Below are 72089 nucleotides of genomic sequence, written 5' to 3'. Positions count from 1 at the left end.
GCAGGGCCGTCTTAAGAATATGAGCCGCCAGGGTTCAAAGATCCGCCCCCCCATTTGCCCAGAGTTGTCAACCTTTTTTTTTTTAGAGAGCTGACACCATGCTTATCTCTGTTCAGGCAAGGAGTACATATATATCGGTGTGGAGCGCAGGGAGATCCAGCCAGGCACGGAAGCAGGTATGCAGCTTCCCTCCCAAGCCTCTGCGGGAGGAGAGCGATCCCCGCAGAGGCTTGGGAGGGAAGCCGCGCAGCTCCCACACTCACAGGGCGCCCCTGAGAGGCCAGTGCCCTGGCACGATGCACCACTAAGCCCTATGGGAAAGATGGCTCTGATGGAGAGAAAGCTAAGGGTGCGGCAAAATGCTGGCTACCAAAAAACTTACACAGCTGTTTTGCCAATGGAACTTCCCTGTGTGAAGTTTACAATGTGTTTGACTGAAACACTTCTTTGATATGTATTGATCCAGCCCTGCTCTGGAGGGTAGGACTCAAACCAATGGCTTCATGTTACAAGAAAGAAGATTCAGAAATAAACATATGGAAAAAGTAAGAGCTGTTTGACCGTGGAATGGTCTCCCTCGGGAGGTTGTGGAATCTCCTCCTTGGAGGCATTTAAGCAGAAGTTGCATGGCCATGTGTCATGGATGCTTTAGCTGAGATTCCTGCATTGCAGGGGGTGGGACGTGGTGGCCAAGACCCTCAGCATTCATTCATGGCAGCCTCTCAACAGGTACTAACCTGCATGTGCTGTTCAATTTCTAAAGCCTGGGGAAGTTTTCATCTTGTTTACTCCAACTAGAAGCACTTCTAAAGAACAATTCAAAGACTAATATACCAAATTCTTCTTAATGGATCTGTGCAGGGTTCCCATATGGAAACTAGGGTTCCATTTTTTAGGAAATTGTTGAGCTTTTTCTATTGGGTTGCCATACATCTGGGTGTTTCCTGACATTTTTCTGATTCCTGTCGGGACATGTCAGGAATTTTCCTGATGTATAGCAAGCTAAGTGCTAATCTCCAGGTAATACTCCCACCAAGGTTACAAGGCCAGGGCTGTGAAATCAGCTTCAAAGAGTCATTTAGAAAGCACCAACTGCAGGTGTGAAACTAATGGCACTGAGAAAGGAAGTCCTGCTACCACTTACAAGTTGACCTATAGAAAATACAACAACATTTTATGTTGCCTTGTGTATCTCCCTGATTTCATATAGCTACCGATGCTGTCATTCTCCTACTTTAGTGACAGAGCCTCAAGAACATCCTATGAAAGCCTATGAGATGGCTATGAAAGCTGCTAAGAAAGCTTACTTAGCTGTGAGGCATTCACGAGCTTTTTTGCGGAGAAAGTCCTGTTGCTCCGCCGCGACCTCCTTGCCAATTTAGATACAGTGACTGAACTGGAGGCGCCTCGACTGACTTCAGGTCCAGTGTTGGACCATTTCAAACGGATACTCCCTGCTGATGTGGATAGATTCCTTCAGGTTGGTAGGCCCACCACCTGCCTCCTTGATCCGTGCCCGTCTTGGCTGATTAGGGAGTGTCCAGATGTCGCGCGGACCCCCCTGGTTGAAATTATCAATTTGTCGCTTGACACGGGGACATTCCCAGGGAAACTGAAGGAAGCAGTGGTGTGTCCACTCTTAAAGAAAACTTCATTAGATCCCTTAGACCTATCCAATTACCACCCAGTTTCAAATCTTCCATATCTGGGTAAGGTAATTGAGAGAGCGGTTGATGAACACCTTGGTAGGTTTCTGGAGGAAACATCAGCTTTAGATCCATTTCAGTCTGGTTTCTGTCCTGGTTTTGGGACCGAGACGGCTCTTGTTGCCCTAACAGATGATTTCCGTAGACAGCTGGATCGAGGCAGGTCAGGACTGGTGATCCTTTTAGATTTGTCAGCAGCCTTTGACTGTGAGGAGATTCAGAACTTACAGGGTTAAACAGTTCTGTGTGACGTCTCACATTCTGAGGCGTGGTTATGTTCACATACGGGAATCTTTCTCTGTGTGTGAGCTCTCTTTCGTTTTTGGCTGAGAGACGAGAAGGATGTCTGCTCTCTCGCCGGGCTGATTTATGATGTTTTTATTCTCATTAAAGACTGTTGGAGATTAGCAAGAAGCCTGCTTTCAGTCTGAGTTATTACCTACACACGGCAACAGTTTCTCCCGCTGCTGAACTCTGCTAGGACTATGCTAAGAGAGCTAAAGAGAGCTCGGCACAGAAGCGCAGTGGCGCAGCATAAACGTGCCGGACGCCATCTTATCTTCACATTGACATGGTCGATCATGATCTTCTGGACCACCGCCTCGCAGACGTGGGGATATAGGGCATAGCCCGTAACTGGCTGTGCTCTTTTATCTCTGGTCGGGGACAGAGGGTGGCACTAGGGAGGAAAATGTCGTCGCGCCACTCCTTGGTGTGTGGAGTGCCGCAGGGTGCAATTCTTTCCCCAATGCTTTTTAACATCTTTATGCGCCCCCTTGCCCAGATTATCCGGAGCTTTGGGCTGGGCTGTCACCAATATGCTGATGACACTCAGCGCTATCTGCTGATGGATGGCCACACCGACTCGGCCCGAACACACTGACCAGATGTTTGGAAGCTGTGGCTGGATGGTTTTGTGGGAGCCGTTTGAAACTAAATCCTTCAAAGACAGAGGTCCTATGGCTGGGTCGGGATGGCATGGGGATGAGGGACCAACTCCCTTCTCTTGCGGGGGCCCAATTAGTGCCATTGCCTTCCGTTAAGAGTTTGGGTGTAATCCTTGATGCCTCCCTTTCCATGGAGGCGCAAGTTACAGCAACAGCCAAGGCGACATTTTTCCACCTTCACTGCATCAAGCAGTTGGTCCCTTACCTTTCCCGCCCCGACCTGGCCACAGTGATGCATGCGACTGTCATCTCCAGGCTTGACCACTGTAATTTGCTCTACGTGGGGCTGCCCTTGAAGCTGTCCCAGAAACTCCAGCGGGTGCAGAATGCTGCAGCGAGGCTCCTCAAGAGTTTCTGCCATGGGAGCATATTCATCCAGTGCTTTTCAAGCTGCACTGGCTCCCGGTGGAGTACAGGGTCAGATTTAAGGTGCTGCTTTTGACCTTTGAAGCCCTTCACGGCCTAGGACCCTCGTATCTACGATACCTCCTCTCCCGTTATGCCCCACGGAGAGCCTCAAGGTCCATAAATAGCAACACCCTTGTGGTCCCGGGCCCTAAGGAAGTTAGATTGGCTTCAACCAGAGCCAGGGCCTTTTCAAACCTAGCTCCAGCCTGGTGGAACGCTCTGCCTCATGAGACCAGGGCCTTGCAGGATCTGATTTCTTTCCGCAGGGCCTTTGGCACGGAGCCAATTTGATTCCCTCCCTCTCTCTTTTTCTTTTCCTTCTCCTCCTGCGAGGAGGCTATATTTTAATATTTTAATGTTTCAATATTTTAATGTTGTATTTTAATTTTGTTTTTATGTTGTAATCATTCAACTTGTTTTTATTATTGCTTGTAAGCCGCTCTGAGCCCGGCCTTGGCTGGGGGGGGGGAGGGGTATAAATAAAAATTATTATTATTATTATTACTTTATATAGTTTTGTGCTTTTCAGTATTATTCAGAATCTTGCCTTTTTATACCAGCTTTAATATCATTATGTGTGTTGTTTATAGCTGCTGGCTGAAGGGAATTTATTTCCAAAACACATTGTGTAACACAAGAAGCTAAATGAATAAAACAGCTTATTACAATATGCTCTTGATCTTTTCTTCCTTCTGTTCTATTGCATATTGCCACATGGCCTAGAATAGGCATATCCAACTTTCAAGAGACTGAGATCTGCTCCCACTATATATAAAAAAAACTGGCGGTGATCTACCAAATTTATCAAGCTTTTTTTAGGGAGCCAAAGTTCTTGAGCTTTCATGGGGCACAGACACACCCCGATCTACCTGTTGGACATCCCTGGCCTAGAATGCTGTGTACTTCTCCCCTTCCAACAGACGGAAGGGGAACAAGTTCAACTGGCAATGAAGCAGGAGCACACCAGCCTATCTCAGCAGCAGCTCACGTGTAACTAGAGAAATCAAGAGACAAACAGAACAGACACCTTTCCATTGCTTCCTCCACAATCATTTACTCTTTGTCAGACCATAGTTTATTTTATTTGTTTCTTAAATACAATTATGAGCCTTTTTTCAGCAAAAACTCTTCAAAACATACAAAATTACTCAACCATCATATATGAACATATTAACTTTTAAAACATTGGAATTGGTAATATTCTCTAGCCCAGACATGTATCATCTTAATTCCTTCCCATATATTTTTATGGTGGTGATGCTCCTGCTGTGACCCACCGTGGGTCTGAACACTGACCCAGGGCTCTAGCCCAGCTTAGGCCAACCTGGTACCCTCCAGATGTTTTGGCCTATGATGCCCATCTGCTCTAACCACCATGGCCAATAGTCAGGGATGTTGGGAGTTGCAGTTCAAAAGCATCTGGTGGGCTTTTGAAAAGCATCTACAGGTTCCACATCCCTGAACACACAAAGAGTGTCGCAAGATCATTTTCTGGGAGTGACTTGTGCATTTACTTGTCTGTCACAGGAGGGCTGGTCACTATGAAGTGACTCTGCTGCTCTGATCCTAGGCAGAGGCAACATGGCTAGGAGGGAGTAAAACAAATGGGTTGGAATTATGGGAGGGAGGGAGGGAGGGGAGGAGGAGGAGGGGGGAAGATGATAGCAAGAGAACTGCACATAGTGAGAAGCTACAGAGGTGAGGGATACTGAAGCTCACTTCAGTTGAAATATGCAACTGTGTTTTTTGAACACATCATTCCTCTCCTCTCCTTTGACCCAAATGGTAGCTGGCAAAGCAACATGGAAATATTTTCACCCTATGAATAGGACATCTACCCATTGTAGTACTGTCTGGATTCCAAGCAGTGAAAGAAATGCTCACTGACCACTCTGAAGAATTAGACGAGCGACCACAGACTCCTTTCCTTAGGGCTATGGCAAAAGGAAAGGGTAAGTAGTGAAGAATAAGAATTTCTCCTGGTATTTTCCCAAGAGAAAACATTTAAAGGGCTGTCCAGAACAAAGGTTCTCTATTATTGTTGCACTCAACAGGGAATGGGTTACCTAGGAGCGAACAACTAGGGGTGAGGTCCCTTCAGAGCTTCCCCCTAAAATATTTGAGGGGACCACCAGGCTCCCCCTAAGTTCATGGCAATTGCCACTCTAATGGTTGGGCATGAACCACATCATGTGATTGATTATGTGAGGTGGGGCTAACTTGCCCCCTTCCCCATATTTTATTCAAGTTGGCACCCCTGATGGATTGCAACTCTGTGGAAATAGCAATTGTACTGCACTGTGGTGAGATTCAACTGCAGGTAGAAGTTTGTTGCCTGTTGCAATTGTAATGCATATACTATCCTGGTCCTCAGTGCTGAATGAAGAGCTTGAACTCAGAGTTCTTTCTGTTGAAGGCTTTGACGCCTACATCAGATTGGTACTTTGTCAAGGCACAGGTTACAAGGAGTAGCAATTCCATAAGAGGCAAAGATACACACCTAAATACCAGATGACTCTCGGGGTCCCTTGTAACTCTGCAGTTCTATGATTCTATTATTCTGTTGCTCTATTGCATTTGAATCTGGAGAGCCCATGCAAGCCCTGGACTGGTACCTGCATGGGCTGCATAAGGTGGTGGGCTGGATGAGGGCCAATAAGGTGAGTCTGAATCCTGGTAAGATGGAGGCATGTTGTGTGGACTCTAGACAATTGTTCAGTTTACTGCTATGGATGGGTTGAACTCCCCCTGAGAGAACAGGTTCATAGGCTAGGGGTGCTCCTGGATCTATCTTGGCTGCTAGAGGCAGGTGACCTCAGTGCCTTCTACCAGCTTCAGCTAGCAAGGCAGCTTTGGATAGTAAGACAGCGAAAGTAGTTTCTGGATCAGGATAGCTTGGCTACTGTCATCCATGTGCTGGTTTTCTCCAGGCTGGATTACACATATGCTGCATTTCAGGCTGCCCTTGAAGAAGCATCTGGCAAAAAATGCAGTGGCTTGACTGCACATGGGGGCAGGACATAGCCAGCATGTTATACCACTGGCTGGCAATTAGCTAAGTTCAAGGTGCTGGTTGAACAAAGAGCCTAAACAACTTGAGATCAATATATCCTCTTCCAATAAGCTTTACAGTTGAAACCTTTCTCAGTTTTGCTTCTTTTCAGTCCTCAGCCCGAATATAGACTGCACCCAAATAAGCTGCACCTTTAAAATTCAAGGGGGGGGGAGAGAGAAAAAGACAATACTTGAATATAAGCCGCTCCTTTAAAATTAGGTTACAGGCTGAAAATCGCTGCGATTGGTAGAATTGTAACTCCGAGCCAATTTAAGCCTTTGATCTTGCAAGCCTGAAAAAGTTACCGTACAATAGCAAAAATCACTAATCGCTATTCAATTGCTACAATTCCACAAGCACTCACAACTGTAAATGACAAATGAACAGTCTCAAACTCTCAAATTCGGCAAGAAAACATTTTTTTGTTCCGTTTTGCCACATGTCTGTTTCAGCAACAATATCGTAAAAGCTAATTTTTGTAAGGTTGTGAATTTAAGCTGCACTTTAACTTTTCATGGGCAGAATTTTTTGGGGGGTGGAGGGAAAGTGTGGTTTATATTCGGGCCAATGCGGTAATTGGTAATTGCATTTATTATGATGATGGGTTTCAAGAATAACTCTTATTGGCTTGAAATCAACAGGGGGGCAGAAGACAGGTGCAGGATTTGGAAACTAATGGGAGGCCAGAGCAGGGGAAACTGAGGGGAGTAGAAAAGAGGCACGTAGGTATTTGTGTACAGCATAGTAACAGCTTACTGATATTGCACCATGTGCAAGTCTTTAAGTACATGTGGGAGGATTATAGAGAGCATAATCCTGCTTAAGAGGAGGCATGACGAAATTGTCTGACATGACTAATTTAGGTTCATTAAGTCCAATGAATGTACTGTGAGCATGATCTTATTTAAATAAGCCCCAAAGATCCCAAATTTTGTTGTTAGACTTGCTGCTTCTGCCACTCCTGTGATTGAATCACAATAGGCTGAGAATCCCCCAACTGTCTCAGGATGTCTATTCCTCATCAACAGAAGCATGTAGAAACCTTTTTGAAATTATGATTTAATCATAGACGTGCATTACAACTCAGTTGCCAGTAATGGAAATAATAATATCAGCACCAATCATTCTGTGTAACTTCAAAGAGCAAGAAGGCATGGCAGAAAGCCTGAGGAGCAAGTGCAGGATGATAATTGTTTCTTAGCCATGAGAAATGTTTACAAAGAATTGACTAAAAATTTAACTGCTAACAAAATAAGGTTTCGATGGGAGTAGCCAGAAGATGTGTCATTTTACTACAAAGGCAAGAAATTTAAAATTAAGAGAGTACAAAAAATGCAGAAATTTGGGAGAAGATACAAGGAGTTGGGGAAGGTGGAGAGAGGGGAACAGGAAAGTGAAGAGGACAAACAAGAACAAGAGGGAGAAGAGGGAGATATTTAAGCGTAAATAATAAAATAAAATTGTATTTAATTAAATAAATCAAAATGTCAATAAAAATTATATAATGGAATGTTAATGGCATGAATAATAAAGCCAAAAGAAATAAAATCGAGCATGAGTTAATTTTAAAAATGTAGAAATAATCTGTTTGCAAGAAACACACATAACATGGAAACATAATCAAGTCTTAAGGAATAAAAAATTGGGGAATGAATTTATTTCTTCAGATGTGCAAAAGAAGAGAGGAGTTGTTATATATGGCAAGGTTGTCAGGCACAAAGCCAGATTGGTCACCAGAAGTTTTTCACTGGTACCAGGATAGGATTACCATGAAACCTACTTACCCACCATCAAGTATGAGAGCATTAGGCTTCTGCTCAAGATTGCTGCAGAGGAGAAACTGCACGTTTCTCATCACGATGTGAACACAGCTTTTTTTTGTACGGGATTTTGGGGGAGGAACTGTACATGCTTCCACCTGATGGAGTGCAGGTACAGAAGGGAATGGTCTGTAAACTACGGAAATCCCTATATGGTCTCAAGCAGAGTGTCAGGTGTTGGAACACAAAACTCACTGAGACATTGCTTTCTCTAGGTTTTCACCAAGGAAAAGCTGATCCATGTGTGTTTGTCAAAGAGGAGGGGCAGAACAAACTGTATTGTTTACGTTTTGTTGATGATTTGCTTTTGTTTTGGAAGAACCAGGCTTTGTACCAAAGCACCCTAACTCAGCTGAAAGAGCACTTTGACATGAAGGATCTTGGTGAGGTATCCAACTATCTTTCTCTGTAGGTTCAGAAGGACCAAGCAGGTAATTTTCTGGTACACAAAACACAGAAAATTGCAGATGTATTAACCAGGCTGAATTTGGCTGATGCAAACCCAGCAGACACACTGATGGTGACAGGTTACCAGGTAGATAGTACTGCTGAAGCATTTTCTGACACCACACTGTACAGATGCATTCTAGGTAAGCAGTTTTAAAGACTAAGGAAGCTGCTTCCGATCTGGCTGGTGGAAAGGAGAGAAACTGTTTTTCTCCATTATTGTGGCAGACTGTGTGACTGACCTTGACATTCTTTAGCTATGACTTCAGAAAAAGAAAAGCCCAGACGTGGCTCTAAAGCACCAACACTATTTGAGGAGTTGGTATTGTCAGTGTTAAATGATATTAAAGAAGGATTAGATTGCAACACAGTCGCTATAAATAAATTGGAAAAAAGGATTGATCATTTAAGTACCGATCTTAAAGATGTAAAAGAGGAAATTAATTCACATGATGCAAGATTGACGCAACTGGAGAATGTCAGGGTGCAGGATTTGTAATGTTTGCAATATGAAAATGAAAATGCAATAGCTTATCTGCAATTGAGCATGAATGAATCTTATCTGAGATTGAGAGGGCTCCCTTATCTGGATCAGGATCAGGATAAACTCAGAGAATCTTTGATAGGATATTTTGTGGAATTCTGGGATCTGAAAAAAGAGGAAGTAGAAGATTGGGTGGAGAAAGCTTACAGATTTGGTCCTAAAAAAGAGACTAAAATAACCTACGATTGTATTGTGGTCTTTAAGACTAGGGAACAAAGAGATATCATTCTGGGACATCACTATAAAAAAGGCCTCAAAGTTCTCGATAAATCCGTTGTGCTCTTCAAAGAGGTTCCTAGGCATTTTTTGAACCTGAAATCCCAGTATAGGGACCTGACAGATATTCTGAGGAGAAAGAACATCTTTTTTAGGTGGGAATTTCCAGAGGGCCTATCTTTCAAATTTGAAGGAAGAAAGCAAAAGATTAAGAACCTTGAGGAGAAGGATAGATTTATGCAAAAGCACTTGGTAGAACTTGGATTACAAACCCCACAGTTGCTAGGAACGGAGGCAGCGTCCTCGTAAGCAGACAATATGCCATTGAGAATTTATTCATGGAACATACATGGCTTGAATTTACTGCAAAAAAGGAGAAAAATTTATCACATTTTGGAAAAACAAAACTTGGATATAACTTGTTTACAGAAAACTCACATTACAAGACTACACAGAAAAAATTTAATAAATAAAAGATTGGGCCAAGAATTTATTTCTTCTGACAAAGTTAAAAAAAGAGGAGTGGTTTTCTACATCAAAGATAAATGGAATCTAAAATTTGCTTTCAAATATGAGGAAGGAAGATACATAGCAGTTGAAATTTCAGCACAAGGCGAGAAATATTTGTTACTAGGAATCTACGCACCTAATGATGGCAAAGCGGAATTTTTTCAAGAACTTGGAAGTAAGTCTGTTGGAATATATGGATTATAAAATTATATTGATGGGGGACTTGAATGGAGTCACATCTAGTTTGATGGATAGAACTCAGAGATCAAAGGTTACGAACTCTGGCAGACTACCGAAGACTTTCTTTGATTTAACTGAAAAGTTTGGTTTGTCAGATATATGGAGAATTAGAAATCCAATGGAAAGAGACTTCACTTTTTTCTCAGATGCAAACCAAGTATTTTTGTGAATAGATTGTCTTTGGATATCCAGAGACTTGGTACCTAAAGTAATAAAAACAGAAATTTGCCCTAAAACTTGCTCAGACCATAATGCAGTTTCTATGGACTTGAAAATGTTTGTTCAGGGCTCCTTCAGATGGAGAATGAATGATGATCTGTTGAGAAGTTCATTAATTGTCAATAAGGCCCCAAAAACCCTAAAGGATTATTTTGAATTTAACATGAATCAAGGAAGGGAAATAAGGGTGATTTGGGAGGCCAGCAAAGCAGTAATGAGAGGGTTTCTGATACAACAAAATGCAATTAGGAGAAAGTCACAGAATGAGACAAAAGATAAAATTATGGAACAACTGAAAGATAAAGAGAAGAAGCTTAGAGGAAACCCAAAGAATTTGCAGATCCAAAAAGAAATTAAAGCCCTACAGGTTAAGAGCTGTTTGACAGTGGAATTTGCTGCCAAGGAGTGTGGTGGAGTCTCCTTCTTTGGAGGTCTTTAAGCAGAGGCTTGACAACCATATGTCAGGAGTGCTCTGATGGTGTTTCCTGCTTGGCAGGCGGTTGGACTCAATCGCCCTTGTGGTCTCTTCCAACTCTATGATTCTATGATTCTAGGTTCAATATTCACAGTTAGTAAATCAAGAAATTGAATGGAAGATAAGAAGGATGAGACAAAGAAATTTTGAATCTGCAAATAAATGTGGGAAATTATTAGCCTGGCAACTAAAGAAGAGACAAAAACAAAGTACTATTACAAACATTGTTACAGAAGGAAAATCTGTAGAGAACCCTTCAGACATTAGAAAATGCTTTTATAAATATTATAAACAACTGTATAAAAAGGATAAAGAAGATATAGGGAAAATCGAGCAATTTATAAAGATTAATGGGATGCAACAGATTCCGAAGGACAAAAAGAATCTACTAAAAGGTTTAATTACAAACCAGGAAGTGGAACAGGCAATAAATTCAATGCAACTTGGCAAGACTCCAGGACCCGATGGTCTATCAGCGAAATATTATAAGACATTGAAAGAATGGCTCATTCAACCTCTGGTAGAAGTATCTAATTCAATTTTGCGAGGGGGCAAAGCACCTGAAACCTGGAAGCAAGCTTATATTACTCTGATTCCTAAACAGGGTCAGGATAGATCCAACATTAAAAACTACAGACCAATCTCCCTACTCAATATGGATTATAAAATTTTTGCAAATATACTGGCCAACAGGCTAAAGAAGGTTTTATCTGAGTATATTCATAAAGACCAGGCAGGATTTCTGCCTGGACGACATATGAAAGACAACATTAGAAATGTTGTGGATATTTTGGAAAAGTTAGAAGCAAGAAAGAGCTGTAAAGCAATGTTAATGTTTATTGATGCAGAGAAAGCCTTTGACAATGTTTCTTGGAGTTTTATGTTACATAATTTAGAGAGTATGGGGATAGGTCAGGATTTTTTAAATGGTATTAAAGCGATCTATCTAGAACAAAAAGCTAAAATTATTGTAAATAATGTGGTTTCAGAGGAAATTAGAATTGAGAAGGGAACCAGGCAAGGGTGCCCCACTTTCCCCTCTGCTGTTTATTTCAGTACTGGAGGTCTTGCTAAGTATGATTAGAAAAGATGAACAAGTTAAAGGTATTACAGTAGGTTTGAAACAATATAAATTAAAAGCCTTTGCTGATGATCTAGTTCTGACATTATAAGATCCAGACTCCAGTGCAGTCAAAGCACTGGAGCTGATACAAGAGTTTGGTCAGGTGTTGTTGTTGTTGTTGTTTAGTCGTTTAGTCGTGTCCGACTCTTCGTGACCCCATGGACCAGAGCACGCCAGGCACCTCTGTCCTCCACTACCTCCCGCAGTTTGGTCAAACTCATGCTGGTAACCTCGAAAACACTATCCAACCATCTCGTCCTCTGTCGCCCCCTTCTCCTTGTGCCCTCCATCTTTCCCAGCATCAGTGTCTTCTCCAGGGAGTCTTCTCTTCTCATGAGGTGGCCAAAGTACTGGAGCCTCAGCTTCACGATCTGTCCTTCCAGTGAGCACTCAGGCCTGATTTCCTTAAGAATGGATGCGTTTGATCTTCTTGCAGTCCATGGGACTCTCAAGAGTCTCCTCCAGCACCATAATTCAAAAGCATCAATTCTTCGGCGATCAGCCTTCTTTATGGTCCAGCTCTCACTTCCATACATCACTACTGGGAAAACCATGGCTTAAACTATACGGACCTTTGTTGGCAAGGTGACGTCTCTACTTCTCAAGATGCTATCTAGGCCTGTCATTGCCCTTCTCCCAAGAAGCAGGCATTTCGTGGCTGCTGTCACCATCTGCAGTGATCATGGAGCCCAAGAAAGTAAAATCTCTCACTGCCTCCATTTCTTCCCCTTCTATTTGCCAGGAGGTGATGGGACCAGTGGCCATGATCTTCGTTTTTTTGATGTTGAGCTTCAGACCATATTTTGCGCTCTCCTCTTTCACCCTCATTAAAAGGTTCTTTAATTCCTCCTCACTTTCTGCCATCAAAGTTGTGTCATCTGCATATCTGAGGTTGTTGATATTTCTTCCGGCAATCTTAATTCCAGCTTGGGATTCATCCAGCCCAGCCTTTCGCATGATGTATTCTGCATATAAATTAAATAAGCAGGGAGATAAAATACAGCCTTGTCGTACTCCTTTTCCAATTTTGAACCAATCAGTTGTTCCATATCCAGTTCTAACTGTAGCTTCTTGTCCCACATAGAGATTTCTCAGGAGACAGATGAGGTGATCAGGCACTCCCATTTCTTTAAGAACTTGCCATAGTTTGCTGTGGCCGACACAGTCAAAGGCTTTTGCATAGTCAATGAAGCAGAAGTAGATGTCTTTCTGGAACTCTCTAGCTTTCTCCATAATCCAGCGCATGTTTGCAATTTGGTCTCTGGTTCCTCTGCCTCTTCTAAATCCAGCTTGCACTTCTGGGAGTTCTCTATCCACATACTGCTTGAGCCTTCCTTGTAGAATTTTAAGCATAACCTTGCTAGCGTGTGAAATGAGTGCAATTGTGCAGTAGTTGGAACATTCTTTGGCACTGCCCTTCTTTGGGATTGGCATGTAGACTGATCTTCTCCAATCTTCTGGCCACTGCTGAGTTTTCCAAATTTGCTGGCATATTGAGTGTAGCACCTTAACAGCATCATCTTTTAAAATTTTAAATAGTTCAGCTGGAATACCATCACTTTCACTGGCCTTGTTATTTGCAGTGCTTTCTAAGATCCATTTGACTTCACTTTCCAGGATGTCTGGCTCAAGGTCAGCAACCACACTACCTGGGGTGCACGAGACATCCATATCTTTCTGGTATAATTCCTCTGTGTATTCTTGCCACCTCTTCTTGATGTCTTCTGCTTCTGTTAGGTCCTTACCACTTTTGTCCTTTATTATGGTAATCTTTGTACGAAATGTTCCTTTCATATCTCCAATTTTCTTGAACAGATCTCTGGTTCTTCCCATTCTGTTGTTTTCCTCTATTTCTTTGCATTGCTCATTTAAGAAGGCCTTCTTGTCTCTCCTTGCTATTCTTTGGAAATCTGCATTCAATTTCCTGTATCTTTCACTATCTCCCTCGCATTTTTCTTGCCTTCTCTCCCCCGCTATTTGTAAGGCCTCATTGGACAGCCACTTTGCTTTCTTAAATTAAACAAGAGCAAGACCAAAGTAATTGAGAAAAATCTGGATAATGAAGAAAGGAAACTATTACAAGAAAAAACGGGCCTAGACTTTGTGAAAAAAGTTAAATATTTGGGGGTGAACCTGTCTGGAAAAAAATGAACTTATATAAAGATAATTATGAGAAATTATGGAATGAAATTAAAAGAGATTTAGAGGTATGGTCAAACCTAAAATTGTCATTAATGGGCCGGATTTCTGTGATTAAGATGAATGTGCTGCCAAAGATGCTTTTCTTGTTTCAAGCCCTCCCAATTATAGATAATGCGAAATGCTTTAAAGAATGGCAGAAAGCACTCTCGAGATTTATCTGGCAGGGGAGGAAACCCAGAATTAAATATAAATTACTAATGGATTCTAAAGAAAGAGGTGGATTTTCCCTGCCAGATTTAAAAATCTATTTTGAAGCTGCTGCACTTTGTTGGATTAAAGAATGGATGCAATTAGAAGATACAGATCTATTAGATTTGGAGAGATTTGACAATGTGTTCGGTTGTCATGCATATTTATAGTATGACAAGGTAAAGGCCCATAACGCATTTAAAAACCATGTAATTAGGAAATCGTTGTATAATGTTTGGATAAAATATAAAGATCTCTTAGAGAGCCAGTGTGGTGTAGTGGTTCAGAGCAATAGACTCATAATCTGGGAAACTGGGTTCGCGTCTCCGCTCCTCCACATGCAGCTGCTGGGTGACCTTGGGCCAGTCACACTTCTTTGAAGTCTCTCAGCCCCACTCACCTCACAGAGTGTTTGTTGTGGGGGAGGAAGGGAAAGGAGAATGTTAGCCGCTTTGAGACTCCTTCGGGTAGTGATAAAGCGGGATATCAAATCCAAACTCTTCTTAGAAAGAAAGACACCCAGATGGTTTTCACCAATGGAGGTAAAGGCCCAGAAAAAATTAAATATGGATACCAAATGGTTGAGATATTATGATTTATTAATAGAAGAAGAGGAAGGTTACGAATTAAAACCATTTGATCAAGTTAAAGATAAGGTAAATTGGTTACATTACCACCAGATCAATGAATTGTATAAATTGGATAAGAAAAATGGTTTTGCTTTTGAAAAATCTAAGTTGGAGACAGAGTTGTTGGATACTAAAGGTAAAAATTTATCTAAAATGTACAAGCTATTGTTGGAGTGGCATACAAAAGATGAACAAGGTAAATCTGTGATGATAGATTGGGCAAGAGATGTATAATGTTTGAGGATTGGGAAAGATTGTGGAAGAAAGGGGTCAAGGTCATGTACTTTGTTAAAGGAAAATATAATGAAAATGATGTATAGATGGTATTTGACTCCTGTAAAATTAGCAAATATATATCATAATTGTGACAATTGGAAATGTCAAGAAAAGGAAGGAATTTTTTATCATATGTGGTGGACCTGTCCCAAGGTGGAAGACTTCAGGGAAAAGATTTATAATGAATTGGAAAAAATGTTGAAATATGCATTTATAAAGAAACCAGAGGTCTTCTTGGAATAACAGGTTTGGAATTGCCCAGGAAAGATGATAAATTATTTTTGTATGCCACAACTGCTGCTCGTAATTTGTTAGCTAAAAAATGGAAAACCCAAGAATTACCAACAATAGAAGAATGGCAGATGAAGATGATGGATTTTTTGGAGCTAGCCAACCTAACCGGAAGAGTCTGCGACTAGAAGAAGAAGGAGTGTCAGGAAGAATGGAATAAATTTAATGATTATTTAGTTAAATTTGTTAAGTTAAACTAACTGAAAATAGCTTGCAGATAAAGGTGCAGAAGATCCCGACAGAACAAAAAGACAAGCTGAACACCCCAATAGAAATTGAAGAGATCAAAGAGGTTATAAAAGAGTTGAAGAGGGGAAAGGCCCCGGGACCAGATGGATTCACATCAGGGTATTATAAAGAAATGAGTGAGGTCCTGACGATTCCATTGAAAGAAGTAATGAATAATATTTTAAAAGCAAGAGAGATTCCAGAAACATGGAAAGAAGCATTTATAACATTGATTCCCAAACAAGATTCGGACTTAACACAAGTCAAAAATTATAGGCCTATCTCTTTATTGAACACAGATTATAAAATATTTGCGGGGATTTTAGCAAAGAGAATTAAAAAGATATTAATGAGAAGTATCCACAAAGACCAAGCAGGGTTCCTGCCAGGCAGACAATTGAAAGATAATGTACGAAATATAATTAACATTTTGGAATATCTGAATGCCAGGAATGAGAAACAAGCGATATTAATGTTTGTGGACGCTGAAAAGGCCTTTGATAATATAATATGGGAATTTATGTTGAAAAATTTAGAATATATGGAGGTAGGAGAAGAGTTCTTCAATGGTATCAAGGCAATATATACAGAGCAGAGAGCTAAATTGATAGTTAATAATGTGGTCTCGGAAGATATAAAAATATCTAAAGGAACAAGACAAGTATGTCCGCTCTCACCACTGCTATTCATAACGGTTCTGGAGGTCTTTTTAAATGCAATAAGATAAAATAGACGAATAAAAGGGGTGACAGTAGGTCAGAATGAATATAAAGTGAAAGCCTTTGCCGACGATCTGGTTATAACAATGGAAGAACCATTAGAAAGTGTCAAGGAGGTATTGGAGGAGATTGAACAATTTGGGATGGTGGCCGGGTTCAGATTGAATAAGAAAAAAACTAAAATAATGGCTAAAAATATGGAGCAAAGTAAGATAGAAATAATGCAACAACAGACGGAGATAGAAGTAGTGAAGAAAGTAAAATACTTGGGAATATGGTTAACACCTAAAAATATTGAGCTGTACCAGAATAACTATGTCCAAATGTGGAAAGGAATAAAGAAGGACCTGGAGGTGTGGAGTAGAATGAAACTGTCATTTTGGGGCAGAATTTCTACAATTAAGATGAACGTGCTACCAAAGATGCTATTCTTATTTCAGACAATCCCCATAATTAAGGGGAGTGGAACTTTTAAAGATTGGCAAAAAGTGATATCAAGGTATATCTGGCAGGGCAAGAAGCCAAGAATAAAATATAAACTACTTACAGATGCGAAAGAAAGAGGAGGCTTCGCCCTGCCAGATTTGAAATTATATTATGAAGCTGCATGTATTTGTTGGTTAAAGGAATGGATTAAGTTAGAAAATAAGGAATTACTAGATCTTGAAGGTTTTGATAATAGGTTTGGGTGGCACGCTTACCTATGGTGTGATAAGAAGAAGGTTCATAAAGGATTTGGGAACCACATCTTCAGGAACTTGTTAATAGAAGTATGGGACAGGTACAAAAATCTTTTAGAACCAAGGGTTCCACACTGGTTATCTCCGTTGGAGGTTATGTGTATAAAGAAAATTAATATGAGAGGTAAATGGGCTACATACGGAGAATTGGTAATGAAAGAAGGAGGAAAATGGAAATTAAAACCATATGAACAAGTTAAAGATTTTGTATATGATTGGTTACACTATTTCCAGGTAAATGAAATGTTTAAAAAAGATGTAAAGGAAAATGGGTATGCAGAAAAAGACTCCAGGTTCCAAATAGACATAATAAACAGTGACTACAAGACTTTGTCAAAAATGTATAAGATACTGTTGGAATGGTGTACGAAAGACGAAGAAGTTAAATCAGTAATGATACACTGGGCTAGAGATTTTGGATATAATATTCAATTTGAAGATTGGGAAAAACTATGGAAGGAAAATCTAAAATTTACTGCATGCATGCGACTGAAGGAAAATGTGATGAAAATGTTTTATAGATGGTACATTACACCGGTAAAACTGGCTAAAATGTATAAAATAGACAATAAGTGTTGGAAATGTAAAGAAAAGGAGGGAACATTTTATCATATGTGGTGGGAATGTAAGAAAGTTAAGAACTTCTGGGAAGGGATATATAATGAATTAAAAAAAATGTTAAAATATACTTTTGTTAAGAAACCAGAAGTTTTTCTTTTAGGAATCACAGGGAAAGAAATAAGAAGAAAAGACTGTAAGCTGTTCCAGTATGCAGTTGCGGCAGCAAGAATTCTACTAGCCCAGAAATGGAAACAGGAAGAAACACCGACAATCCAAGATTGGAGAATGAAACTAACTGACTATGCGGAACTGGATAAACTGACTGGGAAAATAAGATATACTAAAAACCAAAAGTTCATCGAAAATTGGGGGAAGTTTGTAGATTATCTGAAAAATGTATGTGATTTACAAACAACGCTAGTGGGGTTCCAAGAAGCACTGTAAAGGTTAAGATGTATTGTTTGGGAAAATATATATTAAAAGAGGTGAAAGTCAAAAGGCAATGCAACAAAGGAAATGCGTTTTCTTTAGGGGTAAATATGGATGATTACCAGAAAAATCGAAGGAAGTCTCAAAAGTATAATTTGTGAAAATTTGGTTAAAAATGTATAATTTTGGTTGAAAATTAATAAAAAGTATATTAAAAAAAAGAAAGAAAATAGCTTGCAGATACTTAAAGGACTTAGGATTTTATTTATTTTGAGTGATGAATTAATATGTTTATAAGGTGAAGATCTAAGGATGTTAATGTTTAAGTTAAATTTCATAAAAATTGGGATTTGGAAAACCGTTAAAAGGACATGCAATGAAATTCAACCAAGGGGAAGCGAGGAAGTCACTTAACAAAATTAATAACGGTAATTTTCAATAAGGCTATGATTTATGTTTGTTTGTCTTGTGTGTTTGTTTGTTTGTTTGTTTATAATATTGTGAAAACTAATAAATTTTTTGGGGGGAAAAGAGAGAGGCAGAGATGAGTCAGGCTAGTGAAGGAGCCAGGGTGTCTCCCTCTCCTGCTGCAATATGCTCCCCTATCCTGGCGTCTCCAAGGACCAGAAGAGGGATGAAGAGGGAGGAGCAGAGAAGGGCGATTCAGTGGAGTTTCATTTCTTTTTTATGGTCTTATCTGATGCTGTTCTCATATTATGTTAGTTCACTTGGCGCTCTTGGAGGAAACAGATTTTCTAGATCCATTTCTAATCCAAATTTAAGCCCAGTTTTGGAACACCAACTGCTTGGGTCGCCCTGTATGATAATCTCTGTCAGGAGACAGACAGTGGAAATGAGTCTCTGTTAATTCTACTTGACCACTCCTTGACTTTCTAGGTCATCAAGACTGCTTCCTCCACCCTTCCCCTCCACTGCACCCACAATTATTGTCAACATCATCATCATGATTATTATTATTAAATTTCTATACCACCCTACACCCAAAGGTCTCAGGGCAGTTCACATAAAATATCAAATACATTAAATTAAAACAAAACCAACAACCCAATAACCCCTCCCCCCAAAAAAGATCCAGCATTTTTCAAAAGGGTATAAGATATAGATCAAGTCAGGCAAAGGCCTGGTTGGAAAGGAAAGTTTTTGCCTGGCGCCTAAAGGTGTATACTGAACATGGGTGGGGAAGGTCCCCCAAAATATTTTATTTGGGGGTCCAATAGAAGTTGGCACCTACACTTCTTACCTATTCTTTCCCTAAACTATTTTAATATCAGCAAACATTTTCTTCTATTTTGAAACAGAAGCCTTGACAAATAAAGAATATTCAGAATCTTGGTGTAAATCATGAATTTTTATAAGGAGTTAAATTATTCAGGGGTGTTACTCTTTCACTTACAAGCAGTCCTCACTCTCCCAGATGAGCCCCCTGAGAGAGGGGGGAGGGAGGGAGGGAGAGAGAGAGAATGTACACAAGCACACTTGGCTTTGCCTAAGAGTCTGGGTAAAAGTTGGATCCAGTACATATAGATCATAAAGAGGAAGCAGGAAAGACTATCACTCTTTCAAATTCCTCCTCCAGCTCTATGCACTCTTCAAGGGAGAAAAGAGGTAATCCCTCTTTTTGCACAAGAGAGGATTTCGGTGTGATCCAGCGCGGCTTTTCTCATATTCATTTTTTATTTTATGAATATTTGGTACAAAATTCTTTCCCAAACATTTGTGTCGCAAAATCAGTCTTAAGATAGCTTGGATTCTAATTACAATTCATCAAACACCCTCTCATTTGCATGACCCATATAAGCATGATTATAGTGTTCAGTTGTATTACATGACTTGCAATCACATTCCAAGGCTATTAGCATATGGTATCACACCCCTTGTTGCTTATTTGTTATAACTGAGCATATAAAAACAGAGAGTACTGCTGATGTCTCTGAGGAAAGCAAAAAGCCCTTAGAGAAAGAGAGTTGAACCTGACCAGGCAACCTAGAAAGAATTAAGGAGAAAGAGACAGCAAGAGAAGGATGGAGATATGGACACTTTTGATTGCTCTGCTGGTGGCTCTTCTGATTCTGCACTACCTGAAACAGCTCTGGTCAAACAGGCATTATCCTCCAGGCCCTCTTAAGCTTCCTCTCATTGGAAGCTTGTGGATCCTTGGATTTAAGATTCATGAAGATACTCTCATTAAGGTACTTACATCTTGGTGATAATTCAGTCTGATTTCAGCAATTGCTGTATCTATTTCCCTCAACAATTGTGATATTTCAGCTTAAACAATAGCATCAAATGGTAAATGGTAAATGCCATAAGCCTCCTGTGTAAGAAACTGCAATATATACAAATAATAGGGATAATACAAAGAATATTATTATTAATACTGAAAAGCACCCTCAAAGAAAGAATGGTTTATGAAAATCTTGGAATATGCAGAGATGGCAAAAATTGATAAAAGATACCAATTTAGAATCTTTTAAAGAAGATTGGAAAACATTTGCAGCCTATATAAAAAGTTATTTCCCATATGCAAAGACCACAGCGTGGTTTGAAGTGTAAGAAAACAGCAGAATATATTAAGAAACATGTTGGAGAGGATGAAATTAGATAAGATGGAACTTTAAAATGCAGTTATATGTAATTCAAGTTATAAACATTGATGTTGGGTGAGTGGGAAGTCACTTGTTTTGTTGAATTCGAATATAATTGTTGTATAACAAATATAACTTTCTAAATGGAAAAAAGAATAAAATATGATTAGATTAAAAAAAATTGACTGACCACATAGGTCCTCAGCATTCATTCATGGCAGCCTCTCAACATGGAATTAACCTGCAGGTGCTATTCAATTTCTTAAGCCTGGTGTCAGCGATGTTGCTTCACTGACAGGGAATGAGAATGCAGGCATAGAGAGCAAACATATGAGAGTGGTATGCAGAGAGAAGGTAGAAGCAGCAGGGAGCAGCCATAACTTGAGCTCTGGACATACGGAAGAAGCTGCAGAGGTGAGGGAGACTGAAGCTCTTGTATTAAGTTGAAATATCCAACTGCAGTTTTTGAACACATCTTTCCTCTCCTCTCTTTTGACCCTAATGGTAGTTGGCAAAGCAACATGGAGATATTTTCACCCTATGGATAGGACATCTACCCTTTGTAGTACTGTCTGGATTCCAAGCAGTGAAAGATGCACTAACTGACCACTCTGAAGAATTAGACGAGCGACCACAGACTCCTTTCCTTAGGACTATGGCAAAAGGAAAGGGTAAGTAGTGAAGAATAAGAGTTTCTCCTGGTATTTTCCCAAGAGAAAACATTTAAAGGGCTGTCCAGAACAAAGGTTCTCTATTATTGTTGCACTCAACAGGAAATGGGTTACCTAGGAGTGAACAATTAGGGGCTGAGGTCCTTTCAGTGCCCCCCTAAAATATTTGAGGGGACCACCAGGCTCTCTCTAAGTTCATGACAATTGCCATTCTAATGGTGGGTGTGAGCCGCATAATAATAATACTAATAAATTTTATTTATACCCCACCCTCCCCAGCCAACACCAGATATAAAATAATTGGTTGAAATACAACTTAAAAAACAAGATAAAAATATAACATTAAAATGCAGCCTCGTTTCAGCAGAAACTCAAAAAATATTTTGGGGATGAAAATGTCAAGTCTGATTGGGGGGGACTGGTCCTATGTGGGCCAGAAAAAAGCCAGGGAAGTCCCCAAGTAGGAGTTCCATCACAGAAGGAAAAAGGGGAAAAGAAAGAGGGGGAGGGGATCAAGTTAATTCCAAGCCAAAAGCCAGGAGGAACAACTCTGTCTTATAGGCCCTGCAGAACGAAATCAGATCCTGCAGGGCCCTGGTCTCATGAGACAGAGCGTTCCACCAGGCCGGAGCCAGTGTTGAAAAGGCCCTGGCTCTGGTTGAGGCTAATTTGACTTCCTTAGGGCCCAGGACCACTAGGGTGTTGCTATTTATGGACCTTAAGGTTCTCCGTGGGGCATATCGGGAGAGGTGGTCCTAGGCCATGAAGAGCTTTAAAGGTCAAAACCAGCACTTTAAATCTAACCCTGTTCTCCATCGGGAGCCAGTGCAGCTGGAAAAGCACTGGGTGAATATGCTCCCACGGCAGGGACCCCGTGAGGAGCCTCGCTGCAGCATTCTGCACCTGCTGGAGTTTCTGGGACAGCTTCAAGGCCAGCCCCACGTAGAGCAAATTACAGTAGTCAAGCCTGGAGGTGACCGTCGCATGCATCACTGTGGCCAGGTCAGGGCGGGAAAGGTAAGGGACCAACTGCTTGATGCGGTGAAGGTGGAAAAATGTCACCTTGGCTGTTGCTGTAACCTGCACCTCCATGGAAATGGAGGCGTCAAGGATTACACCTAAACTCTTAACGGAAGGCAATGGCACTAATTGGGCCCCCACAAGAGAAGGCAGTTGGTCCCTCATTCCCATGCCATCCTGACCCAGCCATAGGACCTCTGTCTTTGAAGGATTTAGTTTCAAACGGCTCCCACGAAACCATCCAGCCACAGCTTCTAAGCATCTGGTCAGTGTGTCCGGGGCCGAGTCAGTGTGGCCATCCATTAGCAGATAGCGCTGAGTGTCATCAGCATATTGGTGACAGCCCAGCCCAAAGCTCCGGACAATCTGGGCAAGGGGGCGCATAAAGATGTCAAAAAGCATCGGGGAGAGGATTGCGCCCTGTGACACTCCACACCAAGGAGTGGCGTGACAACATCTCCCTCCCTGGCGTCACCCTCTGTCCCTTACCAGAGATAAAAGAGCACAGCTATGCCCTGTATCCCCACGTCTGCGAGGCGGTGGTCCAGAAGATCATGATCAACCTTGTTGAAGGCTGCTGACAAATCTAAGAGAATCAGCGGTCCCGACCCACCTCAATCCAGTTTTCTACGGAGATCATCCGTTAGGGCAACCAGAGCCGTCTCGGTACCGAAACCAGGATGGAACCCGGACTGAAATGGATCTAAAGCCGATGTTTCCTCCAGAAACCTACCAAGCTGTTCACAAAAGAAGACTCTACACATGGACATCACCAGATGGGCAGCACTGAAATCAGATTGATTATATTCTCTGCAGCCAAAGATGGAGAAGCTCTATACAGTCAGCAAAAACAAGACCCGGAGCTGACTGTGGCTCAGATCATCAGCTTCTTATAGCAAAAGTCAAGCTTAAACTGAAGAAAGTAGGAAACCACTGGGCTGGTAAGATACAATCTAAATCAAATCCCTTATGAATACACAGTGGAAGTGAGGAACAGGTTTAAGGACTTAGATTTGGTGGACAGAGCGCCTGAAGAACTATGGATGGAGGTTCACAACATTATACAGGAGGCAGCAACAAAAACTATCCCAATGAAAAGGAAATGCAAGAAAGCAAAGTGGCTGTCCAACGAGGCCTTACAAATAGCGGGGGAGAGAAGGCAAGCAAAATGCGAGGGAGATAGTGAAAGATACAGGAAATTGAATGCAGATTTCCAAAAAATAGCAAGGAGAGACAAGAAGGCCTTCTTAAACGAGCAATGCAAAGAAATAGAGGAAAACAACAGAATGGGAAGAACCAGAGATCTGTTCAAGAAAATTGGAGATAGGAAAGGAACATTTCGTAAAAGATTACCATAATAAAGGACAAAAGTGGTAAGGACCTAACAGAAGCAGAAGACATCAAGAAGAGGTGGCAAGAATACACAGAGGAATTATACCAGAAAGATATGGATGGCTCGTACACCCCAGGCAGTGTGGTTGCTGACCTTGAGCCAGACATCCTGGAGAGTGAAGTCAAATGGGCCTTAGAAAGCACTGCAAATAACAAGGCCAGTGGAAGTGATGGTATTCCAGATGAACTATTCAAAATTTTTAAAGATGATGCTGTTAAGGTGCTACACTCAATATGCTAGCAAGTTTGGAAAACTCAGCAGTTGCCAGAGGATTGGAGAAGATCAGTCTACATCCCAATCCCAAAGAAGGGCAGTGCCAAAGAATGCTCCAACTACCGCACAATTGCACTCATTTCACACACTAGCAAGGTTATGCTTAAAATTCTACAAGGAAGGCTCGAGCAGTATGTGGACCAAGAACTCCCAGAAGCGCAAGCTGGATTTAGAAGAGGCAGAGGAACCAGAGACCAAATTGCAAACCTGCGCTGGATTATGGAGAAAGCTAAAGAGTTCCAGAAAGACATCTACTTCTGCTTCATTGACTATGCAAAAGCCTTTGACTGTGTCGACCACAGCAAACTATGGCAAGTTCTTAAAGAAATGGGAGTGCCTGATCACCTCATCTGTCTCCTGAGAAATCTCTATGTGGGACAAGGAGCTACAGTTAGAACTGGATATGGAACAACTGATTGGTTCAAAATTGGGAACGGAGTACAACAAGGCTGTATATCGTCTCCCTGCTTATTTAACTTATATGCAGAATTCATCATGCGAAAGGCTGGGCTGGATGAATCCCAAGCCAAAATTAAGATCGCCGGAAGAAATATCAACAACCTCAGATATGCAGATGACACAATATTGATGGCAGAAAGTGAGGAGGAATTAAATAACCTTTTAATGAGGGTGAAAGAGGAGAGTGCAAAATATGATATGAAGCTCAACATCAAAAAGATCATGGCCCCTGGTCCCATCAACTCCTGGCAAATAGAAGGGGAAGAAATGGAGGCAGTGAGAGATTTTACTTTCTTGGGCTCCATGATCACTGCAGATGGTGACTGCAGCCACGAAATTAAAAGACTCCTGCTTCTTGGGAGAAAAGCAATGACAAACCCAGACAGCATCTTAAAAAGCAGAGACATCACCTTGCCAACAAAGGTCCGTACAGTAAAAGCTATGGTTTTCCCAGTAGTGATGTATGGAAGTGACAGCTGGACCATAAAGAAGGCTGATCACCGAAGAATTGATGCTTTTAAATTATGGTGCTGGAGGAGACTCTTGAGAGTCCCATGGGCTGCAAGAAGATCAAACATATCCATTCTTAAGGAAATCAGCCCTGAGAGCTCACTGGAAGGACAGATCGTGAAGCTGAAGCTCCAATACTTTGGCCACCTCATGAGAAGAGAAGAGTCCCTGGAAAAAACCCTGGTGTTGGGAAAGACGGAGGGCACAAGGAAAAGGGGACGACAGAGGATGAGATGGTTGGATAGTGTTCTCGAAGGTACCAGCATGAGTTTGTCCAAACTGCGGGAGGCAGTGGAAGACAGGAGTGCCTGGCGTGCTCTGGTTCATGGGGTCACGAAGAGTCGGACACGACTAAATGACTAAACAACAGCAACAATAAAACTGTCAGAGACTGCATCTTGTGTGGGAGAGCCTACCAACCTGACAGCTTGCCATATCTCTCTTCTCTCACACACCGAGGGATGATAGAGAGCAGAATGCAAGGGCAAGTACCTGAGGGGGTGGACGCAATGGGGGCTGGAGCAGCGGGAGTGGGGGCAGGAGAGCCCAGGGATGCCATAAATGAACTGCAGCAGTACAGCTGGCAGCTGAAATCACAGCTAGATACCCTCACCGGGCCCTGGGCGAACAAAGACTGCATTTAGAGGCAGAAAGGACTCTCAGAGCCAGTAAAATCCCTCTAAATATGCAGGTTACCTGGTGGACTATCTTGGCTTTAAAACGAAGCTCTCTATTTTCTAGACGAGAGAGCAGCGGATTTTAAGTCTGATAAGGAGAGAGTGGCATATTTAATTGGCATGTTAGAAGACAATGCTAAAGGATGGACAATTCCTCTAATGGCAGCCAAGCACAGCACCCTCACAAACCTGGGGGAGTTTTGGGAAATTATGGAAGGAATCTTTAATGATCCCCTGCAGAATACTACCTCTGCACAACAACTGTTAAACCTCCGCCAGGGGAGTGATTCTGTCTCCACGTTATGGACTGCATTCAACTTGTTAGTTCAAAAGCTTGGGTGGCAAGCAAACAGTCAGCTTTTGGCAGCCATGTTCTGGGTGGGGTGGAATGAATTGATATTAGATGAACTGGCGAGAATGCTGCCCATGGACTCTTTGGATGATGTGGTCCAAGCTTCACTGAAGCTTGGACTGAGGCAGTAGCAGTGGAAGTTGGAGAAGAGGCGGCAAGGACAGCCCATGTTTGTAAAAAGCCACATTCCTAACATACCTGAGCAGAGAGTTGGCAGCATGCCCAGACAGGGAGACCTTCCAGAGCAGATGCAACTGGGCTCAGCAGGGAGAGGGGAGCCTGGAACAGCTTGAATGGCGGGGGGCCAACGTCACAAACGTTGCTTTGCATGTGGGAGATCTGGACTTTTGGCAAGACAGTGTCCAAGCAAGAAGACTGGGGGTTTCTCTCTGGGGCTTGTGTAGAGGGAGGTCCAAAATCTAAGGAAGCACTGGCAGGAAACGGGAAGCCCCAGTCCATGAAGGAGGCCGGCAGCTGGGAAGGAAGTCAGTAAAGAGCCCTCAGATTGAAACGGTGGTTCCTGGGATCACGGTGCCAGTGACGCTACAACTCCCAGGCAGCTGCAGGGTGCAGGTCCAGGGACTCATAGACTCAGGGGCTTCCCTGGACTTTTTAGACTCAGACTTTGTGGAGCAGCAGAAGCTGGGCACGCAGAGACAAGACGCCCCATTGGAAGTGCTACCAATTGATGGCAGGCCGTTGGGGGGGAGGCAAGTTGCCTATGCCACATGGCCCATGGGGCTGGAGTTGTCAGGCCACAAGGAGACAATGATGTTTCACATCACCACGTTAGCTCACAAAGCATGATCCAGTAATAGCATGGGGGCAGCGTTCTTTAACGTTTGATTCAGCTTACTGCCAAGCACACTGCCTAGGGTTCGAAGCGCCAATAGAGGTAGGAGCCAAGGGGGCAGAGGTAGGGGGGGAACTCATGGGGGAGGAGAGCTCCATACCCCCACAGTATAAGGCCTATAGGGCTGTGTTCTGTGAAAAGGAGGCAGATAGGTTTCCCACCCCACAGACCTTATGATTGCAAAATAGACTTGGTGCTTGGTGCCAACCAGTCATATTCCATGTTGGAAGCAGAATTAGCCAACTTGCGGGAGTTTCTGAAGAAGAACTTGGAACATGAGTTTATTAGGCTGTCATGAGCACCTGGTGAGTCACCAGTGTTCTTTGTGAACAAGAAAGACACCCCAGAAAGACGTCTCATGGCGGACTACAGAAAAACCAACAACCCTATGATTCCTAGTCAATACCCCTTGCCACATATTGGTGACCTGCTGGAGAGGTTACGGTCGGTGAAATTTTTTACTCAGCTGGATCTGAGGGGGGCATCTGAACCAGAGGCAAATTAGATTGGCAAAGTTTTTTTGCTCTTTTCGACTTCAGAATCTGATACATGCCAGGGCACCAGAACCAGAGGGCGGACGTCCTGTCCTGGAAGCTGGAGTATTTGGAGGGGGAGTCAGACACCGGGCTGAGGCATATTCTGAAACTGGAACAGTTACAGCTGGTGGCAGCACCCGTAGTTGAAACTGCAGACTTCAAGAGACAGATGGAAGTGGATCGAATAGCACTCTTCCAATCCTGTATGATGACCTTATCTCCCCCCCAAAAATTCCAACCATTCTTCCATGTGTAAAAACAATAAATCCTTCATTTTTATTTTAACAGGAAACTCTCCTCTGTAGTCTTTTATTTTAAAATAATCCATAGTTATTTACTTGTATATTCATTATTTTACACCCAGTTGTATATCTGTAGGGAAATTTAGCAAGAGAAAAAGAAAAGAACTTCCATTTATACCACTTCCATTGTTTTCCCAATAGCATCACCAGAAGGTTGATAGATTTTCCCTTTAAATTCCCTCCAATTTGTACCCAGAATCCTTTCTGCATCATCTTGTAATTCTTTGCTTTAGAGAGACTAAGCAGCTCTTACATGCAAGGATATGAACTTCAGTAAACATTGTTCTGAGATGGCAAGTTTTTACATTGATTTCTGTAAGTAATAATTTCTCTCTTTTTTAAAAAAATAATATTTATTAAAGTTTTAAATGTTACAAAAAGAGAAAGAGATAATTCTAAGTTAAACAAAAACTTAACAACACATCACAATAAAAAATGAAGAGAATAGGAAAAAAGTTATAAAAAACAGAAAAATAGAAACAATTAAAAAACACAACGAACCTTCCCATAACTTATCTTTCATTTACTTGTTTCCTTGACCTCCTCGCACCTCCCTTTTTTGTATTCTAGTTCAGTTAGCTATTTCAGCAAATCCTTTCTATCTTTCCCAATTTTTATCCTATAATTTATCTTAATGTAATGTAACTTTACCTTTCCTCCTTTCCTCCATTAACAATCTATTTTTACTTACCAGTAATCCTTTATAATATTTCTGCTAAAGCCACATTCCAGCCTCCTTCTAACATTCCTTAATTTTACAATATTTCTGTAAGTAATCTTTAAATTTCTTCCAATCTTCTTCCACCGACTCTTCTCCCTGGTCTCGGATTCTGCCAGTCATTTCCACCAGTTCCATAAGGTCCATCACCTTCATCTGCCATTCTTCCCGAGACTAAGCAGCTCTTACATGCAAGGGTATGAACTTCAGTAAACATTGTTCTGAGATGGCAACTTTTTACATTGATTTCTGTAAGTAATAATTTGTCATTGATTTTCCATAGGTATTGTATTATCAAATGGTCACACCTGGAGGCAACAAAGACAGTTTGGTGTAGTTACTATGCGGAAGTTGGGGTTGGGGAAGAAAGGCATGGAGCACCAAATAGCAGAGGAGGCTCATCAGCTCGTGGAGGTTTTTGCACGTTCAAAGGGTATGTGATGCTAGGTGATGGTGCTGAGCTGGCGTATGAAGATTTATTTGTGTCCTACCTCTGTCCATTTTAGAAAGAAATGTGATATGTTTTTCTTGGTTCCTAAAGGAGATCCCAGCAGTTTCTCTTGGCCACCATAAAATCCCATTCTCAGTATGAACAGGAGCCGCTGAACTAACATTAGTATAATTTTATTTTGCAGGACAGCCACTTGACCCCTCCATGCCCATCACTAATTCAGTCTCCAACGTGATATGTGCTGTGGCTTTTGGTCACCGGTTTGCTCTTGAAGATGAACGGTTCCAGAAGCTGATAGAAGCCATAGAATTTATCCTACAATTTGTATGTAGCTTTGTTCAAGGTGTGAGTAGTCATTTTCATTTCTACAATGCCAAAGAGGTCTCCCTAAATACCACAAATCAGTATTTTGAAATTGATCTGAGATAAGGGCCACTTACTGTCTCACAGCCTGATCAATTTCTCATGATTACCATTGAGATTTTTTTTAAAAAGGAGTAGGGAGAATTTGTCCACTACCGGAGACTCTTTGGAGGAAAGATGGGATAAAAATGGAACAATGGCCTTCAGAACAGGTCATCAAGAGCCCACCATAGGGGACAGAGGTGAACAAAATAATCTTCTCAAGAAGGGAATTACATAGTTTTGTTGCCATCATTGAAAACTAAATGTATCTGCTCTCTAGCCACTTCGCAATGACAATGATGATGGCGTCCATGGTGAGGGCCCTGCAGCCAGCCTTGGCTGGAATTTTTTAAACGTAAGAGAGACCTGCAACTCAAGTACTGTCCCTACTGCTAAGGAAAGCATCTCCCTTCTGTATGACCCAACTAAACCCTTTTTGCCAAACTTAAGTTTGGTTCCCCACATTTCTACATACATTTCGGATCTTTTAAAAGAAAGGACTCATGAAACTTCATCAGCATTTTTCTGTTAATTTATCCTAATGCACACATTTGTTTGCAATTTTACCCGATATACACATTTCTGCAAAGCAGTTTCTAGCTCCTTATGTATTCAGAAAATGTAAGTAATTGATCTTTAATGAGAAAACAAGGAACGAGAAAAAACATCTGTCAGCGCTGCCCAAGGTCCCAGCTCACACAAGACCAACGCTGCTTCTTTCTCTAGTATAAAAGTCTTTATTGAAGTTCAGTTTCACTTCCAGACGCGCAGTGTGCAACGCTACGTCTATCCCTTAGACCGTCGAAGCTCCATCTGAATCTCCTCCCCCCTGACACCAGTTTAAGATTCTAGCCTTACTCCACCTCTTCCTCTGTTCCTTCCTTCTCTGGGTCCGCCTGCTAGTCGGAGTCTCAGCCCTCCTAGACTCCTCTGACGCTGAGTCCCCTGACTCTTCTCCCTCCCTCCTTCGGGCTTTTGGACCTGGCTCCCAATCCGGGTTTTCTGCTGTCCCGCGCTCCTCCGCATTTGAACTTGGCGCGCGCGCGCAGCCTCCCACTTTCCTTCTGACCGTTACACTTGTGTCACTGCTCCCTCTTTCGGGGAGGCTAGCTGGACCTGGCCTTCCCTCCGTTTCCCCACTTCCCGATGGGGGCGTGGTTACCCCTGACTCATCTTCTCTCCCCGCTGGAGGAGAGGCTGGTCCTGACTCATGTGACTCTTCCCCCCCACTGTGCTCTGGTGGGGGAACTGGTCCTGATCCTCCGCTGCTCCCTTGGGAGTCCCCTCTGGTCCCTTGTTTATGGAGCGTCCCCCCTGGGACCCCCCTTGCCCTTCCCATAGGCGCCCCCTTCTGGGAATCTTCTGATTCGCTGGAGAAGCTCATGGAATCTCTCGGGTCACTGTCATATTCCCCTACGCTCCCCTCTGATTCCTCTCCTCCGCTCTCTATTTGCTCTCTCCCCTGCTCTTCTGCTCCTGAGCCTCTGACAACATCCTTCTTCAAGGTTTAGTTTTTTGTGATGAAATATCAGAATTACTTGACTGGCAAACTGGAAAATTTAATAAATACAACTAAAAATTTAAAAAATGGAAAAGTGTACATTTTGAATGATGGCTGTCTTTCCATTTGTGTATTAGGCAAATTTGCTTTTAAATGTGAACTTACTTGAATTCCCCCCCCACCCACCTACCATAAAAGGCCACTAACTTGTTCCAGGAGGGGTGCCCAGTTTCGGAATGATGCCTGGGAGCTGGGAAAATATTGTGAGCCATAGTTTTCTTTCACATTTTCAGCTAGGGATAATTCATAGAACCCAATCATTGTGAGATTCCAGAAAAGCGATAGACACCTTCCTTCTTCTTATTGAGAAACTGATATGCTAGCCCTGAAGAAGAATGCAGATCATGTTTTTAAAGTGCTAATCCAAAGCACAAACGGTGTGACCAAGCTTCCTCATGGTAATGGCAGCATTTCTGCTATCTTTCCTTTAGCTTTGTGAAATTCTCCCATGGCTCATGAAACATCTCCCAGGGCCCCACAAGAAGGCCTTGTCCTGCATGGAGATGGTGCTTTCATTTGCAAAGGAGGAGATAGAGAAGCATAAGGAGAATCAGTCTCTGCATGATCCACAGGATCTCATTGATTTCTATCTACTTCAGATGGAGAAAGTAAGTATCAGCTTTGAAGCTGAATACTGCTCATCCAAGGAATCATTACATTTCCCTGTTATAAGTGAATACTAATCTCTTGCCTGGAAACCAGCATCTTTTTTCCTGAATCTCAGTTGAAAATGGCATTGAGGTCCCACCAAATATTTCTCATAGTCAATTTAGTTGCTAAAGTGGGTTGACATCCATCCATTAGCATTGTTAAAAATGTGAGTGGAAAGAAGTGGAAACCTAAGTGTGTTAAGGGGTCTTGCCTATGGAGCATTCCCTCTCTACATAAATTTCTTTGGATTGATGTTCGTCTGACATTCAAATGTGGACTGAGAAAACAGAAAATACTAAACAAAATGCTCTTAAACTAGAGTATGACTTCAAATTCCTGTCTCATCTATCTTCATATACTAGAAAGGACAAATGTAAATTCATCTTTCACTCTCTGAACAATGCTTATCATGATAACAAACGAATAGTGAAATATGTTTAGTGTTGAATACCATATTTCACCATAATTGTCACATTTTTATGCCAATTATTCCTTTCAAAAAAGGGTGTGTGTGACGTTTATTTGGTGAAAAACCAAGGCACGACCCTTATATGAGGAAACTGTTTTTATTAACAAACATAATTATGTTTATATTGCTTATTACTTGTTTCTAACTGTTTTTGGTGTGATCAGGAATCATGGAATACGCATGAACAGGTAAAGGTAAAAGGTAATTCAAATTGGGGCAAGGCAAATTCATGCACGCTTCGAATGCCCGGTGACAATTATGTGATGAATTCCTTGGAACTGATTTTTGGGCTTGAAAAAGGGAGCTCGACTATTATGTGGTGGTGACCATTAGGCAGTGAAACATGTAGCACACATTTTGAATATCTGCTGCCAGAGTTTCCGTTGGATCCCTCTCTTCATGCCAGTATTGGGTTATTATGCCAACCCAAAGACCCCGTAATCTAGCACCAACAGCTACTGCTATATACAGAGGAGAGTGTGTGGGTTTCTTATCATAACCAGCTATGAAACAGAGGGCCAGCCCTCCCATGAGGCAGGCTGTAGCAGCTGCCTTGGGCAGTGGAATGCAAACTGGAGGCATCTCTGGGGATGTGCTGCCTAGCCAGCTGCTAGTGGAGAAGCAAAGGGGGCAGCTTCTGGCAAGATTTCACCAAAATCTTCCAAGATCTCACCCAGCCCCCAGTTGCTGTTGCCACTTTGTGGGCACTGCTGTGCAACCCAGGTAAGCAGGCAGCAGCAACAGTACAGCGGTGGTGACAACATCTTCTCATTTCACCTCAGGCGGTGTAAGAGGACACCCCACCCCTCATGAAGCATGTGTGGGTGGTATGGTAATAAGTGTGTGGGTAGGTGGGGGGAAATAAAGTAAAGTAGATAAATAGGTACTGCTGTGGCGGGAAGGTAAACACCGTTTCCATGCACTCTGGCACTCATCACGGTGTCCAGTTGCACCAGATTTAATATATATGAATATATATATATATATACACACACACACACATTATAATGATAATAATTTTTTATTTATACCGTGCCCGGGCTCTGGGCGGCTAACAACCAATAATAAAAACAAGTTGATTAAAATTCAATTTGAAAAATTAAGATACAACATTAAAACAATTAGGGAGCAATCTCTTCATAGGAGGAAAAAGGAAAAAGAAAGAGGGGGAGGGAATCAAACTGATTCTGAGCCAAAGGCCAACTCTGTCTTACAGGCCCTGCAGAAAGAAATCAGATCCTGCAGGGCCCTGGTCTCATGAGACAGAGCTTTCCACCAGGCCGGAGCTAGGTTTGAAAAGGCCCTGGCTCTGGTTGAAGCCAATCTAACTGAGAAGTGTTGAGAAGCCCCTGGCAATGGTTGATGCTAATCTAACTTCCTTAGGGCCCGGGACCTCTAGGGTGTTGCTATATATGGACCGTAAGGTCCTCTGTGGGACATACCAGGAGAGGTGGTCCCGTAGGTACAAGGGTCCTAGGCAGTGAAGGGCTTTAAAAGTCAAAACCAGCACCTTAAATCTGACCCTGTACTCCACTGGGAGCCAATGCAGCTGAAAAAAAGCATATATATATATATATATATATATATATATATATATATATATATATTGTCCATTAGCACTTTATAGGCCAACTAAGTTAGTTCTTGGTATGAGCTGTTGTGTGCATGCACACTTCTTCAGATACACACAAAAGCTCATACCAAGAACAAACTTAGTTGGTCTCTAAGGTGTTACTGGACACATGACCCAGAAAACTATCTGTGGACAAACACTGGCTCCTTCATCTCCTTCCTTTGACTGGACTTAACTGTCCAGAGGTCCTTTACTTTTACCTTTACATGCGTAACATTAGCCAAAAATCAGGTAAGGAAATGAGGATTAATGAAACTACCGTATTTTTGGCTCTATAGGACGCACCGGACCATGGGACGCACCGGACCAAAGGAGGGGGAGAACGGCGGGGGGAATTCTTGTTCTCCCCCTCCAAAACAAGGTGCTTTCAGGAGCAGGTCGGGGAACAGCCTTGCCACTGCCCCCCGAGCTTGTGGGGCTGGCAGTGGGGGAAAGCGCTGCTTTCCCCCACCGCCAGCCTCAAAGATCCCTGAAGCCTTTGGAGCACAGCTGCACTCCAAAGGCTTGAGGCTTCAGGGACAGCCTTTCAAGCCTCCGCAGGGCAGCGGGGTGAAGGCACCCAGCTGCCCTGTGGAAGCTTTGCGCAGCCTTCCCGAAGCTAGAACAGCGAGACGGAGGGCTGCGCAGTGCCCCTCTCGCTGTTTTGGCTTCGGGGACAGCCTTTCAAGCCTCCGCAGGGCAGCGGAGTGCCTTCACCCCGCTGCCCTGCGGAGGCTTGAAAGGCTGTCCCTGAAGCCTCAAGGGGTGCAATCCGAAGGCTTGCGGATAGCTGCGCTCCCTGTGTTTCGGGCTGCAGGCTGCTGTCCGCAAGCCTTGGGAGCCCGGTGGGAACTCCTGCCGGGCTCCGAAGGCTTGCAGATAGCTTCCTTCAGCGAAAGCCTGCATTCGCCCCATAGGATGCACACACATTTCCCCTTCATTTTTGGAGGGGGGAAAGTGCGTCCTATAGAGCGAAAAATACGGTAAGTAGGAAATATTGAGAGCCAGGGATGGAGAATACACACACACACACACACACTACAGACAACCTTTGATCCCAGCCCTTCAGCAAATCCAGCCAGCAGAAACATCTGAGATAAGCTTCACTTTCAAAAATTTCACACCTGAGATCTAGAGTGGGGAAGAACCACGTACACAGACTTGAGCTCTTTGGAGGACCAGGTGAGCTAAAAATGCAAGAAACTGGGACTCATTCACAGAGATTTATGGAATATGGTCAAGGGAATTAAATGTCCATGTGGAATAAACTGCAGTATTCACAATAAATACTCTGTTTCCATCATTCTCTTCAGATAAAATGCACAAGGAAATGGAAGATGTCATAGGTTCTGCTCACTCAATCTGCTATCAAGATAAGAAGAAACTGCCCTACACCAATGCTGTGATTCATGAAATACAGCGCTTTAAATATGTCTTTTTTTTTGGGTTACCTAGGCAATGTAAAAAGGATTTGAAGCTGCGTGGTTTTCTCATTCCCAAGGTATAACAGTGCGCTACAACTGCACTCCTGTAGCCCAAGAGCAAAGAGCAGCAGAAGGTTTCATATTGAGAGATGCAGCCAGCCGTACAGGAACTTCCTGTCTAGTCAAAAATCTGAAGGGCAAGAGCAGGAGCTCCATCTGCAGACATGTTTCACCATTGGCAAGTGCCATTCCATGGGGCAATTGTGGCAGGGGAGGAGCCTGAAGTATCCAGAGGTCTCAGCCTGCTTGTGAGCTTTCATTTAAAAAGAGGTGGGGGAAATTCCGCTTGTGTTCCTGCCTATTCAGAAAGAATGTTAAGGAGAAGAAACAACCCCCCCCATATATATATATATATATATATATATATATATATATATATATATATCACACATGTCTCTGCAATGATTAGTCTTGGAATAGTGTGGGACAATCCAGAAATGTTTTGATCTGAATGCATTCCAAGTCACTTGTTTCTTATTTGCAGGGGACTATTATTGTTCCTGATCTACGCTCTGTTCTTCTTGATCCCACACGATGGGAGACACCTGCAGAGTTCAACCCAAATCATTTCTTGGACAAGGATGGACAATTCGTGAACAGAGAAGAACATCTGCCATTTGGTGCAGGTAAACACAGAAGTCCAAGCTATGCTGTGATCTGTCGATGTGCTTACTAGTCTGCTTCCAGGAAATGACATCAGCAGCATCACATGAGGGAGTAGGCCGGAGCAGAAGCAGCGTCCTTCTGGCTGGAGGGACAGCGCTGGTCAGCAGAATGGGGCAGGGCAGTGGCAAGTTAAGAGGATCTCTGGGTTGGTGGCTTGGGACCCACACATGCACATAGACTTATGTGGCCTCCATCTGGATCTCCCTACATTTGCCACCCCTGCCCTGTCCCTGAAAGAGGCAGCACTGCCAGCACCAGGGTACTACTGTTCCCTGTCTCATATCACACTGCAAGCCATCCAACTTCTTTTCAGGCAGCAGGGCTAAGGCTATCTTTCCATGGGGTACTATTTAGCGTGGTTTGAAAGCACACTCAGAACTGATGAAACCATGCCACTTCCTTACTTCTCCTACTCTGAAATCAAAAGAATATTATTCCTGCAGAAATTCAGCAGACATCATCACTGCTAACTTACAAATTCTCCAAAGGTCAGATTCACGTGCTTTTCCATACAGCATTCAGAAATCTAGTTCCTACCAATGTGAGGTAAGTCTGACAGGAAAATTACTTTATGCTCTTAACCCCTTTCTGCATTGCTGATTTGGACAGTTGACAAAAGTTTTCCTTTCATTTTTTTAAGTCAAGTTTTCTTGAAAGTTTTATATATGAGACACAATAAACATCTTGCCAATCTAAAAAGGGAAATAGAAAAAAGATTAGGAAAGGAAGAAAAGAAAGAAAAGAAGAAAAGCAAATTACCTCCATCAAAATTAAATATTCACCGTTATTCTACACACAGAAAAGTGAGCCCTCCCAGCTCCCACTTGGGACCTAGACCCTCTTCCCTCAGTTTCTAGCCCTCCATTTTCAGTCCATCCCCTTCCTCAGTGTATCTTCCTTGATATGAGATAGGGAACTTCAAATTACAGAACAAAACATAAGTATAACAAGAAGAAGGAAAGGTTAGCACTGACCAGACTGGGAAATTGACAGCAGCCTTGATGATTTTGCTATCCTATCTATGTCTAGTTTTCCAAAGTATTAAGGAGAATGTTTATAACTACAAAGCAAAGAACATGGGAAAGCAAATTCTTGCTCACTTGCTGTCTTTCACTTGTCCCATCCTCAGGGTCTCGCATATGTTTGGGAATGCAGCTGGCAAAGATTGAAATCTTCATCTTCCTGACCAGCCTGCTGAGGGCATTCAGCTTCCAGCTACCAGAAGGAGTCAAAGAACTCAGTCAAGAGGCTACAATAGGGGTTACAGCACATCCCCATCCTTATAAACTCTGTGCTGTTCCCCGTTGCAACACATAAGAAAATAGGAAAATATTAGGGGCTGCACCCCTGCTTCCTGCACTCGGTGACCCCTTGGCCACTCCTGACACATGAACCCCCTAGCATTTCCCCTTCTCTTCCCATCTCATCCCATGCAACTACTGAGGTCTCTTTTCACCTTTGCAGCTCCATTTCTGAAGCCACTTCTCTCTTATCTTCCATTTCGCCCTTCACCCCATTTCCTCCTTTTCTTCAGGCCCTTTCATTCCCCTGTTCTCATCTTCATCCCTATCCCCATGCCTCCTTACTCCCTCCTTTTTGACAACTTCCTTTGCATCCCCATTCTTACTCTCACACCCTTTCCCCCTCCCCTCTACTTCCCTCAAATCTCCCTTACACACACATTCACACACCTCCTTCTCTCTCCTGCTTCTGTAGCCCCCTTTCAACACACACTCCATGCTATGTTATTGTATCTTTAAGACGAGTAGACTACTAAGAGCAGGACTGTCAGTTTGTCCAGTTGAAGAAGGTTATGTTCCTTTGATGGATACTGTACATGTATGTTTGTTAATAAAATATCTCTTCTAAATCAGTGCATTGAACCCAGAACTTCATGTTGAGGACCACACAAGGTATCAGGAGTGAAATACATTGTGTGGAGGCACTATGGAATATTTGAAGGCTTCACATCCTTTATCACAGCTAAGAAATGAAAGAGGGAGAAGCTTAAAACAGACGTTCCCCTGACTTTCACTATCCTTTTTTCTTTTTCTTTTTAAAATAATTTTTATTTTGTTTTACCAATATAAGATTATAGTAATACCGCAACACACATCCACAATTAAGATTCCTCCAAATCTCTGGACTTTCCACCTTCCCCTCCCTGGGTTCTGTTATTAAACCTTTTCTACTGCATCTTTATCTGTAATCCATGTTTTTTATAACTCCATTGTCTCCATAGTTACTGAGCGTGCTTCCAAAGATGTTATTTTTATTTCAAACTATCCCCGTTGTAAAGGTGGTAGAGATTTTTAAAGAGTGGCAAAGAGTGATTTCAAGGTATATTTGGCAGGGTAAGAAGCCAAGAATAAAATACAAACTATTAACGGATGCGAAAGAAAGAGGAGGCTTTGCCCTGCCAGACATGATATTATACTACGAAGCAGCATGCCTATGTTGGTTAAAGTAATGGATAAAATTAGAAAATAAGGAATTATTAGATCTTGAAGGTTTTGATAACAGATTTGGATGGCACGCATACTTATGGTGTGATAAGAAGAAAATTCATAAAGGTTTTGGGAACCACATCTTCAGGAATTCGTTAATAGAAATATGGGACAGGTATAAAAATCTATTGGAACCAAGAGTTCCACATTGGCTATCTCCGTTGGAAGTGATGAGTGTGAAGAAAATCAATATGAGAGGTAATTGGATTACATATGTTGAATTGGTAATCAAAGAAGGGGGAAAATGGAAGTTAAAACCATATGAACAAGTTAAAGAATATGTATATGACTGGCTGCATTATTTCCAGGTTAATGAAATGTTTAAAAAATATTTAAAAGAAAGTGGTTATGGTGAAAAAGATTCAAAGTTTCAAACAGATATAATAAATAACGAATGTAAAATTTTGTCAAAAATGTATAAAATACTGTTGGAATGGAATACGAAAGATGAAGAGGTTAAATCGGTAATGATACAATGGGCCAAAGATTTTGGGTATAACATTCAATTTGATGATTGGGAAAAATTGTGGAAAGAAAATCTAAAATTTACTGCATGTACGGTGTTGAAGGAAAATGTTATGAAAATGTTTTATAGATGGTATATCACACCGGTAAAACTAGCAAAAATGTATAAGATGTGTAATAAGTGTTGGAAATGTAAAGAAAAAGAAGGAACGTTTTATCATGTGTGGTGGGAATGTAAAAAACTGAAAAGTTTCTGGGAAATGATTTATAATGAACTGAAAAAAATGTTAAAATATACTTTTGTAAAGAAACCAGAAGCCTTTCTTTTAGGGATTACAGGAAAGGAAATAAGAAGAAAGGATTGTAAACTTTTCCAATATGCACTTACGGCAGCAAGAATTTTACTGGCCCAGAAATGGAAACAAGAGGAAATACTGACAATAGAAGAATGGAGAATGAAACTGACAGACTATGCGGAATTGGACAAATTAACTGGGAAAATCAGATATGTGCGAGACCAAAAGTTCATCGAAGACTGGGGAAAGTTTGTAGAATATCTGAAAAATGTATGTGATGTACAAACAACGCTAGTGGGGTTTCAAGAGGCACTGTAAAAGTTGAGATGTATTGTTAAAAAGAAATAGAAGGGGGAGGGAAGACAAATGGCAATACAAATGAAGGGAATGCGTACTGAAGAGACAAATACGGATGATTGTCAGAGAAGCTGAAGGAAGTCCTAAAAGAGATAATTTGTTAAAATTTGGATTAAAATGTACAATTGTATTGGAAAATCAATAAAAATTTATTCGAAAAAAAAGAAATAAAAGAGTACTTATGTCGAAAAGACATACCCAAAATTAAGAAAGAAAAGCTCCAAGACCAAAACTCCCCAATAACCATGACAGAGCTACATCAAACGATAAGATGAAATTGGGAAAATCCCCAGGCCCGGACTGTATTACCACAATACATTACAAAAAATTAGAGGAATCACTATTATCACCTATGATGATACTCTTAAATAGAATACTAGAAGACGGGAAGATTCCCAATACCTGGAAGAAGGCTTATATAGTAGTAATCCCAAAACATGTACGAAATAAAGAGTTCATAGCCAATTATAGACCAATATCACTACTCAATAATGACTACAAAATTTATGCCCAAATATTGGCAACAAGATTAAAGACAGTTTTGCAGGATTGTATAAACAAAGAGCAGGCAGGATTCTTGCCGGGCAGGAAAAACCGAATAAGAAGGTAGCTTTTGTATTTGTGGACGCGGAAAAGGCGTTTGATAAAGTTTCACGGAAATTTCTAAAAATAATATTAGACCAGATGGACATGGGAGACCAAATTGCAAGAGGGTTAAAAGCAATCTATGAACAAGAAGCAAATATAATAATAAATAATGACATGACTGATTATTTTAAAATACAGAAGGGCACCAGACAAGGGTGCCTGCTTTCACCATTATTATTCATTTTGGTTTTAGAAATACTAAATCAAGAAATCAGACTAGACCAAGAAATAAATGGAATATCCTTAGGGGAGGAAATATATAAAATAAGGGCATTTGCAGATGACTTAGTGCTAATTGTGGAAAACCCAAAGGAAAGCATAGCAAAGGCTGTAGAAAAAATGGAAAACTTTGGAAAGGTGTCAGGTTTTGCTTGAATAAAGAAAAACGAAATTAATGGTAAAAAACATGGGAGAACAAGAGAAAAAGGAACTGGTAGAAAAATTGGGATTACAAATTGTAAAAAAAGTGAAATATTTAGGAATTCAAATAACAATGAAAAATATAAATTTGTTTGAAGACAGTTTTAAATTTTTTTGGGAAGAAATAAAAAGAGAAATGGAAATTTCGACAAGATTGAATTTAACACTCTGAGGGTAGAATTTCGGCTATTAAAATGAATATCTTACCAAAATTCCTGTTCCTTTTTCAAATGATCCCCATGATAGGTAAAGGTGATTGTTTTAAAAAATGGAAAACAGACCTAACAAAATTTATATGGCATGGCAAAAAGCCACAGATCAAACATAAATTATTAACTGACATAAAAGAGCGGGGTGGCTTTGGACTCCCAGACCTGAGAATATACTATGATGTGGCATGCTTTAGTTGGACCAGAGACTGGATTACATTAGATAACAATGACATTTAGACTTGGAGGGATGGAACAACAGATACGGTTGGCATGCCTATCTAATTTACAACAAAGTGGCGGTGCATAAAGAATTTCTAAGTCATGCAATTAGAAATTCGTTATATAAGGTCTGGGTGAGACATAGAATGTTGTTAGAACCGAAAAACCCATGGTGGGTTTCACCGCTAGAAGTAATATCAGTTAAAAAGAAAAATACGATAGGAAGATGGGTGACATACCAGCAGCTCCTAAAGGAGGAACAGGGCAAATTAAAATAAAGACCATACGAAGAGGTGACCCAATACTGCACCACATGGTTACAATATCATAAAATTGCCCAAATATTTAATCAGGATAAAGCAATAGAATTTGAAAAGGAAGAATCAAAATTACAAAAAGTATTACTACAATACTCGAAAAAGAGTATATCCAAAATGTATAATTTTTTATTAGAATGGGAATCAAAGGATGAAGAAATAAAAGAAGTTATGACTAAATGGGCATGCAATATAGGTTATGGAATTTGGCTGGAACAATGGGAGAAATTATGGAAATGTGATATTAAATTTACGGCATGTTACACACAATCAGAGAAAATTTGATGCAAATGGTGTACCAATGGTACTTATCTCCGGTAAAATTGTCTAAAATTTACAAATTAAAATCAAATACCTGTTGGAGATGCAAGAAAGAAATAGGAACAATATTTCATATGTGGTGGGAATGCTGACCTATTAAACAATTTTGGAATGAAATATATGAAGAAATCAAAAAGATGTTTAAAATATCTTTCAGTAAAAAACCGGAGGCATTCCTTTTAGGTACAATCACAAACGATATACTTGACAATCAAAGGAAAGTATTCCTTTATGCAACGACAGCTGCCAGGATGCTTATAGCAAAAAATTGGAAAGGGAAAAAAATTCCATCAATGAAAGAACAGCAAATTAAATTTTGTGAATATATAAATCTGGCAAGACTCACAGCATTCATAAGAGGACAATCGGACCAGAAATTATTAAAAGAATGGGAATGGTTCCTGGGATGGGTTGTGGGTGGAAAGTGAGGATGTTTCACCCCTCCCATTGCAAGAATCTGCTGACAATGTTTCAGGAAGGAGGGGGCGGATTTTGCTCATCGCTTCTTCTGCTCCAGCCTATGGGAGTCTGAGTGTTATCTGTATATAGATAAGGTGACTGCTCAAGCAGCTGTAACACTCATGCAGTCCAGGGTCTCCGATTAGTCTTTAGTTAGTTTATGCAGTAGCTGTAGAGAATAAAAGAAGTTATACTTCAGAGCTGTCATTCGTGTGGTTCATACTCTGCTGTGCTCCGCTGACTTTTGAAACTGAGTTTGGTGCTCACAGCTCTAAGTTGTGAGTCCATTGCACTTAGACCTGCTCCCTGCAGTGGAAGATCTCAGGGAGTGCTTTTCCAGCTCGCCTGGCCCAGTCGGGGCTGAAGAGGTTGAGCCCAGTCATTGGCACTGACTCAAAGGCGAAGCTGACATCTACACCGTCAATTGTTGTCAACATTATTATTATTATTATTATTATTATTATTATTATTATTATTATATTTCTATACCACCCTATACCCAAAGGTCTCAGGCAGTTCACATAAAATATTAAATACATTAAATGAAAACAAAACCAACAACCCAATAACACCCCCCCCAAAAAAAAGATCCAGCATTTTTCAAAAGGGTATAATATGTAGATCAAGTCAGGCAAAGGCCTGGTTGAAAAGGAAAGTTTTTGCCTGGCGCCTAAAGGTGTATACTGAACATGGGTGGGGAACGTCCCCCAAAATATTTTATTTGGGGGTCCAATAGAAGTTGGCACCTACACTTCTTACCTATTGTTTCCCTAAACTATTTTAATATTAGCAAACATTTTCTTCTATTTTGAGACAGAAGCCTTGACAAATAAAGAATATTCAGAATCTTGGTGTAGATCATGAATTTTTATAAGGAGTTAAATTATTCAGGGGTGTTACTCTTTCACTTACAAGCAGTCCTCACTCTCCCAGATGAGCCCCCTGAGAGAGGGGGGAGGGAGGGAGGGAGGGAGGGAGAGAGAGAGAGAGAGAGAGAGAGAATGTACACAAGCACACTTGGCTTTGCCTAAGAGTCTGGGTAAAAGTTGAATCCAGTACATATAGATCATAAAGAGGAAGCAGGAAATACTATCACTCTTTCAAATTCCTCCTCCAGCTCTATGCACTCTTCAAGGGAGAAAAGAGGTTATCCCTCTATTTGCACAAGAGAGGATTTCGCTGTGATCCAGCGCGGCTTTTCTCATATTCATTTTTTATTTTATGAATATTTGGTACAAAATTCTTTCCCAAATATCTGTGTCACAAAATCAGTCTTAAGATAGCTGGGATTCTAATTACAATTAATCAAACACCCTCTCATTTGTGTGACCCATATAAGAATAATTATAGTGTTCAGTTGTATTACACGACTTGCAATCACATTCCAAGGCTATTAGCATATGGTATCACACCCCTTGTTGCTTATTTGTTTTCAATAACTGAGCATATGAAAACAGAGAGTACTGCTGATGTCTCTGAGGAAAGCAAAAAGCCCTTAGAGAAAGAGAGTTGAACCTGACCAGGCAACCTAGAAAGAATTAAGGAGAAAGAGACAGCAAGAGAAGGATGGAGATATGGACACTTTTGATTGCTCTGTTGGTGGCTCTTCTGATTCTGCACTACCTGAAACAGCTCTGGTCAAACAGGCATGACCCTCCAGGGCCTGTTAAGGTTCCTCTCATTGGAAGCTTGTGGATCCTTGGATTGAAGATTCATGAAGATACTTTCATTAAGGTACTTACATCTTAGTTATAATTCATTTTGATTTCAGCAATTGCTTTATCTATTTCCCTCAACAATTGTGATATTTCAGCTTAAACAATAGCATCAAATAGTAAATGGTAAATGCCATAAGCCTATTTTGTAAGAAACAGTAAGATATACAAATAATAGGGATAATACAAAGAATATTATTATCAATACTGAAAAGCACAAAATCATATAAAAGTTGAAAAGATGCATTAAAAACTACTGATCAAAAATATTTATTGTATACTGTTAAACTGAGGAAGGAGGAGAGAACACCCTCAAAGAAAGAATGGTTTATGAAAATCTTGGAACATGCAGAGATGGCAAAAATTGATAAAAGATACTAATTTAGAATCTTTTAAAGAAGATTGAAAACATTTGCAGCCTATATAAAAAGTTATTTCCCATATGTAAATACCACAGCATGGTTTGAAGTGTAAGAAAACAGCAGAACATATTAAGAAACATGATGGAGAGGATGAAATTAGATAAGATGGAACTTTAAAATGCAATTGTATGTAATTCAAGTTATAAACAAAGATGTTGGGCGAGTGGGAAGTCACTTGTTTTGTTGAATTGGAATATAATTGTTGTGTAACAAATATAACTTTCTAAATGGAAAAAAGAATAAAATATTATTATATTAAAAAAAAAGACTGACCACATAGGTCCTCAGCATTCATTCATGGCAGCCTCTCAACATGGAATTAACCTGCAGGTGCTATTCAATTTCTTAAGCCTGGTGTCAGCGATGTTGCTTCACTGACAGGGAATGAGAATGCAGGCATAGAGAGCAAACATATGAGAGTGGTATGCAGAGAGAAGGTAGAAGCAGCAGGGAGCAGCCATAACTTGAGCTCTGGACATACGGAAGAAGCTGCAGAGGTGAGGGAGACTGAAGCTCTTGTATTAAGTTGAAATATCCAACTGCAGTTTTTGAACACATCTTTCCTCTCCTCTCTTTTGACCCTAATGGTAGCTGGCAAAACAACATGGAAATATTTTCGCCTTATGGACAGGACATCTACCCGTTGTAGTACTGTCTGGATTCCAAGCAGTGAAAGAAGCGCTCACTGACCACTCTGAAGAATTAGACGAGCGACCACAGACTCCTTTCCTTAGGGCTATAGCAAAAGGAAAAGGAAAAGGTAAGTAGTGAAGAATAAGAGTTTCTCCTGGTATTTTCCCAAGAGAAAACATTTAAAGGGCTGTCCAGAGAAAAGGTTCTCTATTATTGTTGCACTCAACAGGAAATGGGTTACCTAGGAGTGAACAATTAGGGGCTGAGGTCCTTTCAGTGCCCCCCTAAAATATTTGAGGGGACCACCAGGCTCCCTCTAAGTTCATGGCAATTGCCATTCTAATGGTGGGCATGAGCCACATAATAATAATAGTAATTATTATTATTATTATTATTATTATTATTATTATTATTATTATTTATACCCCACCCTCCCCAGCCAACACCAGATATAAAATAATTGATTGAAATACAACTTAAAAAACAAGATTAAAATACAACATTAAAATGCAGCCTCATTTCAGCAGAAACTCAAAAACTTTTTGGGGGGTGAAAATGTCAAGTCTGGTTGAGAAAAAAAAATCCAGGCTGGTCCCACGTGGGCCAAACAAAAGCCAGGGAAGTCCCCAAGTAGGAGTTCCATCACAGAAGGAAAAAGGGGAAAAGAAAGAGGGGGAGGGGATCAAGTTGATTCCAAGCCAAAGGCCAGGCAGAACAACTCTGTCTTACAGGCCCTGCGGAAAGAAATCAGATCCTGCAGGGCCCTGGTCTCATAAGACAGAGTGTTCCACCAGGCCAGAGCCAGTGTTGAAAAGGCCCTGGCTCTGGTTGAGGCTAATCTGACTTCCTTAGGGCCCAGGACCACTAGGGTGTTGCTATTTCTGGACCTTAAGGTTCTCCGTGGGCATACCGGGAGAGGTGGTCCCATAGGTACGAGGGTCCTAGGCCATGAAGAGCTTTAAAGGTCAAAACCAGCATCTTAAATCTAACCCTGTACTCCATCGAGAGCCAGTTCAGCTGGTAAAGGACTGGGTGAATATGCTCCCATGGCAGGGACCCTGTGAGGAGCATCGCTGCAGCATTCTGCACCTGCTGGAGTTTCTGTGACCGTTAAAGAAATTGGAGTTCTTGTTGGAAATACACTAAAAAGGATATACCAAGAACTCAGGCCACAAGTTTCAATATAAGGAATAATTCCTACTTGAGAGTTGAAAAGAAAAACGTGTATATTCTGCTAAGAATAACAGTTTGAAGCTAATGGTAAATTTAAACACAACGTGTAAGTACAGTAGTTTTAAGGTAAAACGTTTAAGTACAGAAATAATGTAGTTTCAAATATGCAGTGATATAGTATAAAGGTACATAAAATACCAGTACACAACAATTATTTTGTACAAGTCTCAATGGCAGTCAAAAGGAGTCCATATTATATAGAATCAGAATAAAGAATCAAATAGTGAAGCCTTATTTACCTAGGGATCCATCAGCCACGCCATCCCCGGACCTTGGAGGGAACAAAAGTACCAGGAAAGCAAAATCTTCTTTGGAGAAAAGCAGTTTATTATCTGTGCACAGAGACAACCAGCAGAATAAATTCTGAAAGACTGGCTGTAAATACATTGCATTTGGCAGGCATTCTTATACTGTAGGTACACATTTCTCCACCAATCACCAATTGCCAACCTATAGGTACACCTTCCTTCCACCAATCACCAATTGCCAACCTATAGGTACACCTCCCTTCCACCAATCACCAATTGCCAACCTATAGGCACACCTTAGGAGGATAATCACGTTAAGCACGTTCCTTACCCATTTCCCTGTCTTTTGAGCCTACGTGGCTCCTCTTATTCTTTACTTGACCAGTGTCACAAGCCAAACCTGCTTAAGCAATCTTTATTGGAATCTAAAGCCAAAGCTTGCTCAGGCAATCTATATTGCTACAGAGCTAAACCGTCCCTTCCTTCATTCCCTCCTCTTCTTTTGGACAGCCTTCTGGCTCGTCCAAGGCAATAGGCTGGTATTCACGCATCAAAGCTATCACTCGGGGACCCATCATGCGCGACATTGTTTTGTGCACCATATTTTGCAAGCATTGCACCAAGCAGGGAATACAGAAGCAAAGAAGCAATAAAAATAAAATTGGTCCTAAGAGCATAAAAAACATTCCTCTGAGCCACCCATTTGGCAAAAGCTTATCTAGCCAAGACATATTCCATCCTTCCCACACTTGTACAGGGACGTGTGCCACCTTCTCAATACTTGCGGCTAGATTACGGATGGCTTCACCATGATCTGAAATATTGAAGCAGCATGCTCCACCAGTCAGGTTGAGGGCAGCACAAAATCCTCCTTGTTTGGCCAGAATAAAGTCCATTCCCAAACGCAGCTGGAGGACAGCAGTGCGGGTCTCATCCAGCTGGGTAGCAACAAGGCGAAGGGCGGTGGCCGTTGCATTGGCCACAATCTCTACTACTGCCTGGAGTCGGATTATGCGATTTAGATTGTACATGGGCTCTCTGGCACCTGCTACTAACTCACCAGGGTTCCAGGAGGCCGGATCGTAGTGGGCAATTATTCGCTCAGGTGGCCATTCATCCTTTCCCCACGTCTGCTTGCTCCCTGAGGCTATATTCGTGATATCAACAGATCTGTGATTGCGATGGGGAAATAAGGTGGTAGGGAGCAGCCACATGGGGGGTAAAAGGAAGGCTGGATAACAATTGCCCCACCAACCGTTGGGGAGGTGGTGGAAAGCCTTTGTCCCACAAATCCAATATACAGGATCCTTGTTCTGGGTGGCCATATGGTCACCCATAGAACTAAAAGCTAAAAGATTTAAATTGGTGCAGGCTCCGCCACACTCAGTGGTATCAGTGGGGTTACACGTACACTTGCATGAGGAGCGCCCAGTAAAAGTTATATTGTGTCCAAGGGTGGCATTTTTGGTCTGGTTGACACAGAACCATCCGGGAATCCGATAAACACGGAGGGGATAGGGATGATTCCAGTATGGGCCCCACTGGAATTTACTTCCAGTATACTGGATTCGGGTCCGATTAAGAGGCAACGGAAGCAGGGGCATGCCCCCAGCCGCATCCAGAGGTCCCAAGGCACAAACAAGGCAACGGGTCCTATTCTCCTCCTTAGCTACCATTTCTGCCGTTTGCAGCCAGCGGTTGTAAGGGTTGTGGATGCCCCGCGTGACCATGATACGGGTAATGTTTACCTGGGAGATCCAGGACCCTACTTCCCCCTGGGCCAGAGCGCAGGCGGGTTCCCCAACTAGGAAGAGAAGGAGAACTGTCAGTGGGATGGAGGAGGGACGCTTCTTCCCGCAAATTCTATGGCGCTCGTGCCAGCAAAAAAAAAAAAAAAAACACATCCACGTGACAAGGGCAGTTGAGATAACTCCCACCCACCAACCCCAAGAATGCCAGGGCTCTCCCCACCACAGATCAGTCATGGTATGGGTCTGGAAAGGGGGTTGGGGTTATCCGGACGCTCAAGTTGGTTAGGGAAACAAGGTCGGGGATACCTCCAAGCGTCAAACCCTATGGTGTGGAGATAAAACTCCTCAATCCCCGGGGGATGATGGTACCCCTGATGGGTGGAGGATAACCTTGCCCCCCAAGGAGAGGGTACCCACGGTGGATGGGCCACTACACACCCACACGAATAGGTAGCCGCCTGTAAACTGCAAATGCTTGGTGTCAAAATCCCCACTGCTTCCTCCTCATACCATATAATGCATACTAAAGTTCGTTCAGGGTTCTGGACGTTATCAGGGGACAAAGGCTGCAAGGCTGGAACGTTGGAGGCGCTCCCGGTGGGCGCCCCTCCCATCCAATTCTTCAGCTGTGCGTAGAGATATCAGCTTCCGGTGTGATACCAGCAGAGCGGTCGTCTGCCAGGCGTCTGGCGATAGTCAGCCGGAGGGAGTTCTCTGGATCTGGTGTAACTGTCCAGTCTGAAATAGCTTTCTTCACTCGAGTATGGTGGACCCACGGGGTGATGCCAGCAACCTTCACAGCAGTAGGTGTAGAAAGTAGCACAGTGTATGGTCCCTTCCAGCAAGGCTGTAGGGGGGCTCGCTGCCAGTCTTTCACCCACACTTCATCACCTGGCTCGAACTGATGGAACGGTTCAGTTAACACACATGGGGTGCGAGCCTGGGTCCACCTGTTGAAACAGGAGAGAACTTGGGAGAGTGACTGTACATAGTTATTCAATTGCATATCTTGGCTAGCATATGGAGTTAACATTCTAACATAGGGGACTGGTCTCCCAAACAAAACCTCAAATGGTGACAAATGGGTCCGCTTTGACGGGAGGCTGCGGACCCTGAGCAATGCCAAGGGCAACATGGCCACCCAATTAGACCCGGTCTCCTGCGTCAGCTTGGACAGCTGATTCTTTAGAGTTCTGTTCATTCTCTCTACCTTTCCAGAACTCTGGGGTCTATAAGCAGTATGCAGCTTCCAGTTGATCTGGAGCGCCTTTACCAGTCCCTGTAGGACTGCGTGAACAAATGCTGGTCCATTATCAGATCCTATGGACCTTGGCAATCCATAGCGAGGGATGATTTCCCTAAGCAGGCACCTGGTTACTTCAAATGCCTTTTCAGTCTTTGTTGGCCATGCTTCGACCCATCCGGTGTAGGTGCACACTGCCACCAGCAGGTAGCGGTGTAGTCCACAACGGGGTAATTCAGTAAAGTCCACGACAAGATCTTCCATAGGTGCAGTTCCACTATGCTGACTCCCTGGGGGAGCCAGTGGTCCGGCTCTGGGATTATTCTTTTGGCATAGCAGGCATTTCCTGGAGATCTGGGCTGCCAGTTGGTAGAGGTGGGCTATATAGAAGCACTTCCCCAGCTGCTTGGTTGTAGCATCGGGTCCTATGTGGGTTGAACCATGATATCTCTGAATTATCTGCCGAGAAAGAGACTCTGGAATCCATATCCTGTCATCATGGGTAAGGTACCATCCTTCTTTGGACAATGTCAGTTCCTGGGCGTCTGCAGTGTCCTTTTCCTGCTTTGTGTAAGCTGGCTTGTCAGCGGTGCTTAAAATCTCTTCTGGGACCAGTGCTCCAATAACCGAGGCGGGGGCCAGTTCTTGGGCTGCTTCCTTGGCTACTCTGTCTGCCAATCGGTTTCCTCTGGCCACTTCCCCTGGTCCAGTCCTGTGGCCATAGCAATGGATAACTGCCACTGCCTCGGGCTCCCATACAGCATCCAGAAGGTTCAATAGAGCTTGTGGGTGGGCCACCTGGTTTCCTCTGGAGGTAAGCAAACCTCTTTCTTTCCATAAGGCTCCATGGGCATGTAAAGTCAGGAATGCATACTTAGAATCTGTATAAATGTTTATCTCCTGTCCCTTTGCCAGGTTCAGGGCTCTGGTAAGCGCAGTTAGCTCTGCCAGCTGGGCCGATGTTCCAGGCGGGAGTGATTTTGCTTCGATCACCTGGTCTTCCAGGGCTACCACTGCATAGCCTGCTTTCCGCTGTCCAGTCTCAACAAAGCTGCTTCCATCTACAAACCATGAAGGCCAGTGGGGGTTTGCCTCATCTTTTAGGTCAGGTCTGCTGGAATATACTTCATCCATCACTTCAATGCAATCGTGCGTCTGCTCCTCACCTTCTCCTACCGGTAACAGGGTAGCTGGGTTGAGGGCGGTAGTAACCTGGAACTTCAAACGCGGGTGCAACAACAGCATCTGGCACTTTCTCATCCTTGCTTGGGAGAGGAAATAGGTACCCTTCATGTCGAGCAGAGCTGGGACTGCATGCGGGGTCACACAAACAGTGTCTTGGCCAAAAGTAAATTTGTCTGCCTTATTCAGTAGGGTAGCTACTGCCACAACTGCTCTCATACATGGCGGTAAACCTTGTTCTGTAGGTGTCAGGCGCTCAGATAGGTATGCCACAGGCTGTTGCCAGCTTCCCAGTTTTTGGCATAGCACTCCCTTTGCTGTTCCCTGGTCTTCATCCACAAACAGGGAGAAAGGCTTTTCTGGATTTGGGATACCCAGCGCTGGTGCTTGTTGCAATGCCCTTTTCAAATCCTGGAAGGCCTGTTGCTGCTCTTCTCCCCACACAAAGGGGTCCTTTTCCGTCCCTCTGGTTGATTCGTGCAGAGGCTTGGCAATTGTGCTGTAGTCTGGTATCCATATTCTACAGAATCCTGCCGATCCCAGAAAGCCACGAAGTTCTCTGCGATTTTTTGGTTTTGGAATCTGGGTAATGGCTTGCTTCCTCTCTTCCCTTAGGGTCCGTTGCTGATAAGATATATCAAATCCAAGATATTTCACGGTAGGTTGGCATATTTGGGCTTTTTTCTTAGATACTCGGTATCCCGCTTCACCCAGATGGTTCAGCAAGTCCTTGGTGGCTTCCATACACGTGTCTTTGTCTGAACAAGCCAAAAGAAGATCATCCACGTACTGCAACAAGACTCTGCGTGGGCTGGTGGGGAAGCTAGACAAGTCCGATGCCAATGCTACCCCAAAAAGGGTTGGAGAATTCTTGAAGCCTTGTGGAAGCCTTGTCCACGTGTATTGCACCCTGGTGCCTGTTCCTGGATCTGTCCATTGAAATGCAAACAGGGGCTGACTTTCCTCTGCCAGGCGGCAGCAGAAAAATGCATCCTTCAAGTCCAATACTGTGAAACAACATGCAGTAGGAGGTATTAGACTCAGCAGCGTGTAAGGATTGGGCACATTGGGGTGGAGGGTTTCCACGGCCTGGTTGACCAATCGAAGGTCTTGGACTGGACGGTACGTGCCATCTTCCTTCTTCACCGGCAAGAGTGGGGTGTTCCACTGAGATTGACACTGTCTCAGGATGCCATGGCGAAGTAACCGTTCCAAATGTACCCATACTCCCTCCGCAGCTCTTCGGGGGATAGGATATTGGTTCACAGCCACAGGGTTGGCGAATGGCTTGGGCTTGACTATTATAGGTGGGATGTTCTTTGCCATTCCGGGCGGGTTGCTTTCTGCCCACACATCAGGGGTAACTTCTTGCAGGAGGTCCTCTGAAATAATCCCCTCCTCTTCTTTTACCATCATTAAGCGCCAATGTTCCCTTAAGGGTACCTCTAAGGAGAATTCCCCTGCTGGCCCTGTGGTCATTGTTACTTCTCCCGTTGGTTGGAAAGAAATCTGGGCTTGTAATTTTGATAGCAGGTCTCGGCCCAATAATGGGATGGGACACTCCGGTATATACAAAAACTTGTGTTGGACCACTTGACCGCCCAAGCTACAAGCAACAGATTGCAGGAATGGGGCTCTTTGTGATTTGCCTGTAGCTCCTATTATATTAATTGTTTGCTTGGTGGGCTTGGATACTGGTACTGGCAAAACAGAGTGGGCGGCTCCGGTGTCAACCATGAAGGGGATGGTTCGGCTCCCTGTTTGTATTTTGACCATGGGCTCACGGGAACCTAAATCAGCTGGGCCCGGTCTGTCCTAATATTCTTCTTCTTTCTCTCTCAGGCTCATTGCGCCGGGCTGTCTTTGGGTTGGGGGGTGCCAGGGGGGTCCCTGTCCTTGTCCTCTACCCCTGCCAACATTCGCCAATGTCCAGGGTCTCAGTTCCTGTCCAGATCCCACGGGGTTTGGCCCTGGGACTCGTTCTCCTCGTCCTCTTCCATCTAAGTGAGCCTGTGGGCATTCTCTTTTCCAGTGCCCTTCCTGCCAGCAGATGGCGCACTGGTTCCTCCCCAGACGGCCTTGTCCTCCTCCCTGGGTGCTTCCTCTTTTATGAGGGGTGGGTGTGGTAGCCTGTAATGCCATCAACTTTTTTGCTTGATATTTCTCTTTCTTCTTTTGTGCCTCTTCCTCCCTCTGATTATAAGTGGTTTGAGCCAATTCTAGCATCCACTCAAGGGTGTGGCCCATGAAAGCCTCGTGTTTCTGGATTTTTCGGCGGACATCGGGTGCTGCCTGAGCTACAAAGGCAGTTTTTATGATAGGGGCATTGACAGCCTCATCTGGGTCCACAGGGGTATACTGGCGGTAGGCTTCCTTCAGTCTTTCCAGATAGGCGCCTGGGGGCTCCTCACTCCCTTGCATTATCTCCCTGATCTTGGCAAAATTAGTAGGCTTCCTGGCTGCCCTTCTCATGCCATTTAAGACATTCTGGCGATAAGTGGTGAGGGCGTTTTGCCCCTCAGTGGTCTGATAATCCCAATTCGGTGTATTTTCAGGATATCCTGTTGCAACAGCTTGATCTCCTGCCCCCTGCGCTCTCATGTGTGCTCGGGCTTCAGCATGAATTCGCCTAGCCTCTTCTGTAGTTAGCAGGGCATCCATCAAATATTGCACATCATCAAAAGTCGGATTGTAGGTTTTGAAAATTCCCTCAAACAGCTTTATTATTTTTGCTGGGTTTTCCTCAAATGAAGGGTTTTGGTTCCTCCAATTACAAACATCTGCACTAGAGAAGGGGACATGTTGAACTGTATAAGTTCTATTGGGCACCACCCCGTTAGGTCCCGCAGGGGCCGGAGGGTCATACACTCTACGCAGAGGCATCACTCTGGCCGCGCCCTTTTTCTGTGCTTTATGTGCCCTATGGAGGGTCACTCTTTTCGCCGCCCTTCCCCACTCTCTCTGCCACTTCCTTTTATGTTGCCCTGTACATTCCGCTGCCTTTAACAAATAGTGGCTGACATCCACTTCTTTTGCATAAGGTTCCACATACTTCCTTAAACGTTCTGCCTGCTCCTCTGTCCATGTCTTGTTATTATTTGTCAGCTTGACTAATCTTTCTACAAACTCTTCATCCTCATCATCCTCTTCTCCTTCTGACTCATCAGTCTTGGGTTTGGGCTGGGGGCCAGCTCCTCCCAGTGCCTGGGGACCTGGGCCTGGTGGAATTGCCTGAGGGGCAGTTGGTGGAGCATAGGGTGGAGGTGGTTTAATAATTCCTCCCTCCTCATCTTCTGGGTCTGGTATCACTGGGGGCCTTTCTAACTTCCCTGCCGGTCGAACTGCACAAACTGTACTTTGTGGGGCGTCGCCTCGGCAGGCTTTCAACCACGGTGGGTTCTTTTCTACATTGGTTTTCCAAGTAGAAATATAAGGGATCTGGTCTGGGTGGACATTCAAGATATTTTGATATAGTGGGCTGATTAGTTGCAAATTAAGACTGCCCTCCGATGGCCAATTAGTTTGTTGGGGCCAATCAACTTCACACAATGTCCTCATCCTCTGTCTTCTCAATTTGATTCCCCAATCATCATGCTTTGTGGCTGCTTTCCAGTTGTTTAAAAAACATTCCAGAGGACTACATTGGCTTGCCCCAGACCCCATTTTTTTTTTCTTTTTTTTCCAGATACTCTGCTCCTAACAGGTTGTAAATTCTTTCACACTCCACACACTACAGCCCTACAATCGCTCGGCCAAGGGGGACACTAAGCCCTGGCCCACACTTGATAATTCAGTCACTAGAGTATCTGACATGCAACATACAACATACAAAACACACCAATATAATTTCAACATGTAACACACTAAATACACCAAAATAATTTCCCCCTGTTTCCCTTTTTACCAAACCTTACTGGCGGCACTCTACTGCACAACCAGTTGAGGCTGATCAGGCCTCGCCCTTTTCCCTTGGGCCCACGCCCTTTTCCCTTGGGCTTACCGTTTTCCGCTGCGGACCTGTCCCCTCGGCGCCGTCCTCTTTGTTTTTCTCCCTCAACAAGATGTCTCCACTACAGGACAGTGTGGCCGGCTTCCCCCACGAAACAGGCGGGGTGCGCGCTGAAGCCTGCAAACGCTGCTGAGCTGTTCACCTTGGTTGAGCCTGGCCCTCCGGTCCGTATTTGGGGAGGGGGCTTATCCCGGGACCAGCCCCCAAAGAAATGAAGCCTTATTTACCTAGGGATCCATCAGCCACGCCATCCCCGGACCTTGGAGGGAACAAAAGTACCAGGAAAGCAAAATCTTCTTTGGAGAAAAGCAGTTTATTATCTGTGCACAGAGACAACCAGCAGAATAAATTCTGAAAGACTGGCTGTAAATACATTGCATTTGGCAGGCATTCTTATACTGTAGGTACACATTTCTCCACCAATCACCAATTGCCAACCTATAGGTACACCTTCCTTCCACCAATCACCAATTGCCAACCTATAGGTACACCTCCCTTCCACCAATCACCAATTGCCAACCTATAGGCACACCTTAGGAGGATAATCACGTTAAGCACGTTCCTTACCCATTTCCCTGTCTTTTGAGCCTACGTGGCTCCTCTTATTCTTTACTTGACCAGTGTCACAAGCCAAACCTGCTTAAGCAATCTTTATTGGAATCTAAAGCCAAAGCTTGCTCAGGCAATCTATATTGCTACAGAGCTAAACCGTCCCTTCCTTCATTAGGGCCGAAAAGGAGTATCCGGAGTGTGAATCAGATGTATGACTCAGTAGTGGTGACCAGGACAGGGCCCTGTTTCGGAGTAAACGCCTTCTTCAGCTGGTAATATCAAATAATATGTCAAAATAAAACAGGTTCTTCAATACCATAGATCATAAATATAATAAAGTATATACATTCTAAAGTGTATTAACACATATCATGATATTTGGTTCCATACCTCGGTTTTTTGAGGGCTATAAATCTGTTGGAAGTCTGTATCATTTAATTATTTTATGTTTCTTTTTCGACATGCGTCTAGAGATAAGGATTTACAAGAGTTATTATTTCCAGTCAAATTGTTTGTGAAAAACGGACATCAAATGGGTGTTTTCTCACCTTAGATAATGGAATGCTTCCAAGTTTTCATGCGTTTCTCTGTGCATTTTCCATTAGGGGTTGAGATAATTGTCTTATATGTGTGTCTGTGGAGGAGGAGGATAGGCCCTCCCTTCTTAAAGGTGTAAACAGAGAAGGGATTTATAGTCCAAGGTCATCTATAGTGGTTATTAAAGGAAAGAATTGTAGTCTTGATGTTCATTCAAGCCCTTGGGGAACATCGTTTCAAACAAATGAATATATCGTGCTTCCTGTTGTAACAATAGTCTATCAATATTTCTGCTGGTATATAAATCTACTTTAGGTTTCCAGATAATGAAGAAAACAAAATCATCCTCCGTATGTTTTTGCTGTATATAGTGTTCCACCATTGGGGCGTCTAGCACTCTGTTACGGATCCGTGATCGATGTTCATTTATGCGTAGTTTAATTGGTCTGGTGCTTTTGCCTATATATATCTTGTGGCATGGGCACATCCATGCATACACGCTATTCTTCGTGTTACAATTACTAAAATGTTCAATCTGAAACTTGAAGCCGGTCTGTATGTTGGTAAACTCCTTTACTTGTAGTGCGTATTTGCATACATTGCAACTACCACATTTGTAGTGGCCTTTAGTTGATGCTTCCGGATATGGAAGTTGGTCCGATTTCACCAAATAATTCCTAAGTGATTTTGTTCTTTTTAGACCAATTATAGGTGGTTTTTGGCATCCTGGGATGTTGGATAACAAATGCCAATGTTTATATATGAGTTTCTTAATGCTAGAAGTATGTGGTGTAAATTGCAGTGATGTGCAGATACGATCTTCTCTGGGTTTATCCGAGGTTTTTAAAGTAAGCAGGTCTTTCCTGTTTTTCACTTCCGCTCTATCTTGAGCTGCAGCAAGAGTCCGTGATGTGTATCCTCGTTGTAATAAAGACTGTGTGAGTTGATAGGCAGCTATTTTATAGTCATGTTGGAACGATGCATTTCTTTTTAGTCTTAAATACTGTCCATACGGTAAGTTGTGCAATAAATGTGGAGCGTGAAAGGATGAAGCGTGTAATAATGAATTTTGATCGGTTGGTTTATGGTATGGGCGGATCTTAAGTTGTTGAGAGTTATCTTTAAAGACTGTGACATCCAGAAAATTGATTGATGTATCATGAATGGTACCAGACAGTCGTATATTTGGATCTTGGCCATTGATCCATTGGAGGAATTGTATTGCTGTGTCTTGATCCTGTATAACGAAGAACAAATCATCTATAAACCGATAATACTTGATTATTTTAGATCTGAAAGGATTGTTATGAAGGATGAAAGTTTTTTCAAAGTGTATCATGTAAATATTCGCAATAGAAGGGGCACAGGAAGAGCCCATCGCTACGCCTTTGGTTTGCAAATAGAACTGTTTTAAGTAACGAAAAAAGTTATGATCCAAAATGATATCCAAAATGTCGAGCAAAAAATGTGTTGGAGGTTCTCTCGTGGGTCTAGAATCCAAAAGTGTTTCTATAATTGTCCTGACTTCAGGTAACGGGACATTTGTATACAGAGACTCGACATCCAGGGTGACAAGGGAGGCTTTATCGGTTTATAGATGATTTGTTCTTCGTTATACAGGATCAAGACACAGCAATACAATTCCTCCAATGGATCAATGGCCAAGATCCAAATATACGACTGTCTGGTACCATTCATGATACATCAATCAATTTTCTGGATGTCACAGTCTTTAAAGATAACTCTCAACAACTTAAGATCCGCCCATACCATAAACCAACCGATCAAAATTCATTATTACACGCTTCATCCTTTCACGCTCCACATTTATTGCACAACTTACCGTATGGACAGTATTTAAGACTAAAAAGAAATGCATCGTTCCAACATGACTATAAAATAGCTGCCTATCAACTCACACAGTCTTTATTACAACGAGGATACACATCACGGACTCTTGCTGCAGCTCAAGATAGAGCGGAAGTGAAAAACAGGAAAGACCTGCTTACTTTAAAAACCTCGGATAAACCCAGAGAAGATCGTATCTGCACATCACTGCAATTTACACCACATACTTCTAGCATTAAGAAACTCATATATAAACATTGGCATTTGTTATCCAACATCCCAGGATGCCAAAAACCACCTATAATTGGTCTAAAAAGAACAAAATCACTTAGGAATTATTTGGTGAAATCGGACCAACTTCCATATCCGGAAGCATCAACTAAAGGCCACTACAAATGTGGTAGTTGCAATGTATGCAAATACGCACTACAAGTAAAGGAGTTTACCAACATACAGACCGGCTTCAAGTTTCAGATTGAACATTTTAGTAATTGTAACACGAAGAATAGCGTGTATGCATGGATGTGCCCATGCCACAAGATATATATAGGCAAAAGCACCAGACCAATTAAACTACGCATAAATGAACATCGATCACGGATCCGTAACAGAGTGCTAGACGCCCCAATGGTGGAACACTATATACAGCAAAAACATACGGAGGATGATTTTGTTTTCTTCATTATCTGGAAACCTAAAGTAGATTTATATACCAGCAGAAATATTGATAGACTATTGTTACAACAGGAAGCACGATATATTCATTTGTTTGAAACGATGTTCCCCAAGGGCTTGAATGAACATCAAGACTACAATTCTTTCCTTTAATAACCACTATAGATGACCTTGGACTATAAATCCCTTCTCTGTTTACACCTTTAAGAAGGGAGGGCCTATCCTCCTCCTCCACAGACACACATATAAGACAATTATCTCAACCCCTAATGGAAAATGCACAGAGAAACGCATGAAAACTTGGAAGCATTCCATTATCTAAGGTGAGAAAACACCCATTTGATGTCCGTTTTTCACAAACAATTTGACTGGAAATAATAACTCTTGTAAATCCTTATCTCTAGACGCATGTCGAAAAAGAAACATAAAATAATTAAATGATACAGACTTCCAACAGATTTATAGCCCTCAAAAAACCGAGGTATGGAACCAAATATCATGATATGTGTTAATACACTTTAGAATGTATATACTTTATTATATTTATGATCTATGGTATTGAAGAACCTGTTTTATTTTGACATATTATTTGATATTACCAGCTGAAGAAGGCGTTTACTCCGAAACAGGGCCCTGTCCTGGTCACCACTACTGAGTCATACATCTGATTCACACTCCGGATACTCCTTTTCGGCCCTATTTGATTCTTTATTCTGATTCTATATAATATGGACTCCTTTTGACTGCCATTGAGACTTGTACAAAATAATTGTTGTGTACTGGTATTTTATGTACCTTTATACTATATCACTGCATATTTGAAACTACATTATTTCTGTACTTAAACGTTTTACCTTAAAACTACTGTACTTACACGTTGTGTTTAAATTTACCATTAGCTTCAAACTGTTATTCTTAGCAGAATATACACGTTTTTCTTTTCAACTCTCAAGTAGGAATTATTCCTTATATTGAAACTTGTGGCCTGAGTTCTTGGTATATCCTTTTTAGTGGAGTTTCTGTGACAGCTTCAAGGCCAGCCCCACGTAGAGCGAAGTACAGTATACAGGCCTGGAGGTGACCGTTGCATGCATCACTGTGGCCAGGTCAGGGCGGGAAAGGTAAGGGACCAACTACTTGATGCGGTGAATGTGGAAAAATGTCACCTTGGCTGTTGCTGTAACCTGCACCTCCATGGAAAGGGAGGCGTCAAGGATTACACCCAAACTCTTAATGGAAGGCAATGGCACTAATTGGGCCCCCACAAGAGAAGGCAGTTGGTCCCTCATTCCCATGCCATCCTGACCCAGCCAGAGGACCTCTGTCTTTGAAGGATTTAGTTTCAAACGGCTCCCACGAAACCATCCAGCCACAGCTTCCAAGCATCTGGTCAGTGTGTCCGGGGCCGAGTCAGTGTGGCCATCCATCAGCAGATAGCGCTGAGTGTCATCAGCATATTGGTGACAACCCAGCCCAAAGCTCTGGACAATCTGGGCAAGGGGGCGCATAAAGATGTTAAAAAGCTTCGGGGAGAGGATTGCGCCCTGTGGCACTCCACACACCAAGGAGTGGCGTGAGAACATCTCCCTCCCTGGCGCCACCCTCTGTCCCTGACCAGAGATAAAAGAGCACATCCATTACGGGCTATGCCCTGTATCCCCACGTCAGTGAGGCGGTGGTCCAGAAGATCATGATCAACCATGTTGAAGGCTGCTGACAAATCTAAGAGAATCAGCGGTCCCGACCTGCCTCGATCCAGTTGTCTACGGAGATCATCTGTTAGGGTGACCAGAGCTGTCTCAGTCCCGAAACCAGGACGGATCTCGGACTGAAATGGATCTAAAGCTGATGTTTCCTCCAGAAACCTACCAAGCTGTTCAACAACTGCTCTGTCAATTACCTTACTCAGATTTGGAAGATTTGAAACTGGGCGGTAATTGGATAAATCTAAAGGATCTAGTGAAGTTTTCTTTAAGAGCGGACACACCACTGCTTCCTTCAGCTCCCCTGGGAATGTCCCCATGCCAAGGGACAAATTGATAATTTCAACCAGGGGGATCCGTGCAACATCTGGGCGCACCCTAATCAGCCAAGACGGGCACGGATCAAGGAGGCAAGTGGTGGGCCTACTAGCTCAGAGGAATCTATCCACATCAGCAGGGAGTATCCGATCGAAATGATCCAACACTGGACCCGAAGACTGTCAAGGGGCCTCCAGTTCTGTCACTGTATCTAAATTGGCAGGGAGGTCACGGCGGAGCAACAGGACTTTCTCGGCAAAAAAGTTCGCGAACGCCTCACAGCTGTGAGTCGAATTTATGCTTAAATTTGGTTGTCCTCCTAAGGATGTTATTGACCTAATTATTCTAAAAAGTTGTGCCGGGTGAGAGCTAGCGGATGCAATGGAAGCTGTGAAGTAAGATTTCTTAGCAGCTTTCATAGCCATCTCATAGGCTTTCATAAGCATCCTATAAGATGTTCTTGAAGCTCCATCATGAGTCTGTCGCCATACTCGCTCTAGCCATCTGAGGTCCTGCTTCATTTTCCGGAGCTCCTAGATAAACCAAGGGGCCCGGTTTCGGCGGGGTTGCAGAGGGCACTTAGGCACGATGTTATTGATGGCCGCCAAGAACTGGTTATTCCAGTCCTCGACAAGGTCATGTAATGAGTCACCAGGAGGAGCAGAGTCCCACAAGGCCTGACGGAATCTATCAGGATCCATCAGCCTTCGCGGGCGAGCCCAAATAGTCTTGCCACCTGAGCAGGGGAGGAGCGAAAAGTCAATCTTGGCTTTCAGAGTGCAGTGATCAGACCATGTCACTTCCACAGGGGGAGTATGATAACATCTATGCCAGCACCAAAGATCAAATCCAGCATGTGGCCTGCTTGATGAGTGGGGCCCAAAACAAACTGGGAGAGCCCTAGTGTTGCCATGGAAGTCATTTGGTCCAGAGCCTGTGAGGAGGGGGCACCATTGGCATGGACGTTGAAGTCTCCCAAAACCAATAAGCTTGGGAGCTCCAAGGCCCAGCCCGCCGTCACCTCCAGCAGGTCTGACAGGGTGGCTGCTGGTGTGCTGGGTTGTCAGTACACCAGCCAGACAGCCAAGCTCTCCCTGGTGCCCCACACGAGACCAACACATTCAATGCCAGAGATCGCCAGTGCTGGCAGAGCTCTGAAAGAGCAATCCTCATCATGTGATTGATTATGTGAGGTTGGGCTTACTTGCCCCCTTTCTCATATTTTATTCAAGTGGCACCCCTGATGGATTGCAACTAGCAAGTGCTTTGTGGAATTAGCAATTGTACTGCACTGTGGTTAGTTTCAACTGCAAGTAGAAGTATGTTGCCTGCTGCAATTGTAATGCATTTACTATCCTGGCCCTCAGTTCTAGATGTAGAGCTTGAACTCAAGAGTTCCTTCTACTGAAGGCTTTGATGCCTACATCAGTCTGAATCCTGGTAAGATGGGGGCATGGTGGTTGGAGTCTAGTCAATTGTTCAGTTTATTGCTATGAATGGGGTTCAACTCCCCATGAGAGAACAGGTTCATAGACTAGAGGTGCTCCTGGATCCATCTTAGCTGCTAGAGGCCCAGGTGACATTAGTGCCTTCTACCAGCTTCAGCTAGCAAGGCAGCTTTGCCTAATAAGACAGCTAAAGTAGTTTCTGGATCAGGATAACTTAACTACTGTCATCCATTTGCTGGTTACCTCCAGGCTGATTATAGCAATGTGCTGCATTTGGGGCTGCCCTTGAAACAGTGTCTGGCAAAAAAGCAGTAGCTTGACTGCCCATGGGGGCAGGACATAGCCAGCATGTTATGCCACTGGCTGACAATTAGCTAAGTTCAAGGTGCTGGTTGAACAAACAGCCTATACAACTTGAGATTAATATATCTCCTTCCAATAAGCTTTTCAGTTTAGATCTTTCTCAGTTTTGCTTCTTTTCAGCCCTCGGTTCTTTAGGGAGGATGGGTGGAATATAAATGTAATAATAAATACAGTCAAACCTCAGATCTTGAATGCCTCCATTTTGGAATGTTTTGGCTCCCAAATGCTAAAAAACCCAGAAGTAAATGCTCTGGGTTTTTTTATGTTTTTTGGAAGCAAACGTCCAACGCACCCTCCAGCATCTGCAACCAATCGGAAGCCGTACCTCAGTTGAACAGATTATGTTCTACAACCAACATTTGAAATAATAATAATAATAATAATAATAATAATAATAATAATAATACCCCTTCATGGATCACTGCCTTGCCATGGCGAAGGGGCTTGAATAACTCAGAGAAGCTATGAGCTATGCCGTGCAGGGCCACCCAAGATGGACAGGTCATAGTGGAGAGTTTTGACCAATCGTAATCCACCTGGAGCAGGAACCAGCAAGCCACTCCAGTATCCCCGCCAAGAAAACTCCATGAACAAAGACAACAGGCACATAAAAGTTATGATGCTGGAAGATGAGCCCCTCAGGTCAGAAGGCGTCCAACATGCTACTGAGGAAGAGCGGAGGACAAGTACAAACCAAAAGGTCGCTCAGTTGCGGATATGCCTGAAAGCGAAAGGAAAGTCCAATGCTGTAAAGAAAAATATTGCATAGGAACCTGGAATATAAGAACCATCAACCTGGGTAAGTTGGATGTGGTCAAAAATGAGATGGCAAGAATAAATATTGACACCCTTGGAATCAGTGAACTAAAATAGACGGGAATGGGCGAATTCAGTTCCGATGACCATCATATCTACTACTGTGGGCAAGAATCCCATAAATGAAATGGAGTGGCCCTCATAATCAACAAAAGAGTGGCGAAAGCTGTACTGGGATGCAATCTCAAAAATGATAGAATGATCTTGATATGAATCGAAGGCAGACCTTTTAACATCACAGTGATCCAAGTTTATGCACCAACTACTAGTGCTGAAGAAACTGAAATTGACCAATTCTATGAAGACTTACAATACCTTATAGAAGTGAAACCAAAGAAGGATGCTCTTCTTATTATAGGGGATTGGAATGCTAAAGGAGGAATCAAGAGAAAAAAGGAACAACTGGCAAGTTTGGACTTGGAGATCAAAACGAAGCAGGGCAAAGGCTAATAGAATTCTGCCAAGAGAACAAGCTGGTCATCACAAAAACACTTTTCCAACAACACAAAAGATGACTCTACACATGGACATCACCAGATGGGCAGCATCAAAATCAGATTGATTATATTCTCGGCAGCCAAAGATGGAGAAACTCTATACAATCAGCAAAAACAAGACCTGGAGCTGACTGTGGCTCAGATCATCAGCTTCTTATAGCAAAATTCAAGCTTAAACTGAAGAAAGTAGGAAAAATCAATAGGCCGGTAAGATACAATCTAAATCAAATCCCTTATGAATACACAGTGGAAGTGAGGAACAGGTTTAAGGACTTAGATTTGGTGGACAGAGCACCTGAAGAACTATGGATGGAGGTTCACAACATTATACAGGAGGCAGCAACGAAAACTATCCCAATGAAAAGGAAATGCAAGAAAGCAAAGTGGCTGTCCAACGAGGCCTTACAAATAGCGGGGGAGAGAAGGCAAGCAAAATGCGAGGGAGATACAGGAAATTGAATGCAGATTTCCAAAAAATAGCAAGGAGAGACAAGAAGGCCTTCTTAAACGAGCAATGCAAAGAAATAGAGGAAAACAACAGAATGGGAAGAACCAGAGATCTGTTCAAGAAAATTGGAGATAGGAAAGGAACATTTCGTACAAAGATTACAATAATAAAGGACAAAAGTGGTAAGGACCTAACAGAAGCAGTAGACATCAAGAAGAGGTAGCAAGAATACACAGAGGAATTATACCAGAAAGATATGGATGGCTCGTACACCCCAGGCAGTGTGGTTGCTGACCTTGAGCCAGACATCCTGGAGAGTGAAGTCAAATGGGCCTTAGGAAGCACTGCAAATAACAAGGCCAGTGGAAGTGATGGTATTCCAGCTGAACTATTCAAAATTTTTAAAGATGATGTTGTTAAGGTGCTACACTCAATATGCTAGCAAGTTTGGAAAACTCAGCAGTGGCCAGAGGATTGGAGAAGATCAGTCTACATCCCAATCCCAAGGAAGGGCAGTGCCAAAGAATGCTCCAACTACCGCACAATTGCACTCATTTCACACGCTAGCAAGGTTATGCTTAAAATTCTACAAGGAAGGCTCGAGCAGTATGTGGACCAAGAACTCCCAGAAGTGCAAGCTGGATTTAGAAGAGGCAGAGGAACCAGCGCAAACATGCGCTGGATTATGGAGAAAGCTAAAGAATCCCAGAATGACATCTACTTCTGCTTCATTGACTATGCAAAAGCCTTTGACTGTGTCGATCACAGCAAACTATGGCAAGTTCTTAAAGAATTGGGAGTCCCTGAACACCTCATCTGTCTCCTGAGAAATCTCTATGTGGGACAAGAATCATAGAATCATAGAATCATAGAGTTGGAATAGACCATCAGGACCATCGAGTCCAACCCCCTGCCAAGTAGGAAACACCATCAGAGCACTCCTGACATATGGTTGTCAAGCCTCTGCTTAAAGACCTCCAAAGAAGGAGACTCCACCACACTCCTTGGCAGCAAATTCCACTGTCGAACAGCTCTTACTGTCAGGAAGTTCTTCCTAATGTTTAGGTGGAATTGTCTTTCTTGTAGTTTGGATCCATTGCTCCGTGTCCGCTTCTCTGGAGCAGCAGAAAACAACCTTTCTCCCTCCTCTATGTGACATCCTTTTATATATTTGAACATGGCTATCATATCACCCCTTAACCTCCTCTTCTCCAGGCTAAACATTCCCAGCTCTCTTAGCCGTTCCTCATAAGGCATCGTTTCCAGGCCTTTGACCATTTTGGTTGCCCTCCTCTGGACACGTTCCAGTTTGTCAGTGTCCTTCTTGAACTGTGGTGCCCAGAACTGGACACAGTACTCCAGGTGAGGTCTGACCAGAGCAGAATACAGTGGCACTATTACTTCCCTTAATCTAGATGCTATACTCCTATTGATGCAGCCCAGAATTGCATTGGCTTTTTTAGCTGCCGCGTCACACAGTTGGCTCATGTCAAGTTTGTGGTCAACCAAGACTCCTAGATCCTTTTCACATGTACTGCTCTCAAGCCAGGTGTCACCCATCTAGTATTTGTGCCTCTCATTTTTTTGCCCAAGTGCAATACTTTACATTTCTCCCTGTTAAAATTCATCTTGTTTGTTTTGGCCCAGTTCTCTAGTCTGTCAAGGTTGTTTTGAAGTGTGAACCTGTCCTCTGGGGTGTTAGCCACCCCTCCCAGTTTGGTGTCATCTGCAAATTTGATCAGGATGCCCTTGAGTCCATCACCCAAGTCGTTGATAAAGATGTTGAATAAGACCGGGCCCAAGACAGAACCCTGTGGCACCCCACTAGTCACTCTTCTCCAGGATGAAAGTGGTGAAAGCTCCTTGGATGGATAATAATAGTGAAGTATTCTTCTCCACTGCGGTAAAATCCACTTACAACATCAGTCTTTCGTGGACACCTCGGACCCAGTTTGCAGAAGCTTTTCACAAGGGGAAGTATTGAAATGTGACAGCCTCAAGATGTCTAGGGGGTAGGATGCCAAATGTCCTGACTCCACTGGCCTCTCTCAACCCTCTATGACAGCAGCCTGGGCACAAACGATGATTTATCCAGGATTTAAACACCACACAGCGTCTTCCTCTTAAGCCCTCTCTCCAATTAGGATAATGGCGTTCTCTTCTCTTTTAGCAGCTGAGGCCGGCCCGTTGATAAGAGAGAAACAAGGAGCAGTCTGCAGCAATCTGGAGCAGGGCCAAATCTCTCAGAAAGTTGCCATAGCATGTAGCTGCAGCAATTATAAAATGCTTCAAAGACTGCCTGGGTCAGTTAAGATAAAATATAAAGGATTAAAAGAAGATTAAAAGAAATCCAAAGAGCACCGGTAAGCGCGTCTTACCTCGGCGCCATGTTGCTTCCCCACCTCGTTCTGGCACACTGTCCGCAGAGCATCTCAGGCTCCATGATCACTGCAGATGGTGACAGCAGCCACAAAATTAAAAGACTCTTGCTTCTTGGGAGAAACGCAATGACAAACCTAGACAGCATCTTAAAAAGCAAAGACATCACATTGCCAACAAAGGTCCGTATAGTAAAAGCTATGGTTTTCCCAGTAGTGATTTATGGAAGTGACAGCTGGACCATAAAGAAGGCTGATCGCCAAAGAATTGATGCTTTTGAATTATGGTGCTGGAGGAGACTCTTGAGAGTCCCATGGACTGCAAGAAGATCAAACCTATCCATTCTGAAGGAAATCAGCCCTGAGTGCTCACTGGAAGGACAGATCGTGAAGCTGAGGCTCCAATACTTTGGCCACCTCATGAGAAGAGAAGACTCCCTGGAAAAAACCCTGGTGTTGGGAAAGATGGAGGGCACAAGGAAAAGGGGACGACAGAGGATGAGATGGTTGGATAGTGTTCTCGAAGGTACCAGCATGAGTTTGTCCAAACTGCGGCAGGCAGTGGAAGACAGGAGTGCCTGGCTTGCTCTGGTTCATGGGGTCACGAAGAGGCGGACACGACTAAACGACTAAACAACAACAATAAAACTGTCAGAGACTGCATCTTGTGTGGGAGAGCCTACCAACCTGACAGCTTGCCATATCTCTCTTCTCTCACACACCGAGGGACGATAGAGAGCAGAATGCAAGGGCAAGTACCTGAGGGGGTGGACGTAATGGGGGCTGGAGTAGCAGGAGTGGGGGCAGGAGAGCCCAGGGATGCCATAAATGAACTGCAGCAGTACAGCTGGCAGCTGAAATCACAGCTAGATACCCTCACCGGGCCCTGGGCGAACAAAGACTGCATTTAGACGCAGAAAGGACTCTCCGAGCCAGTAAAATCCCTCTAAATATGCAGGTTACCTGGTGGACTATCTTGGCTTTAAAACGAAGCTCTCTATTTTCTAGACGAGAGAGCAGTGGATTTTAAGTCTGATAAGGAGAGAGTGGCATATTTAATTGGCATGTTAGAAGACAATGCTAAAGGATGGACAATTCCTCTAATGGCAGCCAAGCACAGCGCCCTCACAAACCTGGGGGAGTTTTTGAATGAATAGATATTAGATGAACTGGTGAGAATGCTGCCCATGGACTCTTTGGATGATGTGGTCCGAGCTTCACTGAAGCTTGGACTGAGGCAGCAGCAGTGGAAGTTGGAGAAGCCACATTCCTAACATGCCTGAGCAGAGAGTTGGCAGCATGCCCAGACAGGGAGACCTTCCAGAGCAGATGCAACTGGGCTCAGCAGGGAGGGGGAACCCTGGAACAGCTTGAATGGTGGGGGGCCAACGTCACAAACGTTGCTTTGCATGTGGGTGATCTGGACTTTTGGCAAGACAGTGTCCAAGCAAGAAGACTGGGGGTTTTCTGTCTGGGGCTTGTGTAGAGGGAGGTCCAAAATCTAAGGAAGCACTGGCAGGAAACGGGAAGCCCCAGTCCATGAAGGAGGCCAGCAGCTGGGAAGGAAGTCAGTAAACAGCCCTCAGATTGAAACGGTGGTTCCTGGGATCACAGTGCCAGTGACGCTACAACTCCCAGGCAGCTGCAGGGTGCAGGTCCAGGGACTCATAAACTCAGGGGCTTCCCTGGACTTTTTAGACTCAGACTTTGTGGAGCAGCAGAAGCTGGGCACGCAGAGACAAGACGCCCCATTGGAAGTGCTACCAATTGATGGCAGGCCGTTGGGGGGGAGGCAAGTTGCCTATGCCACATGGCCCATGGGGGTGGAGTTGTCAGGCCACAAGGAGACAATGATGTTTCACATCACCACGTTAGCTCACAAAGCATGATCCAGTAATAGCATGGGGGCAGCGTTCTTTAACGTTTGATTCAGCTTACTGCCAAGCACACTGCCTAGGGTTCGAAGCGCCAATAGAGGTAGGAGCCAAGGGGGCAGAGGTAGGGGGGAAACTCATGGGGGAGGAGAGCTCCATACCCCCACAGTATAAGGCCTATAGGGCTGTGTTCTGTGAAAAGGAGGCAGATAGGTTTCCCACCCCACAGACCTTATGATTGCAAAATAGACTTGGTGCTTGGTGCCAACCAGTCATCTATATTCCATGTTGGAAGCAGAATTAGCCAACTTGCGGGAGTTTCTGAAGAAGAACTTGGAACGTGAGTTTATTAGGCTGTCATGAGCACCTGGTGAGTCACCAGTGTTCTTTGTGAACAAGAAAGACACCCCAGAAAGACGTCTTGTGGTGGACTACAGAAAAACCAACAACCTCATGATTCCTAGTCAATACCCCTTGCCACATATTGGTGACCTGCTGGAGAGGTTACGGTTGGTGAAATTTTTTACTCAGCTGGATCTGAGGGGGGCATCTGAACCAGAGGCAAATTAGATTGGCAAAGTTTTTTTGCTCTTTTCGACTTCAGAATCTGATACATGCCAGGGCACCAGAACCAGAGGGCGGACGTCCTGTCCTGGAAGCTGGAGTATCTGGAGGGGAAGTCAGACACCGGGCTGAGGCATATTCTGAAACTGGAACAGTTACAGCTGGTGGCAGCACCCGTAGTTGAAACCGCAGACTTCAAGAGACAGATGGAAGTGTATCAAATAGTATTCTTCCAATCCTGTATGATGACCTTATCTCCCCCCCAAAAATTCCAACAATTCTTCCATGTTTAAAAACAATAAATCCTTCTGTCAGGGGCTCAGGAGCAGAAGCACAGGGGAGAGAGGAAATGGAGAGCGAAGGGGAGGGATCCGAGGGGAGTATGACAGTGACCCGAGAGATTCCATGAGCTTCTCCAGCGAATCAGAAGATTCCCAGAAGGGGGCGCCGATGGTGAGGGCAAGGGGGGTCCCAGGGGGGACGCACCAGAAGCAGGGGGCCAGCGGGGACTCCCAAGGCAGCAGCGGGGGATCAGGACCAGCTCCCCCACCAGAGCGCAGTGGGGGGGAAGAGTCACATGTGTCAGGGCCAGCCTCTCCTCCAGCAGGGAGAGAAGATGAGTCAGGGCTGACCACGCCCCAATCGGAAAGTGGGGAAACGGAGGGGAGGTCAGTTTCAGCTAGCCTCCCCGAAGGAGGGAGTAGTGACAGCAGTGTAACGGTCAGAAGGAAAGTGGGAGGCTCGGCGCGCGCGCCAAGTTCAAATGTACAGGCGCGCGGGACAGCAGGAAACCCGGATTGGGAGCCAGGTCCTAAAGCCCGACGGAGGGAGGGGGAAGAGTCAGGGGATTCAGTGTCAGAGGAGTCTAGGAAGGGAGAGACCCCGACGGGCAGGCGGACCCAGAGGAGAAAAGAACAAAGGAGGAGGTGGAGCAAGGCTAGAATCTTAAGCTGGTGTCAGGGGGGAGGAGATTCAGATGGAGCTTCGGCGGTCTAAGGTTAGAGACGTAGCGTTGCACGCTGCGCCTGTGGAAGTGAAACTGAACTTCAATAAAGACTTTTATACTAAACAACGAAGCAGCGTTGGTCTTCTGTGAGCTGGGACCTCGGGCAGCGCTGACACCTTCATTTTTATTTTAACAGGAAACTCTCCTCTGTAGTCTTTTATTTTAAAATAATCCATAGTTATTTACTTGTATATTCATTATTTTACACCCAGTTGTATATCTTGCGATCTCATTTCCTGTAAGGAAATTTAGCAAAAGAAAAAGAAAAGAACTTCCATTTCTACCACTTCCATTCTTTTCCCAATAGCATTACCAGAAGGTTGATAGATTTTCCCTGTAAATTCTCTCGAATTTGTACCCAGAATCCTTTCTGCATCATCTTGTAATTCTTTGCTTTTTACAAAGAATGTAAAAAGCATGGCAACTTTTTACATTGATTTCTGTAAGTAATAATTTCTTACTGATTTTCCATAGGTATTGTATTATCAAATGGTCACACCTGGCGGCAACAGAGACGCTTTGGTGTAGTTACTATGCGGAAGTTGGGGTCGGGGAAGAAAGCCATGGAGCACCAAATAGCAGAGGAGGCCCATCAGCTCGTGGAGGTTTTTGCACGTTCAAAGGGTATGTGATGCTAGGTGCGGAGCTGGCGTATGAAGATTTATTTGTGTCCTACCTCTGTCCATTTTAGTAAGGAATATGATATGTTTTTCTTGCTTCCTAAAGGAGATCCCAGCAGTTTCTCTTGGCCACCATAAAATCCCACTCTCAGTATTAACAGGAGCAGCTGAACTAACATTAGTATAATTTTATTTTGCAGGACAGCCCCTTGACCCCTCGATGCCCATCACTAATTCAGTCTCCAACGTGATATGTGCTGTGGTTTTTGGGCACCGGTTTGCTCTTGAAGACGAACGGTTCCAGAAGCTGATAGAAGCCATTGATTTTGTCCTAAAATTTTTATCTAGCGTTGTTCATAGTGTGAGTAGTCATTTTCATTTCTACTATGCCAAAGAGGTCTCCCTAAATACCACAAATCAGTATTTTGAAATTGATCTGAGATAAGGGCCACTTACTGTCTCACAGCCTGATCAATTTCTCATGATTACCATTGAGATTTTTTAAAAAAAGGAGTAGGAAGAATTTGTCCACTACAGAAGACTCTTTCGAGGAAAGATGGGATAAAAATGGAACAATGGCCTTCAGAACAGGTCATCAAGAGCCCACCAAAGGGGACAGAGGTGAACAAAATAATCTTCTCAAGAAGGGAATTACATAGTTTTGTTGCCATCATTGAAAACTAAATGTATCTGCTCTCTAGCCACTTCGCAATGACAATGATGATGGCGTCCATGGTGAGGCCCCTGCAGCCAGCCTTGGCTGGAATTTTTTAAATGTAAGAGAGACCTGCAACTCAAGCACTGTCCCTACTGCTAAGGAAAGCATCTCCCTTCTGTATGACCCAACTAAACCCTTTTTGCCAAACTTAAGTTCGGTTCCCCACATTTCTACATACATTCCGGATCTTTTAAAAAAAAGGACTCATGAAACTTCATCAGCATTTTTCTGTTAATTTATCCTAATGCACACATTTGTTTGCAATTTTACCCGATATACACATTTCTGCAAAGCAGTATATTGTAGGACTGTATATCATTTGCATTTCCATTTTTGTAAGCATCACTTGACTGGCAAACTACAGGCAAATTTATATCAGCATTCAAGGCGCATTTTGCAAAAAGGAATTTTATTACTGTGAGCAGTTTCCGAGCTCTGGGCACAGTACTAAGCCTAAAATTTCAGATTAAAACTGCAGAATGGAAGGAAAGGAGGACCTTTTTCTGCCTCCTCACTTCCAGCTTTCATATCTCAGTTTTTAACATTGCTTTATATTAGTCCAATTTTTATTTTCTAGCTCCTTATGTATTCAGAAAATGTAAGTAATTGATCTTTAACGAGAAAACAAGGAACGAGAAAAAACATCCTTCTTCAAGGTTTAGTTTTTTGTGATGAAATATCAGAATTACTTGACTGGCAAACTGGAAAATTTAATAAATACAACTAAAAATTTTAAAAATGGAGAAGTCTACATTTTGAATGATGGCTGTCTTTCCATTTGTGTATTAGGCAAATTTGTTTTTAAATGTGAACTTACTTGAATTCCCCACCCACCCACCTACCATAAAAGGCCACTAACTTGTTCCAGGAGGGGTCCTCTGATCGTGCCCAGTTTCAGAATGATGCCTGGGAGCTGGGAAAATATTGTGAGCCATAGTTTACTTTTACATTTCCAGCTAGGGATAATTCACAGAATCCAATCATTGTGAGATTCCAGAAAAGCGATAGACACCTTCTTTCTTCTTAGTGAGAAACTAATATGGTAGCCCTGAAGAAGAATGCAGATCATATTTTTTAAAGTGCTAATCCAAAGCACAAATGACGTGACCAAGCTTCCTCATGGTAATGGCAGCATTTCTGCTATCTTTCCTTAAGCTTTATGAAATATTTCCATGGCTCATGAAACATCTCCCAGGGCCCCACAAGAAGGCCTTGTCCTGCTCAGAGATGGTGCTTTCATTTGCAAAGGAGGAGATAGAGAAGCATAAGGAGAATCAGTCTCTGCATGATCCACAGGATCTCATTGATTTCTATCTACTTCAGATGGAGAAAGTAAGTATCAGCTTTGAAGCTGAATACTGCTCATCCAAGGAATCATTACATTTCCCTGTTATAAGTGAATACTAATCTCTTGCCTGGAAACC

General features: G+C 43.1%; 1 protein-coding gene and 1 pseudogene across 1 annotated transcript in view; both read left to right on the top strand.

Moving 5' to 3' along the window:
* The first annotated feature begins 19927 nt into the window (after positions 1-19927).
* On the top strand, positions 19928-37134 carry LOC128413475 (cytochrome P450 2J4-like; annotated as a pseudogene).
* A 34155-nt stretch (positions 37135-71289) lies between these two features.
* The window catches only part of LOC128414862 (cytochrome P450 2J2-like), a 6359-nt gene continuing 5559 nt past the window's right edge, over positions 71290-72089 (top strand). The window contains exon 1 of the mRNA XM_053390774.1: positions 71290-71997. Coding sequence (XP_053246749.1) covers positions 71785-71997 — 213 coding nt within the window. The 5' untranslated portion in view covers positions 71290-71784. The remainder of the gene's footprint in view (positions 71998-72089) is intronic.

The sequence above is a fragment of the Podarcis raffonei genome, chromosome 5, assembly GCF_027172205.1.
Source record: "Podarcis raffonei isolate rPodRaf1 chromosome 5, rPodRaf1.pri, whole genome shotgun sequence".
Lineage (NCBI taxonomy): Eukaryota > Metazoa > Chordata > Lepidosauria > Squamata > Lacertidae > Podarcis > Podarcis raffonei.
Note: the sequence above shows the minus strand (reverse complement) of the source record. Positions and strands in the feature narration are given on the sequence as shown.